The sequence below is a fragment of the Strix uralensis genome, chromosome 22 (assembly GCF_047716275.1).
Source record: "Strix uralensis isolate ZFMK-TIS-50842 chromosome 22, bStrUra1, whole genome shotgun sequence".
In the NCBI taxonomy this organism is placed as follows: Eukaryota; Metazoa; Chordata; class Aves; order Strigiformes; family Strigidae; genus Strix; species Strix uralensis.
This window is the reverse complement of record NC_133993.1, coordinates 5,684,670-5,751,015: the sequence shown is the minus strand read 5'-3', so window position 1 is coordinate 5,751,015 and position 66,346 is coordinate 5,684,670. Positions and strand designations below refer to the sequence as shown.

Below are 66,346 nucleotides of genomic sequence, written 5' to 3'. Positions count from 1 at the left end.
CTCTTGGCAGGGTTCTTTTAACCTGATGGGAAGGAGAAACCCATGGGCCGCTCTAAAATGACCCTGTCTCTTGTCTCCAGCTTGTGGTTTGAATCCCTCACGGTGGGGTGACAGGCTGCTCCTCAACCACCCCTCAGGCTCTGCTTCTTCCTGATCTCTCTCCTAGGTGCTACCCCACCGTCGAGTCATGTCCTGCTACAACCCGTGCGTGCCATGCCTGCCATGCCTGCCATGCCAGCCCTGCGGCCCGACCCCGCTGGCCAACAGCTGCAATGAGCCCTGTGTCAGGCAGTGCCAGGACTCCACCGTCGTCATCCAGCCCTCCCCCGTGGTGGTGACCCTGCCCGGCCCCATCCTCAGCTCCTTCCCGCAGAGCACCGCCGTGGGCTCCTCCACCTCCGCTGCCGTTGGCAGCATCCTCAGCTCTGAGGGAGTGCCCATCAACTCTGGGGGCTTTGGCCTCTCTGGCTTTGGCAGCCGCCTCTGCGGCAGGAGGTGCCTCCCCTGCTAAAGCTGCTGGCGACAGCCCTGGGGAACGCCCCCAGGGACACACACAGGGTGGTACCAGACTGGGGACAGAGCACTGGGTTCTTGCTTTCAGAGGCAGGGGAGCAACCCCACCACTCCTGGCAAAAGGACGCGGCCAGCCTGGGCTCTCACCAAGCACGCCCCATGCCTGCCTTTCCTTTCTCCCACTCTCTCCTTTCCCTCCCGTGTGCTGCTTGTCCTGTGCTCCCCTGGGCTCGGAGCCCCACAGAGCCAGCCTAGGGAGGACCTGCTGGCCCAGCTCCCTCTGTGGGGCAGGCAGGTGGACACCTGGCTGCCTCTCCACCACAGCCATGGGGTGCAGACTGCTCTCTGCCCCTGGTGCTCCCTGCACCAGGTCCTCCACTCAGAGTGATCTCATTTCCTCTTTTGACTCATTAAAGTTCTGCTGCATCACAGCGCACGCCTCTGTGTCATCCTTTCCCCTCCGTATAGTCCCCCAAGGTGCCCAGGGAGAGAGGTGTGGCTCAGGGCTGTTTCTGGAAAGCGGTTGTTGGGGATGAATGCGCGGTGGATGGTAACAGCACTGTATAGGGTCTACCTGGGGTGAAGTTAAGTTCCACCATAGTAGCCCTCCAGCTTGCTCTTTGTAGTTGTAGCTAGAAGGGTGTTGATAACACATAAATGTTTTGGGTTTTGCTGGGCAGTGCTTGTGCAGCAGCAAGACTGTCTCTCCAGCTCCCTCTCCAAAAGGCCAGTAGGCTGGGTGTGGGCAGGAGGTTGGAGGTGACATAGCCAGGACAGCCGACCCAGGCTGACCAAAGGGATATTCCGTACCAGATGACATCATGGTCAGCAACAAATGCTAAGAGAAAGGAGGAGGTGGGGGGATGGGGTGTGGGGTGGCATTCCTTATTACGGCCTTTCTCCTCGGAAGCAACCACTAAGTGTACTGTGACCCTGCTTCCCAGAAGTGGCTGCACATCGCCTGCTGATGGGCAGTAGAGAATAAACCTTCTTGCTTCGCTTTGCATCTGCACGCTTTGCTTTGACTGTCTTCGTTAAACTGCCCTTATCCTCACCCATGAGATTTCCATCTTCTTTTGTCCCCCCTTTCTCTTTGAGGATGGGGAGTGATAGAGCATCTTGGTGGACACCTGACGAGCAGACAAGGACAACTCACCCAAGTCTTTTTGGTGCTTATCGTGGGGTTCGAGACAATGGCAGTTTTGAATGGAGCGTGCTATAGTTGTGGTAGTTACTAACTGACAGGCCTCTGGGCAGGTCAGGGTCTTTGTTTGCTGCAATGCTCATCCCTTCAGTTGGCTGAGCTTGGAACATGTTAACAGAACCAAAAGCCATGTGCTTTGCCCTGGCCTTGAGGCCCTTCCTGTGCTGAGGGAGCTGTCTTGCGGAGAGCCCCACCTGGGACTGCCGTGGGACATTCTGTTGCGCAGGCTCCCAAGGTCCTTCTTCACCCTTACGGGAGGTGTTTAAAACTACCGATTCACACTGTTGGCTGATCGCAGGGTTTGCGGAATCTGCTGTCATGCTGGCGTAAGAAGAGACAACTTTTGGCTGAGGCGACAGTGAAACGTGTCCTGAGCTAGCCGGACCCTGGGTGGCAGCTGCTTGAATACCAGCTGCTTTTTGCCCTGTATTGGGGTTTGACCTGCATCTTTAGAGCCCCAGTTGAGCGCTATCAGAGGACCGTGGCTAAGGCAGGGACCCAAGAGCTTGTCACGATTCAGCCAGGGATCCAAACTACATCTAAGAACATGGTAGTTGAGGCAGAGACCCAAACCACAGGTGTGAACACCATGGCTGAGATAGGGACCCAAACACCACCTCCAGGAATGGCCCTAGAGGTGAAAAAGACCTAGTGGACAAGGAGGTGAACGGGTCCATGTCATCGACTAGGAAGGGAGTGAGGAGGAGGAAGAATCTGGTTGGTAAGCTGGTCCGTCAGCAAAGAAATGTCAGGAAGAAGTGAGAGAAATCACTCCAGAGAAGGAAAGTACGGGCTTCCTGACTTTGAGAGAGCTTTGAGACATGTGGAAAGATGACAGGCACTAGCCAGGTGAGAGGAGAACTGCCTGGCAACTCCGCTGCTGGGAGAGTGGGGCCAACAGTCAGAAACTGGATGGTAAGGAAGCTCAACAGCTGCGATCCTTTGACACTGGGATTGGAAAAAGGGCAATGAATTGCAGTCTCTGGAAGCATCTCGTGTCAAGTGTGAGGACAAGATATTTGTTTGACGGAGATCTTAGGCTTTAGCAAGGAAGGTCGACTGCTGCTTAAGAAGGTTTGCAGAACCTGAGAGAATTAATGGTGCTGGAAGTCATCTACCGTGACCTCGATGACAGGGAGGTCTCCAAGCTCTAGATAATGCCCTGCATATACAGACCATGTGAAAAAGGTTGTCCAGATCTAACAGCTTGGCAGCAACGTATTGCCCAGATTTGGATACAGCAGCGGTGGAGAGAGCATCTTCCTGCCTGTGAAATTTGGAAGAAAATCTCTCTCCCTCCTTGTGCCCACAGGCCAGCACTTCAGCTGTGAGGGGCAACCCATGGAGCTAGTCTGAAAGGTGGATTGGCTGTAAAAAGAAGCAAGGTCAAAGGACATGCACAGGAGATGTGTTTCTGGGGAGTAAAAAGGCATGATGGAGGTCCTCATATCCCTGTGGATGTGATCAGTAACAATTGTATCCTCACCAACCGGGCAGCAAGGCAATCTTAATCCACCACAACAAAGATTTTTACTGCCCTCTGCATGGTCCTTCCTTCTGCGGACACTGCAGCAGCAGTGGTGAGGAGAGTGTTGCCCTGGGGAAGTTCTGGGTGCATGGGGCACACGGGGAGCCTTCAGCATTCCCAAAGGCATGCGAGTGGGAACCACTGCATGACTGCACAAAGTGAGCCTGTGTCACTGCACAGCCATCCTCGGGATCCCCTTCCCAGAATCAGCCCTGAGCAACCCCAACTCTATCCCTGATTATCTTGGGAGAGCTTCTGCAAGGCAAAGGATGACATAGAGGCATGGGCTGGGATGCAGCGAAACTTTAATGGATCAAATGGCAGAAACGAGGTAACTCTGAGTGGAGGCTCTGGCGCAGGGAGCACCAGGGGCAGAGAGCAGTCTGCGCCCCATGGCTGTGGCAGAGACGCAGCCAGGTGTCCACCTGCCTGCCCCACAGAAGGAGCAGGGCCAGCAAGTCCTCCCTAGGCTGGCTCTGTGGGGCTCAGAGCCCAGGGGAGCACAGGACAAGCAGCACACGGGAGGGAAAGGAGAGAGTGGGAGAAAGGAAAGGCAGGCATGGGGCGTGCTTGGTGAGAGCCCAGGCTGGCCGCGTCCTTTTGCCAGGTGTGGTGGGGTTGCTCCCCTGCCTCTGAAAGCAAGAACCCAGTGCTCTGTCCCCAGTCTGGTCCCACCCTGTGTGTGTCCCTGGGGGCGTTCCCCAGGGCTGTCGCCAGCAGCTTTAGCAGGGGAGGCACCTCCTGCCGCAGAGGCGGCTGCCAAAGCCAGAGAGGCCAAAGCCCCCAGAGTTGATGGGCACTCCCTCAGAGCTGAGGATGCTGCCAACGGCAGCGGAGGTGGAGGAGCCCACGGCGGTGCTCTGCGGGAAGGAGCTGAGGATGGGGCCGGGCAGGGTCACCACCACGGGGGAGGGCTGGATGACGACGGTGGAGTCCTGGCACTGCCTGACACAGGGCTCATTGCAGCTGTTGGCCAGCGGGGTCGGGCCGCAGGGCTGGCATGGCAGGCATGGCAGGCATGGCACGCACGGGTTGTAGCAGGACATGACTTGACGGTGGGGTAGCACCTAGGAGAGAGATCAGGAAGAAGCAGAGCCTGAGGGGTGGTTGAGGAGCAGACTGTCACCCCACCATGAGGGATTCAAACCACAAGCTGGAGACAAGAGACAGGGTCATTTTAGAGAGGCCCATGGGTTTCTCCTTCCCATCAGGTTAAAAGAACCCTGCCAAGAGTGGAGAAGCCCAGGGAGATCCATGCCTGGTCCATAGCTCACCTCAGGAGGGTCCCAGCCTATCTCCACCCTACGATTTCATCCCCTTTCCCTCTCTCGTGCTAGGGAGCCCCATGCTCCAGTGTAGGCAAGGGGGCAGGTATGTGCTGAGAAAACCTGAGGGGGAAGAGGAGGAGGAGTAGCAGGAGGAGGAAGGGCTCCAAACTCACCCTGTTCCCAAGGAGATGGAGGCAAGAGGAGTGGATGAGAGAGTGAGGGGAAGGGCCTGCTTATATACTGCTCCAGCATCGCCCCAGGCCCACAGTCACTGCACACAGGCAGTAATTTTCCAACAGACTCACCTCCAAAACAAAACATCCTACCTAATGGCTGTGCCTTGGTTTCTGTCAACGCTGCCGTTTCTTTTCCTCATTTCTGACGTGACCATTAGTCCTCAGAGGCTCCTTTCAAATATTGAGATGAGTGGCCCAGGGTTTTCCCGAGCAGGGACACATCAGCCCAGGCAGAAGCTGTGCTCCAAGTGCTGGAGGGGTCTGTGCAGGGTGGGGGAATGGGTCTGGGGAAATCTGGTGATTTGGAAAACGGTCTTGGCAGGAAGGTGCACATATCCTGCCACCAATGCAGTGCTCTCCTGCTTGTGTCACTTTGTTTGGCCAAGTCACCCCATCTCACTGCAGTCTCTGGGCGTCCCCAACCAAGGCGGTCAACTGGCTTGCAGAAGGAGAATGCTGTCATTCTGAACCCTGTGATTCCTCAACAAGCCCTGTGGAGTCAGGTCCCTCCTCACTGCCTGCGTGGTATTGGGGCTCAGGAAAGTGCCTTGTTCCTCCCACTCTCCTCACTCCACCATGCGCTTGGTCACACGCTTTGGACCCTGACCAGAAGGAGATACTTCTCCAAGACATACTGACTGTCCTGAGCTGTGGGAGTGCCAACAAGAAGGTCATGCTGAGGGCAAAGGCCGTTGGGGATGCCTGGAGCTGGGTACTCGGGTACAGCCCGGTGCTCGGAAATGGTTTTCCCAGGGCAGGGATGGTGCTGTCCAGGCCGCAGGGGAGTTCAGCCCTGTATGGGACACAGGTCTGCAGACAGCACGCATTCCTGGCGTGGCCTCATGCCAGAAGGCTGACACATGGCATGGCCCATCCAAAATTAGAGTGTGACTCGCCATGGGTAGGGAGAGTCTATCCCAGGAAGCTTGCCCACCAAAGACGTTCCCTCGCCCTCCTGGGGTGCGTCCCAGCTGCCCCCATGTCTGCAGGGCAGGGAAGTGCATCGCTCCTTGATGTAGTCTGCAAGCTGGCTCTGTACCCAGTACATCCCCTCCTTGAGCATCCTCAGGCACGTGGCACTGCAGGGTCCTGACAACCCTCATTTGTTTGGAAATGCAGTAGGTTTCCTTGCCTCTCCAACGGTGCTGGGTGGTTCTCCAGGCTGAGGGGGCTTTTAGGTCATGGGAGGGGAGGTGTGATGAAGCCCTCAGGCCTGGGAGAAGCCGTACCACACGGGACCCAAGGATGAGTCCCAACCAGTGGGGAGGTGTTTTCCGAAACCCTTTCTTTCCCTCCAGAGAGCATTCAGGAGAGCTCCTCAATGGCAGCCTTGGTCTCCTTGACCAGGAAGATGAGGCCTGTGTGTCTGTTCCTCTCACCCTCAAAGTCTCTGCTTGTTTTCCCGAGTATTGGGCTGGAGCCTTCTTACTCTTGCAGCATGAGGTGCCTAAGGCGCTGCCAGCTTTTCTGAGCTCCTTTACACTTCTCCGCTGCCTCCATGGCATCCCACATACCAGGTGCCTGAATAGGCCAAATGTGGTGTGCCTGAAATCCAGGGGCTGTACCCTGATACTCACTTTCCTTCCTCTCTTGAGGGCTTGAACTCTGCTGTTTCTCAGGTGTGGCAGCCAAGGCTGCCCTTGGTTCCAATCTTCCCAACCACTTCTTCCCTCTCGGGGGCAGCTGTGCCTCAAGTGTTTTTTGCCCATAACAGAATCACAGGATCCTTGAGGATGGAAGGGACCTCTGGAGATCACCTAGTCCAACCGCCCCTGCTGAAAGCATGGTCAGCCCTTGGAGGATGCTCAGGGCCACGTCCTGTCAAGCTCTGAATGCCTACAAGGACAGGGAATCCATAAACTGTTCAGGCAACCCCAGCCGACGTTTTGCCACTCTCACCCTAACAAAGTCTTTTCTTCTGTTTTTGTGGAATCTCGCGCATTTCAGTAGGTGCCTGTTACCTCTTGTCCCTTCACTGGATAGGACTGCGGACAGCCTGACTCTATGTTCTTGACACCCTCCCATCAGCTCTTTTACCCAGTGCTAGGAAGCGTGTCCTGGAGCCTTCTCTGCGCCAGGGTGAACCACCCCACCTCTGGCAGCCCCTCCTGCCTCAGGGGCTCCGGTCGCTTCATGGGCTCTGTGGCCCTTTGCTGGACTCACGCCAGTATGGCCGTGCCTCTCTCATACTGGGGAGCCACGAACTGGACAGCAGTTGTGGTCTCAGCAGTGCTGAGCCAAGAAGAGGGATCCCCTTCCGCAATGTGATAGCAACAATCATCCTAATGCAGCCCAGGATGCTGTTGGATGCCATTTGCCCAGAGGTGCGTGTTGCCTCATGGTGTCCTCCAGGACTGACGTCCTCTGCTGCAAAGCTGTTTGGCAGCCCATCAGGCCCAGCCTGTAGTGGCGCAGGAAATTGTTCCTCCGCCACCGCGGGACTATGCATACAGGGCTTAAATGCTATTGACTTCAGTCCGGACCCCTGTGAGAGGCCACCAGCTGGACTTTGTGCCACTCGTCGTAATCCTTGGAGATAAGCAGCAGTGCCAGATTTCAATCCCCTACACTGGCCTCTTCCCCAGCCTCTATTTTGTCACTCGCTCCATAAGGATTGTCACAGGAGACAGCATCAAAAGCCTTGTTTAGATGAGATTAACCACATTTGCTGCCCTTCCCTCATACACCGGAGCCAAGCAGGTCATCAGAGAAGGCCGGGAGGTTGGTCAGGCCTGCCTTGCCCTCTGTAAATCCATGCTGACCACTCACAATCATTTTCCTGTCCTTTTGTCTTGGGAAGCGCTTCCAGGATGATTTGCTCCATCACCTTTGCAGGGGTGGAGGTGAGGCTGACTGGCCTGTTGTTCCCCGGCTCCTCCTTTGTGCCCTTCTTGAAGACAGGAGGCCCACTGGCTTCCTTCCAGTCCTCAGATGCATTCCCTGACTGCTGTGACTTTCAAAGGGAGTTGAGAGTGGCCTTGTTGTGACGCCACCAACTCTCTTGGGTGTGTGGCATCAGGTTGCTTGTGCTTGTGTCAGTCCAATCTCTTTGACTGCTCCCACACTTGATCCTCCTTTTCTGCTCCAGATGTTCTGAGGAGTGTCAGGAGCCTGATCTCTTGACAGCAAATCCTGCCAGTAAAGACCAAGGCGAGGAACCCGTGGAATACCTCCACCTTTACTATAAGCCCTATAAATCCCCAGTGAGTCTGCCCCATTCAGCGCTGAGGCTGCCTTTGAGCGAGCCTCCTTTTGGTGCCGACCTGCCTGGAAGAAGACCTCCTTGTTGCCCTCCATATGCTTTGACTGTTTCAGTGCCAGCTGGACCCCTCCAGCAATTCGGAGGCGTCTTGTGCCCACATTGACACAACCCTGCCCAGGAAATCCTTGGCCTTCTCATCGCGGCACATCAAAGAGCCTGCATGGGAGAGGAAGCATGTCAGAAATGAGGAAATGAAATGGCACTGTTGACGGAAAGCAAAGCACAGCCTGTGCCACTAGGTAGGATATTTTGCTTTGGAGGTGAGTCTGTTGGAAAATTACTGCCCGCGTGCAGTGACTGTGGGCCTGGGGCAGTGCCGGAGCAGTATAAAAGCGGGCCCTTCTCTTCACTCTCTCATCCACTCCTCTCAGCTCCATCTCCTTGGGAACAAGGTGAGTTGGGACTCCTTTCTTGTCTTCCTCCCCCTCCTCCTCCTCCTCCTGCTCCTCCTCGTGTCTTCCCTGGGACATGGGGCCACTTATCATGGGAGTGGGAAGGGGGCAGAAGGTTTTTCATGGAGAGAGGCTGGGGCTTGGCTCAGGTGAGCTATGGACATGGTGGGGACATCCTTGGGCTTGGTCAGTCTTGGCAGGATTCTTTTGGGCTGATGGGAAGGAGAAACCCGTGGTCCTCCCTAAAAGGCCTCCACCTTTTCTCTCCTTCTTGTCTCTTTTCTCCCTCATGGTGGGGTGACAGGCTGCTCCTCAACCACCCCTTGTGCATTGTTTTCCACTTCTAGAGCCCAGGCTCATCTCCACTGTCGAGACATGTCATGCTACAACCCGTGCGTGCCATGCCTGCCATGCCAGCCCTGCGGCCCGACCCCGCTGGCCAACAGCTGCAATGAGCCCTGTGTCAGGCAGTGCCAGGACTCCACCGTGGCCATCCAGCCCTCCCCCGTGGTGGTGACCCTGCCCGGCCCCATCCTCAGCTCCTTCCCGCAGAGCACCGCCGTGGGCTCCTCCACCTCCGCTGCCGTTGGCAGCATCCTCAGCTCTGAGGGAGTGCCCATCAACTCTGGGGGCTTTGGCCTCTCCGGATTTGGCAGCCGCCTCTGCGGCAGGAGGTGCCTCCCCTGCTAAAGCTGCTGGCGACAGCCCTGGGGAACGCCCCCAGGGACACACACAGGGTGGTACCAGACTGGGGACAGAGCACTGGGTTCTTGCTTTCAGAGGCAGGGGAGCAACCCCACCACTCCTGGCAAAAGGACGTGGCCAGCCTGGGCTCTCACCAAGCACGCCCCATGCCTGCCTTTCCTTTCTCCCACTCTCTCCTTTCCCTCCCGTGTGCTGCTTGTCCTGTGCTCCCCTGGGCTCTGAGCCCCACAGAGCCAGCCTAGGGAGGACCTGCTGACCCTGATCACTCTTTGGGGCAGGCAGGTGGACACCTGGCTGCATCTCCACCACAGCCATGGGGCGCAGACTGCTCTCTGCCCCTGGTGCTGCCTGCGCTAGAGCCTCCACTCAGAGTTACCTCGTTTCTGCCATTTGATCCATTAAAGTTTTGCTTCATCCCAGCCCATGCCTCTATGTCATCCTTTGCCTTGCAGAAGCTCTCCCAAGATAATCAGGGATAGAGTTGAGGTTGCTCAGGGCTGATTCTGGGAAGGGGATCCCGAGGATGGCTGTGCAGTGACACAGGCTCACTTTGTGCAGTCATGCAGTGGTTCCCACTCGCATGCCTTTGGGAATGCTGAAGGCTCCCCGTGTGCCCCATGCACCCAGAACTTCCCCAGGGCAACACTCTCCTCACCACTGCTGCTGCAGTGTCCGCAGAAGGAAGGACCATGCAGAGGGCAGTAAAAATCTTTGTTGTGGTGGATTAAGATTGCCTTGCTGCCCGGTTGGTGAGGATACAATTGTTACTGATCACATCCACAGGGATATGAGGACCTCCATCATGCCTTTTTACTCCCCAGAAACACATCTCCTGTGCACGTCCTTTGACCTTGCTTCTTTTTACGGCCAATCCACCTTTCAGACTAGCTCCATGGGTTGCCCCTCACAGCTGAAGTGCTGGCCTGTGGGCAAAAGGAGGGAGAGAGATTTTCTTCCAAATTTCACAGGCAGAAAGATGCTCTCTCCACCGCTGCTGTATCCAAATCTGGGCAATACGTTGCTGCCAAGCTGTTAGATTTGGACAACCTTTTTCACATGGTCTGTATATGCAGGGCATTATCTAGAGCTTGGAGACCTCCCTGTCATCGAGGTCACAGTAGATGACTTCCAGCACCATTAATTCTCTCAGGTTCTGCAAGCCTTCTTAAGCAGCAGTCGACCTTCCTTGCTAAAGCCTAAGATCTCCCTCGAACTGATATCTTGTCCTCACACTTGACACGAGATGCTTCGAGAGACTGCAATTCATTGCCTTTTTTCCAATCCCAGTGTCAAAGGATCGCAGCTGTTGAGCTTCCTTACCATCCAGTTTCTGACTGTTGGCCCCACTCTCCCAGCAGCGGAGTTGCCAGGCAGTTCTCCTCTCACCTGGCTAGTGCCTGTCATCTTTCCACATGTCTCAAAGCTCTCTCAAAGTCAGGAAGCCCGTACTTTCCTTCTCTGGAGTGATTTCTCTCACTTCTTCCTGACATTTCTTTGCTGACGGACCAGCTTACCAACCAGATTCTTCCTCCTCCTCACTCCCTTCCTAGTCGATGACATGGACCCGTTCACCTCCTTGTCCGCTAGGTCTTTTTCACCTCTAGGGCCATTCCTGGAGGTGGTGTTTGGGTCCCTATCTCAGCCATGGTGTTCACACCTGTGGTTTGGGTCTCTGCCTCAACTACCATGTTCTTAGATGTAGTTTAGATCCCTGGCTGAATCGTGACAAGCTCTTGGGTCCCTGCCTTAGCCACGGTCCTCTGATAGCGCTCAACTGGGGCTCTAAAGATGCAGGTCAAACCCCAATACAGGGCAAAAAGCAGCTGGTTTTCAAGCAGCTGCCACCCAGGGTCCGGCCAGCTCAGGACATGTTTCACTGTCGCCTCAGCCAAAAGTTGTCTCTTCTTACGCCCGCACGACAGCAGATTCCGCAAACCGTGCAATAAGCAAACAGTGTGAATCGGTAGTTTTAAACACCTCCCGTAAGGGTGAAGAAGGACCTTGGGAGCCTGCGCAACAGAATGTCCCACGGCAGTCCCAGGTGGGGCTCTCCGCAAGACAGCTCCCTCAGCACAGGAAGGGCCTCAAGGCCAGGGCAAAGCACATGGCTTTTGGTTCTGTTAACATGTTCCAAGCTCAGCCAACTGAAGGGATAAGCATTGCAGCAAGCAAAGTCCCTGACCTGCCCAGAGGCCTGTCAGTTAGTAACTACCACAACTATAGCACGCTCCATTCAAAACTGCCATTGTCTCGAGCCCCATGATAAGCACCAAAAAGACTTGGGTGAGTTGTCCTTGTCTGCTCATCAGGTGTCCACCAAGATGCTCTATCGCTCCCCATCCTCAAAGAGAAAGGGGGGACAAAAGAAGATGGAAATCTCATGGGTCAGGATAAGGGCAGTTTAACAAAGACAGTCAAAGCAAAGCGTGCAGATGCAAAGCGAAGCAAGAAGGTTTATTCTCTACTGCCCATCAGCAGGCGATGTGCAGCCACTTCTGGCAAGCAGGGTCACAGTACACTTAGTGGTTGCTTCCGAGGAGAAAGGCCGTAATAAGGAATGCCACCTCACATCCCATCCCCCCACCTCCTCCTTTCTCTTAGCATTTGTTGCTGACCATGATGTCATCTGGTACGGAATATCCCTTTGGTCAGCCTGGGTCGGCTGTCCTGGCTATGTCACCTCCAACCTCATGCCCACACCTAGCCTAATGGCCTTTTGGAGAGGGAGCTGGAGAGACAGTCTTGCTGCTGCACAAGCACTGCCCAGCAAAACCCAAAACATTTATGTGTTATCAACACCCTTCTAGCTACAACTACAAAGAGCAAGCTGGAGGGCTAATATGGTGGAACTTAACTTCACCCCAGGTAGACCCTATACAGTGCTGTTACCATCCACCGCGCATTCATCCCCAACAACCGCTTTCCAGAAACAGCCCTGAGCCACACCTCTCTCCCTGGGCACCTTGGGGGACTATACGGAGGGGAAAGGATGACACAGAGGCGTGCGCTGTGATGCAGCAGAACTTTAATGAGTCAAAAGAGGAAATGAGATCACTCTGAGTGGAGGACCTGGTGCAGGGAGCACCAGGGGCAGAGAGCAGTCTGCGCCCCATGGCTGTGGCAGAGACGCAGCCAGGTGTCCACCTGCCTGCCCCACAGAAGGAGCAGGGCCAGCAAGTCCTCCCTAGGCTGGCTCTGTGGGGCTCAGAGCCCAGGGGAGCACAGGACAAGCAGCACACGGGAGGGAAAGGAGAGAGTGGGAGAAAGGAAAGGCAGGCATGGGGCGTGCTTGGTGAGAGCCCAGGCTGGCCTCGTCCTTTTGCCAGGTGTGGTGGGGTTGCTCCCCTGCCTCTGAAAGCAAGAACCCAGTGCTCCATCCCCAGTCTGGTCCCACCCTGTGTGTGTCCCTGGGGGCCTTCCCCAGGGCTGTCACCAGCAGCTTTAGCAGGGGAGGCACCTCCTGCCGCAGAGGCGGCTGCCAAAGCCAGAGAGGCCAAAGCCCCCAGAGTTGATGGGCACTCCCTCAGAGCTGAGGATGCTGCCAACGGCAGCGGAGGTGGAGGAGCCCACGGCGGTGCTCTGCGGGAAGGAGCTGAGGATGGGGCCGGGCAGGGTCACCACCACGGGGGAGGGCTGGATGACGACGGTGGAGTCCTGGCACTGCCTGACACAGGGCTCATTGCAGCTGTTGGCCAGCGGGGTTGGGCCGCAGGGCTGGCATGGCAGGCATGGCACGCACGGGTTGTAGCAGGACATGACTTGACGGTGGGGTAGCACCTAGGAGAGAGATCAGGAAGAAGCAGAGCCTGAGGGGTGGTTGAGGAGCAGACTGTCACCCCACCATGAGGGATTCAAACCACAAGCTGGAGACAAGAGACAGGGTCATTTTAGAGAGGCCCATGGGTTTCTCCTTCCCATCAGGTTAAAAGAACCCTGCCAAGAGTGGAGAAGCCCAGGGAGATCCATGCCTGGTCCATAGCTCACCTCAGGAGGGTCCCAGCCTATCTCCACCCTACGATTTCATCCCCTTTCCCTCTCTCGTGCTAGGGAGCCCCATGCTCCAGTGTAGGCAAGGGGGCAGGTATGTGCTGAGAAAACCTGAGGGGGAAGAGGAGGAGGAGTAGCAGGAGGAGGAAGGGCTCCAAACTCACCCTGTTCCCAAGGAGATGGAGGCAAGAGGAGTGGATGAGAGAGTGAGGGGAAGGGCCTGCTTATATACTGCTCCAGCATCGCCCCAGGCCCACAGTCACTGCACACAGGCAGTAATTTTCCAACAGACTCACCTCCAAAACAAAACATCCTACCTAATGGCTGTGCCTTGGTTTCTGTCAACGCTGCCGTTTCTTTTCCTCATTTCTGACGTGACCATTAGTCCTCAGAGGCTCCTTTCAAATATTGAGATGAGTGGCCCAGGGTTTTCCCGAGCAGGGACACATCAGCCCAGGCAGAAGCTGTGCTCCAAGTGCTGGAGGGGTCTGTGCAGGGTGGGGGAATGGGTCTGGGGAAATCTGGTGATTTGGAAAACGGTCTTGGCAGGAAGGTGCACATATCCTGCCACCAATGCAGTGCTCTCCTGCTTGTGTCACTTTGGCCAAGTCACCCCATCTCACTGCAGTCTCTGGGCGTCCCCAACCAAGGCGGTCAACTGGCTTGCAGAAGGAGAATGCTGTCATTCTGAACCCTGTGATTCCTCAACAAGCCCTGTGGAGTCAGGTCCCTCCTCACTGCCTGCGTGGTATTGGGGCTCAGGAAAGTGCCTTGTTCCTCCCACTCTCCTCACTCCACCATGCGCTTGGTCACACGCTTTGGACCCTGACCAGAAGGAGATACTTCTCCAAGACATACTGACTGTCCTGAGCTGTGGGAGTGCCAACAAGAAGGTCATGCTGAGGGCAAAGGCCGTTGGGGATGCCTGGAGCTGGGTACTCGGGTACAGCCCGGTGCTCGGAAATGGTTTTCCCAGGGCAGGGATGGTGCTGTCCAGGCCGCAGGGGAGTTCAGCCCTGTATGGGACACAGGTCTGCAGACAGCACGCATTCCTGGCGTGGCCTCATGCCAGAAGGCTGACACATGGCATGGCCCATCCAAAATTAGAGTGTGACTCGCCATGGGTAGGGAGAGTCTATCCCAGGAAGCTTGCCCACCAAAGACGTTCCCTCGCCCTCCTGGGGTGCGTCCCAGCTGCCCCCATGTCTGCAGGGCAGGGAAGTGCATCGCTCCTTGATGTAGTCTGCAAGCTGGCTCTGTACCCAGTACATCCCCTCCTTGAGCATCCTCAGGCACGTGGCACTGCAGGGTCCTGACAACCCTCATTTGTTTGGAAATGCAGTAGGTTTCCTTGCCTCTCCAACGGTGCTGGGTGGTTCTCCAGGCTGAGGGGGCTTTTAGGTCATGGGAGGGGAGGTGTGATGAAGCCCTCAGGCCTGGGAGAAGCCGTACCACACGGGACCCAAGGATGAGTCCCAACCAGTGGGGAGGTGTTTTCCGAAACCCTTTCTTTCCCTCCAGAGAGCATTCAGGAGAGCTCCTCAATGGCAGCCTTGGTCTCCTTGACCAGGAAGATGAGGCCTGTGTGTCTGTTCCTCTCACCCTCAAAGTCTCTGCTTGTTTTCCCGAGTATTGGGCTGGAGCCTTCTTACTCTTGCAGCATGAGGTGTCTAAGGCGCTGCCAGCTTTTCTGAGCTCCTTTACACTTCTCCGCTGCCTCCATGGCATCCCACATACCAGGTGCCTGAATAGGCCAAATGTGGTGTGCCTGAAATCCAGGGGCTGTACCCTGATACTCACTTTCCTTCCTCTCTTGAGGGCTTGAACTCTGCTGTTTCTCAGGTGTGGCAGCCAAGGCTGCCCTTGGTTCCAATCTTCCCAACCACTTCTTCCCTCTCGGGGGCAGCTGTGCCTCAAGTGTTTTTTGCCCATAACAGAATCACAGGATCCTTGAGGATGGAAGGGACCTCTGGAGATCACCTAGTCCAACCGCCCCTGCTGAAAGCATGGTCAGCCCTTGGAGGATGCTCAGGGCCACGTCCTGTCAAGCTCTGAATGCCTACAAGGACAGGGAATCCATAAACTGTTCAGGCAACCCCAGCCGACGTTTTGCCACTCTCACCCTAACAAAGTCTTTTCTTCTGTTTTTGTGGAATCTCGCGCATTTCAGTAGGTGCCTGTTACCTCTTGTCCCTTCACTGGATAGGACTGCGGACAGCCTGACTCTATGTTCTTGACACCCTCCCATCAGCTCTTTTACCCAGTGCTAGGAAGCGTGTCCTGGAGCCTTCTCTGCGCCAGGGTGAACCACCCCACCTCTGGCAGCCCCTCCTGCCTCAGGGGCTCCGGTCGCTTCATGGGCTCTGTGGCCCTTTGCTGGACTCACGCCAGTATGGCCGTGCCTCTCTCATACTGGGGAGCCACGAACTGGACAGCAGTTGTGGTCTCAGCAGTGCTGAGCCAAGAAGAGGGATCCCCTTCCGCAATGTGATAGCAACAATCATCCTAATGCAGCCCAGGATGCTGTTGGATGCCATTTGCCCAGAGGTGCGTGTTGCCTCATGGTGTCCTCCAGGACTGACGTCCTCTGCTGCAAAGCTGTTTGGCAGCCCATCAGGCCCAGCCTGTAGTGGCGCAGGAAATTGTTCCTCCGCCACCGCGGGACTATGCATACAGGGCTTAAATGCTATTGACTTCAGTCCGGACCCCTGTGAGAGGCCACCAGCTGGACTTTGTGCCACTCGTCGTAATCCTTGGAGATAAGCAGCAGTGCCAGATTTCAATCCCCTACACTGGCCTCTTCCCCAGCCTCTATTTTGTCACTCGCTCCATAAGGATTGTCACAGGAGACAGCATCAAAAGCCTTGTTTAGATGAGATTAACCACATTTGCTGCCCTTCCCTCATACACCGGAGCCAAGCAGGTCATCAGAGAAGGCCGGGAGGTTGGTCAGGCCTGCCTTGCCCTCTGTAAATCCATGCTGACCACTCACAATCATTTTCTTGTCCTTTTGTCTTGGGAAGCACTTCCAGGATGATTTGCTCCATCACCTTTGCAGGGGTGGAGGTGAGGCTGACTGGCCTGTTGTTCCCCGGCTCCTCCTTTGTGCCCTTCTTGAAGACAGGAGGCCCACTGGCTTCCTTCCAGTCCTCAGATGCATTCCCTGACTGCTGTGACTTTCAAAGGGAGTTGAGAGTGGCCTTGTTGTGACGCCACCAACTCTCTTGGGTGTGTGGCATCAGGTTGCTTGTGCTTGTGTCAGTCCAATCTCTTTGACTGCTCCCACACTTGATCCTCCTTTTCTGCTCCAGATGTTCTGAGGAGTGTCAGGAGCCTGATCTCTTGACAGCAAATCCTGCCAGTAAAGACCAAGGCGAGGAACCCGTGGAATACCTCCACCTTTACTATAAGCCCTATAAATCCCCAGTGAGTCTGCCCCGTTCAGCGCTGAGGCTGCCTTTGAGCGAGCCTCCTTTTGGTGCCGACCTGCCTGGAAGAAGACCTCCTTGTTGCCCTCCATATGCTTTGACTGTTTCAGTGCCAGCTGGACCCCTCCAGCAATTCGGAGGCGTCTTGTGCCCACATTGACACAACCCTGCCCAGGAAATCCTTGGCCTTCTCATTGCGGCACATCAAAGAGCCTGCATGGGAGAGGAAGCATGTCAGAAATGAGGAAATGAAATGGCACTGTTGACGGAAAGCAAAGCACAGCCTGTGCCACTAGGTAGGATATTTTGCTTTGGAGGTGAGTCTGTTGGAAAATTACTGCCCGCGTGCAGTGACTGTGGGCCTGGGGCAGTGCCGGAGCAGTATAAAAGCGGGCCCTTCTCTTCACTCTCTCATCCACTCCTCTCAGCTCCATCTCCTTGGGAACAAGGTGAGTTGGGACTCCTTTCTTGTCTTCCTCCCCCTCCTCCTCCTCCCCCTCCTCCTCCTCCTCCTGCTCCTCCTCGTGTCTTCCCTGGGACATGGGGCCACTTATCATGGGAGTGGGAAGGGGGCAGAAGGTTTTTCAGGGAGAGAGGCTGGGGCTTGGCTCAGGTGAGCTATGGACATGGTGGGGACGTCCTTGGGCTTGGTCAGTCTTGGCAGGATTCTTTTGGGCTGATGGGAAGGAGAAACCCGTGGTCCTCCCTAAAAGGCCTCCACCTTTTCTCTCCTTCTTGTCTCTTTTCTCCCTCATGGTGGGGTGACAGGCTGCTCCTCAACCACCTCTTGTGCATTGTTTTCCACTTCTAGAGCCCAGGCTCATCTCCACTGTCGAGACATGTCCTGCTACAACCCGTGCGTGCCATGCCTGCCATGCCAGCCCTGCGGCCCAACCCCGCTGGCCAACAGCTGCAATGAGCCCTGTGTCAGGCAGTGCCAGGACTCCACCGTGGCCATCCAGCCCTCCCCCGTGGTGGTGACCCTGCCCGGCCCCATCCTCAGCTCCTTCCCGCAGAGCACCGCCGTGGGCTCCTCCACCTCCGCTGCCGTTGGCAGCATCCTCAGCTCTGAGGGAGTGCCCATCTCCTCCGGGGGCTTTGGCCTCTCCGGCCTTGGCAGCCGCCTCTGCGGCAGGAGGTGCCTCCCCTGCTAAAGCTGCTGGTGACAGCCCTGGGGAAGGCCCCCAGGGACCCACAGGGTGGGACCAGACTGGGGACGGAGCACTGGGTTCTTGCTTGCAGAGGGGCTGGGCCACCCCAGCACCTCTGGCAAAAGGACGAGTCTAGCCTGGACTCTCACCAAGCACGCCCCATGCCTGCCTTTCCTTTCTCCCACTCTCTCCTTTCCCTCCCGTGTGCTGCTTGTCCTGTGCTCCCCTGGGCTCTGAGCCCCACAGAGCCAGCCTAGGGAGGACCTGCTGGCCCTGCTCCTTCTGTGGGGCAGGCAGGTGGACACCTGGCTGCCTCTCCACCACAGCCATTGAGCACAGATTCGTCTTTGCCCCTGGTGCTCTGGGGTTGAGTCCTTCATGCATTCTAACTCTGTTAACATCTCTTGAGTCATTAAAATTCTGCTGCATTCCAGCGCACTCCTCTGTGTCATCCTTTTCCTTGCAAATGCTCTCCCAAGATATCCAGGGAGAGAGATGTTCCTCAGGGTCGTTTTTGGGAGGGGTTTTTTGGTGATGATTTTGCAGTGATTGTCAACACAGCCTTGCTCAGAGTCTGCTTAGTCATACACCAGGTGATTCTCTAATTTCTAAATCTGTCCGCCAATGTGGATCCTAATACAATTACCCAATGTATCTCAGTGGCTACCAGCCACTTTGTTGTGCACACCTTTTCTTTTTCGTCAGTAACATCAACACTGAGAGGCAAGTAGTCATGAGTGAATGTGGTATTGAGAAGACTGGAAGGACTAGCTTCCCAGGAGATGCCAGCAGAACCCATCCTAACCACAGCCCTCTCAAAGGGAGGGACACAGTGCAGTGGGCTGCCTTATCATAGAACTGTATTATCATACAATCATAGAATAGTTTTGGCTGGAGGACACTGTTAAAGATCATCTAGTCCATCTCCTCTGCCACGGGCAGGGATATCTGTCACTATATCATGTTCATCAAAGTTCTGTCAAACCTGACTTTGAGCACTTCCAGTGATGGGTCATCTCACCATTCTCTGGGTAACCTTTTCCAGTGTCTCAGCACCCTCATTGTAATAAATTTCTTCACAGAATCACAGAATCATCTATGTTGGAAAAGACCTTGAATATCATCTAGTACAACCGTTAACTTCACACTGACAGTTCCCGACTACACCATATCTCTAAGCACTATGTCTACCCTACTCTTAAACACCTCCAGGGATGGGGACTCCACCACCTCCCTGGGCAGCCCATTCCAATATCTAACAACCAGTTCTGTAAAGAAATGCTTCATAATATCTAGTCTAAACCTTCCCTTGCACAACTTGTAGCCATTACCTCTTGACCTATTGCTTGTTGCTTGGTTCAGGAGAGTCATCACCCCCTCTCTGCACCCTCCTTTCAGGGAGTTATAGAGGGCGATGAGGTCTCCCCTCAGCCTCCTCTTCTCCAGACTAAACACCTCCATTTGCCTCAGCCGCTCCCCATCAGACCTGTGCTCCAGACCCTGCACCAGCTCATTGCCCTTCTCTGGACACGCTCAAGTGATTCAATGTCCTTTTTGTAGTGAGGGGCCCAAAACTGAACCCAGTCATTGAGGTGTGGCCTCACCAGTGCCGACTACAGGGGTAAGATCCTTTCCCTGTCCCTGCTGGCCATGCTATTGCTGATACAAGCCAGGATAACATTGGCCTTCTTGGCCACCTGGGCACACTGCTGGCTCATGTTCAGCTGGCTGTCAATCAACACCCCCAGGTCCCTCTCTGACTGGCAGCTCTCCAGCCACTCCTCCCCAAGCCTGTAGCGCTGCTGGGGGTTGTTGTGGCCAAAGTGCAGCACCCGGCATTTGGCCTTATTAAACCTCATACAGTTGGCCTCAGCCCATCGCTCCAGCCTGGTCAGATCCCTCTGCAGAGCCTCCCTACCCTCGAGCAGATCAACACTCCCACCCAACTTGGTGTCGTCTGCAAACTTACTGAGGGTGCACTCGATCCCCTCGTCTAGATCATCAATAAAGATGTTAAACAGGAGTGGCCCCAAAACGGAGCCCTGGGGGACACCACTCGTGACCGGCCGCCAACCGGATTTAACTCCCTTCGCCACAACTCTTTGGGTCCAGACATCCAGACAGTTTTTTACCCAGCAAAGCGGGTGCCCATCCAAGCTGCGAGCAGCCAGTTTTGCCAGGAGAATGCTGTGGGAAATGGTGTCAAAGGCCTTGCTAAAGTCAAGGTAAACAACATCCACAGCCTTTCCCTCATCCAATAAGCAGGTCACCCTGTCGTAGAAGGAGATCAGGTTTGTCAAGCAGGACCTGCCTTTCCTAAACCCACTGACTGGGCCTGATCATCTGGTTGTCCCGCATGTGTTGTATGATGGTGCTCAGGATGAGCTGCTCCATCAGCTTCCCGGGCACTGAAGTCAAGCTGACAGGCCTGTAATTTCCCAGATCATCCTTCCTACCCTTCTTATATATGGTCATCACATTGGCCAATTTCCAATCTGTCGGGACCTCCCCGGTCAGCCAGGACTGCTGGGAAATGATGGAAAGCAGCTTGGCGAGCACCCAGCCAGCTCCTTCAGCACCCTCAGGTGTATCCCATCCGGTCCCATAGACTTGTGTGTGTCTATGTGATGCAGTAGGTCACTGCCTATCTCCTCTTGGAGGGGCGTTCTCCCAGTCTCTGTCTTCTGGCTGAGGAGGCTGGATTCCATCGGTACAACTAGTCTTGTTATTAAAGACTGAGGCAAAGAAGCCATTAAGCACCTCAGCCTTCTCCTCATCACTTGTTACCATGTTTCCTCCTGCATCTAGCAAGGGATGGAGGCTCTCCCTGGTCTTTCTTTTGCTGCTGACATACTTATAGAAACATTTCTTGTTATCCTTGATTGCTGAAGCCAGATTAATTTCTAGCTGGGCTTTAGACCTCCTGATTTCTGCCCTGCATAGCCTCACAGCGTCTTTGTAATATTCGTGAGTCACTAGCCCCTTCTTCCAAAAGCTGTAAACTCTCCTTTTCACCCTGAGTTGCAGCCAAAGCTCCCTGTTTAGCCAGGGTGGCCTTCTCTGGCGCCGGCTTATCTTACAGCACTTGGGGACAGCCTGCTCCTGTGCCATTTAGACTTCCTTCTTAAAGAGCATCCAGGCTTCCTGGACCCTTATACCCTTCAGGGCCATCTCCAAAGGGATCCTGTCAAGCAGCTGCCTAAAAAAGACAAAGTCAGCGCTTTGAAGTCCAGGATGTCAGTTCTGCTGCCCGCTCTCCTGGCCTCTCTAAGAATAGAGAAATATATTATTTCATGATCACTGTGCCCTAGTCGGCCTAGTCTTCCTCATCTCCAATCTATGTCTACCCTATTTAAGTTTATAAATGTTGCCCCTTGCCCTACCACAACAGGCCTTGATAAAAAGTCTCTCTCGACCTTCATTATATGTCCCCTGTATATACTGAATGGCTGCAAGATGGTCTCCCCAGAGTCTTCTCTTCTCCCAGCTGAAACCCCCCCAAGCCCCTCAGTCTTTCTTCACAGGACAGGTGATGCATCCCTCTGATCATCTTTGTAGACTTTTCTGTGAGTTCAGCAGAGGGCGGCCAGGATGGTGAGGATGCTTGAACTCTTCCTTGGGGAGGAGAGTCTGAGGGCAGAAGCCTTGCTGACAATGGAGAAGAGAATGCTTTGGTGGGAGACCTCAAAGTCTCTTTGGAGTAGCTACGGCCATGAAACTGCACGGGGTCATCCATCTAGCCCCTGATAGTCAGAGAAGTTTGGAAAGCAAAGGATCACCCACCTGATGCATGACTAAGTATACTCACAGCAAGCCTGTGCTAACAGTCACTGCACAGCCATCCTCAGGATCCCCCTCCCAGAATCAGCCCTGAGCAACCTCAACTCTATCCCTGATTATCTTGGGAGAGCTTCTGCAAGGCAAAGGATGACATAGAGGCAAGGGTTGGGATGCAGCAAAACTTTAATGGATCAAAAGGTGGAAACGAGGTAACTCTGAGTGGAGGCTCTAGCGCAGGGAGCACCAGGGGCAGAGAGCAGTCTGCGCCCCATGGCTGTGGTGGAGAGGCAGCCAGGTGTCCACCTGCCTGCCCCACAGAGGGAGCTGGGCCAGCAGGTCCTCCCTAGGCTGGCTCTGTGGGGCTCAGAGCCCAGGGGAGCACAGGAAAAGCAGCACACGGGAGGGAAAGGAGAGAGTGGGAGAAAGGAAAGGCAGGCATGGGGCGTGCTTGGTGAGAGCCCAGGATGGCCATGTCCTTTTGACACGGGTGCTGGTGTTGAGCAGCCCCTCTGAAAGCAAGAACCCAGTGCTCCGTCCCCAGTCTGGTCCCACCCTGTGGGTCCCTGGGGGCCTTCCCCAGGGCTGTCACCAGCAGCTTTAGCAGGGGAGGCACCTCCTGCCGCAGAGGCGGCTGCCAAGGCCGGAGAGGCCAAAGCCCCCGGAGGAGATGGGCACTCCCTCAGAGCTGAGGATGCTGCCAACGGCAGCGGAGGTGGAGGAGCCCACGGCGGTGCTCTGCGGGAAGGAGCTGAGGATGGGGCCGGGCAGGGTCACCACCACGGGGGAGGGCTGGATGACGACGGTGGAGTCCTGGCACTGCCTGACACAGGGCTCATTGCAGCTGTTGGCCAGCGGGGTCGGGCCGCAGGGCCGGCAGGGCTGGCAGGGCAGGCATGGCAGGCACGGGTTGTTGCAGGACATGTCTCGACAGTAGAGATGAGCCTGGGGCATGCAGAAAGGCATAACAAAGCACGAGGGGTGGTTGACGAGCAGCCTGGCACCCCACCACGAGGGATACCCTTCTCCTCAGCTCAAAAGAGCCCAGCCAAGTGTGACCATGCCCAGGGAGCTCCCCACCTAGCCCATACCTCACAAGACACCTCCACCAAGCCCCAACCTCTCTGCTTGCCACACCTTCTCCTCCCTTCTCTCTCCCTTCACAAACAGCCTCAAGACACAGCATCGGACAGAGAGACAGGTATGTGTTGAAAAACCCCAGAGGAGCACAAGGAGGAAGATGAGCAGGAAGGCAAGAAAGGGCGCCAAACTCACCTTGTTCCCAAGGAGACGGAGCTGAGAGGAGTGGATGAGAGAGTGAGGAGAAGGGCCCGCTTTTATACTGCTCCGGCACCGCCCCAGGCCCACAGTCACTGCACGCGGGCAGTAATTTTCCAACAGACTCACCTCCAAAGCAAAATATCCTACCTAGTGGCACAGGTTGTGTTTTAGTTTCCGTCAACAGTGCCATTTCGTTTCCTCATTTCTGACGTGACCTCTAGGCCGCAGAGGCTCTTTTGAAGTATCAGGATGAGAGGCCCAAGCATTTCCTGAGCAAGACCATGTCAGTACAGGCAGAAGTTGTGCCCCCAAGTGCTGGAGCAGTCTGTGCAGATGGAGGACATGGCTGGTGAGGTTGTTTTCAAAACCCTGTGCAGGAAGGTCGGCCTGTCTTTGCACCAATGCGGTCCTCTCCTGGGTTCCCAAAGGCTCCTGTGACTGAGGACCCGCCACATCCTTCTACCTTCCTGTCTGCCTCTCTGCTCACTCCAGCTCGTGCTGATCACTGCCTCTATGGGCAGATGGGCTGCGCTAGTGATTTCAAATGCCTTTGCCCAAGCACAGCTTCTCCTTCTGGGGAGACATGTGCTGATTTCTCTGGTAAATTTATCCCCTCTTGTGGTTGTCTCTGGGGGTCCCCAACCTACGCCATCAGCAGGCTTGCAGAGGGACAATGTTGGTCCTCAACAAGCCCTGTGCAGTTGGGTCCCTCCCTCCTCACTACCAGAGCAGTGTGTTGAGGCTCGGGACAGCACCTTGTTCCTCTCTCTGTGTCTCCTCACACCACCATGCACTTTGGTCACATGCTTTGGACCCCGACCTGGCGACCCAAAGGCCTGGCACCAGGAGAGAGTGACCGCCAGCTGGACATCGTGACACTTGTCATAATCCTTGGAGGCCAGCAGGCATGCCAGATTTCAATCCCCTGCACTGCCCTCTTCCCCAGCCTCTTTTTTGTCACTCGCTCCGTAAGGATTGTCACAGGAGACAGCGTCAAAAGCCTTGTTTAGATGAGATTAACCACATTCGCTGCCCTTCCCTCATACACCGGAGCCAAGCAGGTCATCAAAGAAGGCCAGGAGGTTGGTCAGGCCTGCCTTGCCCTCTGTAAATCCATGCTGACCACTCACAATCATTTTCTTGTCCTTTTGTCTTGGGAAGCGCTTCCAGGATGATTTGCTCCATCACCTTTGCAGGGGTGGAGGTGAGACTGACTGGCCTGTTGTTCCCCGGCTCCTCCTTTGTGCCCTTCTTGAAGACAGGAGGCCCACTGGCTTCCTTCCAGTCCTCAGATGCGTTCCCTGACTGCTGTGACTTTCAAAGGGAGTTGAGAGTGGCCTTGTAGTGACACCAACCAACTCCCTTGGGTGCGTGGCATCAGGATGCATGCACTCATGCCTGTCCAATCTCTTTGATTGCTCCCACACCTGATTCTCCTCTACTGCATGTAAGCCTTCCCTGGTCCAGATGTTCCGAGGAGTGTCAGGAGCCTCATGTCTTGACGGCAAATCCTGCCTCCCCTCCCGGCACATGAAAAGAGCCTACATGGCAGACCAAGCATGTCAGAAATGAGGAAATGAAATGGCACTGTTGACGGAAACAAAGCACAGCCTGTGCCACTAGGTAGGATATTTTACTTTGGAGGTGAGTCTGTTGGAAAATTACTGCCTGCGTGCAGTGACTGTGCGCCTGGGGTGGTGCCGGAGCAGTATAAAAGCGGGCCCTTCTCCTCACTCTCTCATCTACTCCTCTCAGCTCCATCTCCTTGGGAACAAGGTGAGTTGGGACTCCTTTCTTGCCTTCCTCCTCATCTTCCTCCTCATCTTCCTCCTCGTCCTCCTCATCGTGTCTTCCCTGGTGTATGAATCTGCTTATCATGGGAGTGGGAAGGGGGCAGAAGTTTTATTCATGGAGAGAGGCTGGGGCTTGTCTGGCGTGAGCTATGGACATGGTGGGGACCTCCCTGGACTTGGTCACTCTTGGCAGGGTTCTTTTGGGCTGATGGGAAGGAGAAACCCGTGGGCCTCCCTAAAAGGCCTCCACCTCTTCTCCTCGTCTCTCTTCTCCCTCATGGTGGGGTGCCAGGTGGCTCATCAAGCACCCCTCCATGCTTTGTTTTCCACTTCTAGAGCCCAGGTTCATCTTCACAGTTGAGTCATGTCCTGCTACAACCCGTGCCTGCCCTGCCAGCCCTGCCAGCCCTGCGGCCCGACCCCGCTGGCCAACAGCTGCAATGAGCCCTGTGTCAGGCAGTGCCAGGACTCCACCGTCGTCATCCAGCCCTCCCCCGTGGTGGTGACCCTGCCCGGCCCCATCCTCAGCTCCTTCCCGCAGAGCACCGCCGTGGGCTCCTCCACCTCCGCTGCCGTTGGCAGCATCCTCAGCTCTGAGGGAGTGCCCATCTCCTCCGGGGGCTTTGGCCTCTCCGGCCTTGGCAGCCGCCTCTGCGGCAGGAGGTGCCTCCCCTGCTAAAGCTGCTGGTGACAGCCCTGGGGAAGGCCCCCAGGGACCCACAGGGTGGGACCAGACTGGGGACGGAGCACTGGGTTCTTGCTTTCAGAGGGGCTGGGCCACCCCAGCACCTCTGGCAAAAGGACGAGGCTAGCCTGGGCTCTCACCAAGCACGCCCCATGCCTGCCTTTCCTTTCTCCCACTCTCTCCTTTCCCTCCCGTGTGCTGCTTGTCCTGTGCTCCCCTGGGCTCTGAGCCCCACAGAGCCAGCCTAGGGAGGACTTGCTGGCCCTGCTCCTTCTGTGGGGCAGGCAGGTGGACACCTGGCTGCGTCTCTGCCACAGCCATGGGGCGCAGACTGCTCTCTGCCCCTGGTGCTCCCTGCACCAGGACCTCCACTCAGAGTGATCTCATTTCCTCTTTTGACTCATTAAAGTTCTGCTGCATCCCAGCGCACGCCTCTGTGTCATCCTTTCCCCTCCGTATAGTCCCCCAAGGTGCCCAGGGAGAGAGGTGTGGCTCAGGGCTGTTTCTGGAAAGCGGTTGTTGGGGATGAATGCGCGGTGGATGGTAACAGCACTGTATAGGGTCTACCTGGGGTGAAGTTAAGTTCCACCATATTAGCCCTCCAGCTTGCTCTTTGTAGTTGTAGCTAGAATGGTGTTGATGACACATAAATGTTTTGGGTTTTACTGGGCAGTGCTTGTGCAGCAGCAAGACTGTCTCTCCAGCTCCCTCTCCAAAAGGCCAGTAGGCTGGGTGTGGGCAGGAGGTTGGAGGTGACATAGCCAGGACAGCCGACCCAGGCTGACCAAAGGGATATTCCGTACCAGATGACATCATGGTCAGCAACAAATGCTAAGAGAAAGGAGGAGGTGGGGGGATGGGGTGTGGGGTGGCATTCCTTATTACGGCCTTTCTCCTCGGAAGCAACCACTAAGTGTACTGTGACCCTGCTTCCCAGAAGTGGCTGCACATCGCCTGCTGATGGGCAGTAGAGAATAAACCTTCTTGCTTCGCTTTGCATCTGCACGCTTTGCTTTGACTGTCTTTGTTAAACTGCCCTTATCCTGACCCATGAGATTTCCATCTTCTTTTGTCCCCCCTTTCTCTTTGAGGATGGGGAGTGATAGAGCATCTTGGTGGACACCTGATGAGCAGACAAGGACAACTCACCCAAGTCTTTTTGGTGCTTATCGTGGGGTTCGAGACAATGGCAGTTTTGAATGGAGCGTGCTATAGTTGTGGTAGTTACTAACTGACAGGCCTCTGGGCAGGTCAGGGACTTTGCTTGCTGCAATGCTTATCCCTTCAGTTGGCTGAGCTTGGAACATGTTAACAGAACCAAAAGCCATGTGCTTTGCCCTGGCCTTGAGGCCCTTCCTGTGCTGAGGGAGCTGTCTTGCGGAGAGCCCCACCTGGGACTGATGTGGGACGTTTTGTTGCGCAGGTTCCCAAGGTCCTTCTTCACCCTTACGGGAGGTGTTTTAAAACTACCGATTCACACTGTTGGCTGATCGCAGGGTTTGCGGAATCTGCTGTCGTGCGGGCGTAAGAAGAGACAACTTTTGGCTGAGGCGACAGTGAAACGTGTCCTGAGCTGGCCGGACCCTGGGTGGCAGCTGCTTGAAAACCAGCTGCTTTTTGCCCTGTATTGGGGTTTGACCTGCATCTTTAGAGCCCCAGTTGAGCGCTATCAGAGGACCGTGGCTAAGGCAGGGACCCAAGAGATTGTCACGATTCAGCCAGGGATCCAGACTACATCTAAGAACATGGTAGTTGAGGCAGAGACCCAAACCACAGGTGTGAACACCATGGCTGAGATAGGGACCCAAACACCACCTCCAGGAATGGCCCTAGAGGTGAAAAAGACCTAGCGGACAAGGAGGTGAACGGGTCCATGTCATCGACTAGGAAGGAAGTGAGGAGGAGGAAGAGTCTGGTTGGTAAGCTGGTCCGTCAGCATAAAATGGGAGGAAGAAGTGAGAGAAATCACTCCAGAGAAGGAAAGTACGGGCTTCCTGACTTTGAGAGAGCTTTGAGACATGTGGAAAGATGACAGGCACTAGCCAGGTGAGAGGAGAACTGCCTGGCAACTCCGCGGCTGGGAGAGTGGGGCCAACAATCAGGAATTAGAAGGTAAGGAAGCCCAACAGCTGCGATCCTTTGACACTGGGATTGGAAAAAAGGCAACAAATTGCAGTCTCTGGAAGCATCTCGTGTCAAGCGTGAGGGCAAGATATTTGTTTGACGGAGATCTTAGGCTTTAGCAAGGAAGGTCGACTGCTGCTTAAGAAGGTTTGCAGAACCTGAGAGAATTAATGGTGCTGGAAGTCATCTACCGTGACCTCGATGACAGGGAGGTCTCCAAGCTCTAGATAATGCCCTGCGTATACAGGCCATGTGAAAAAGGTTGTCCAGATCTAACAGCTTGGCAGCAACGTATTGCCCAGATTTGGATACAGCAGCGGTGGAGAGAGCATCTTCCTGCCTGTGAAATTTGGAAGAAAATCTCTCTCCCTCCTTGTGCCCACAGGCCAGCACTTCAGCTGTGAGGGGCAACCCATGGAGCTAGTCTGAAAGGTGGATTGGCCGTAAAAAGAAGCAAGGTCAAAGGACGTGCACAGGAGATGCGTTTCTGGGGAGTAAAAAGGCATGATGGAGGTCCTCATATCCCTGTGGATGTGATCAGTAACAATTGTATCCTCACCAATCTGGCAGCAAGACAATCTTAACCCACCACAGGAAAGATTTTTAACTGCCTCTGCGTGGTCCTTCCTTCTGCGGACACTGCAGCAGCAGTGGTGAGGAGAGTGTTGCCCTGGGGAAGCTCTGGGTGCATGGGGCACACGGGGAGCCTTCAGCATTCCCAAAGGCATGCGAGTGGGAACCACTGCATGACTGCACAAAGTGAGCCTGTGTCACCGCACAGCCGTCTTCGGGATCCCCTTCCCAGAATCAGCCCTGAGCAACCCCAACTCTATCCCTGATTATCTTGGGAGAGCTTCTGCAAGGCAAAGGATGACATAGAGGCATGGGCTGGGATGCAGCGAAACTTTAATGGATCAAATGGCAGAAACGAGGTAACTCTGAGTGGAGGCTCTAGTGCAGGGAGCACCAGGGCCAGAAAGGAGTCTGTGCCCCATGGCTGTGGCGCAGATGCAGCCAGGTGTCCACCTGCCTGCGCCACAGAGGGATCAGGGCCAGCAGGTCCTCCCTAGGCTGGCTCTGTGGGGCTCAGAGCCCAGGGGAGCACAGGACAAGCAGCACACGGGAGGGAAAAGAGAGAGTGGGAGAAGGAAAGGAAGGCATGGGGCGTGCTTGGTGAGAGCCCAGGCTGGCCTCGTCCTTTTGCCAGAGGTGCTGGGATGGCCCAGCCCCTCCGAAAGCAAGAACCCAGTGCTCCATCCCCAGTCTGGTCCCACCCTGTGGGTCCCTGGGGGCCTTCCCCAGGGCTGTCACCAGCAGCTTTAGCAGGGGAGGCACCTCCTGCCGCAGAGGCGGCTGCCAAGGCCGGAGAGGCCAAAGCCCCCGGAGGAGATGGGCACTCCCTCAGAGCTGAGGATGCTGCCAACGGCAGCGGAGGTGGAGGAGCCCACGGCGGTGCTCTGCGGGAAGGAGCTGAGGATGGGGCCGGGCAGGGTCACCACCACGGGGGAGGGCTGGATGACGACGGTGGAGTCCTGGCACTGCCTGACACAGGACTCATTGCAGCTGTTGGCCAGCGGGGTCGGGCCGCAGGGCCGGCAGGGCTGGCAGGGCAGGCATGGCAGGCACGGGTTGTTGCAGGACATGTCTCGACAGTAGAGATGAGCCTGGGGCATGCAGAAAGGCATAACAAAGCACGAGGGGTGGTTGACGAGCAGCCTGGCACCCCACCACGAGGGATACCCTTCTCCTCAGCTCAAAAGAGCCCAGCCAAGTGTGACCATGCCCAGGGAGCTCCCCACCTAGCCCATACCTCACAAGACACCTCCACCAAGCCCCAACCTCTCTGCTTGCCACACCTTCTCCTCCCTTCTCTCTCCCTTCACAAACAGCCTCAAGACACAGCATCGGACAGAGAGACAGGTATGTGTTGAAAAACCCCAGAGGAGCACAAGGAGGAAGATGAGCAGGAAGGCAAGAAAGGGCGCCAAACTCACCTTGTTCCCAAGGAGATGGAGCTGAGAGGAGTGGATGAGAGAGTGAGGAGAAGGGCCCGCTTTTATACTGCTCCGGCACCGCCCCAGGCCCACAGTCACTGCACGCGGGCAGTAATTTTCCAACAGACTCACCTCCAAAGCAAAATATCCTACCTAGTGGCACAGGTTGTGTTTTAGTTTCCGTCAACAGTGCCATTTCGTTTCCTCATTTCTGACGTGACCTCTAGGCCGCAGAGGCTCTTTTGAAGTATCAGGATGAGAGGCCCAAGCATTTCCTGAGCAAGACCATGTCAGTACAGGCAGAAGATGTGCCCCCAAGTGCTGGAGCAGTCTGTGCAGATGGAGGACATGGCTGGTGAGGTTGTTTTCAAAACCCTGTGCAGGAAGGTCGGCCTGTCTTTGCACCAATGCGGTCCTCTCCTGGGTTCCCAAAGGCTCCTGTGACTGAGGACCCGCCACATCCTTCTACCTTCCTGTCTGCCTCTCTGCTCACTCCAGCTCGTGCTGATCACTGCCTCTATGGGCAGATGGGCTGCGCTAGTGATTTCAAATGCCTTTGCCCAAGCACAGCTTCTCCTTCTGGGGAGACATGTGCTGATTTCTCTGGTAAATTTATCCCCTCTTGTGGTTGTCTCTGGGGGTCCCCAACCTACGCCATCAGCAGGCTTGCAGAGGGACAATGTTGGTCCTCAACAAGCCCTGTGCAGTTGGGTCCCTCCCTCCTCACTACCAGAGCAGTGTGTTGAGGCTCGGGACAGCACCTTGTTCCTCTCTCTGTGTCTCCTCACACCACCATGCACTTTGGTCACATGCTTTGGACCCCGACCTGGCGACCCAAAGGCCTGGCACCAGGAGAGAGTGACCGCCAGCTGGACATCGTGACACTTGTCATAATCCTTGGAGGCCAGCAGGCATGCCAGATTTCAATCCCCTGCACTGCCCTCTTCCCCAGCCTCTTTTTTGTCACTCGCTCCGTAAGGATTGTCACAGGAGACAGCGTCAAAAGCCTTGTTTAGATGAGATTAACCACATTTGCTGCCCTTCCCTCATACACCGGAGCCAAGCAGGTCATCAAAGAAGGCCAGGAGGTTGGTCAGGCCTGCCTTGCCCTCTGTAAATCCATGCTGACCACTCACAATCATTTTCTTGTCCTTTTGTCTTGGGAAGCGCTTCCAGGATGATTTGCTCCATCACCTTTGCAGGGGTGGAGGTGAGGCTGACTGGCCTGTTGTTCCCCGGCTCCTCCTTTGTGCCCTTCTTGAAGACAGGAGGCCCACTGGCTTCCTTCCAGTCCTCAGATGCGTTCCTTGACTGCTGTGACTTTCAAAGGGAGTTGAGAGTGGCCTTGTAGTGACACCAACCAACTCCCTTGGGTGCGTGGCATCAGGATGCATGCACTCATGCCTGTCCAATCTCTTTGATTGCTCCCACACCTGATTCTCCTCTACTGCATGTAAGCCTTCCCTGGTCCAGATGTTCCGAGGAGTGTCAGGAGCCTCATGTCTTGACGGCAAATCCTGCCTCCCCTCCCGGCACATGAAAAGAGCCTACATGGCAGACCAAGCATGTCAGAAATGAGGAAATGAAATGGCACTGTTGACGGAAACAAAGCACAGCCTGTGCCACTAGGTAGGATATTTTACTTTGGAGGTGAGTCTGTTGGAAAATTACTGCCTGCGTGCAGTGACTGTGCGCCTGGGGTGGTGCCGGAGCAGTATAAAAGCAGGCCCTAATCCTCACTCTCTCATCTACTCCTCTCAGCTCCATCTCCTTGGGAACAAGGTGAGTTGGGACTCCTTTCTTGCCTTCCTCCTCATCTTCCTCCTCGTCCTCCTCGTCCTCCTCGTCGTGTCTTCCCTGGTGTATGAATCTGCTTATCATGGGAGTGGGAAGGGGGCAGAAGTTTTTTTCATGGAGACAGGCTGGGGCTTGTCTGGCGTGAGCTATGGACATGGTGGGGACCTCCCTGGACTTGGTCACTCTTGGCAGGGTTCTTTTGGGCTGATGGGAAGGAGAAACCCGTGGGCCTCCCTAAAAGGCCTCCACCTCTTCTCCTCGTCTCTCTTCTCCCTCATGGTGGGGTGCCAGGTGGCTCATCAAGCACCCCCCCATGCTTTGTTTTCCACTTCTAGAGCCCAGGTTCATCTTCACAGTTGAGTCATGTCCTGCTACAACCCGTGCCTGCCCTGCCAGCCCTGCCAGCCCTGCGGCCCGACCCCGCTGGCCAACAGCTGCAATGAGTCCTGTGTCAGGCAGTGCCAGGACTCCACCGTCGTCATCCAGCCCTCCCCCGTGGTGGTGACCCTGCCCGGCCCCATCCTCAGCTCCTTCCCGCAGAGCACCGCCGTGGGCTCCTCCACCTCCGCTGCCGTTGGCAGCATCCTCAGCTCTGAGGGAGTGCCCATCTCCTCCGGGGGCTTTGGCCTCTCCGGCCTTGGCAGCCGCCTCTGCGGCAGGAGGTGCCTCCCCTGCTAAAGCTGCTGGTGACAGCCCTGGGGAAGGCCCCCAGGGACCCACAGGGTGGGACCAGACTGGGGACGGAGCACTGGGTTCTTGCTTTCAGAGGGGCTGGGCCACCCCAGCACCTCTGGCAAAAGGACGAGGCTAGCCTGGGCTCTCACCAAGCACGCCCCATGCCTGCCTTTCCTTTCTCCCACTCTCTCCTTTCCCTCCCGTGTGCTGCTTGTCCTGTGCTCCCCTGGGCTCTGAGCACCACAGAGCCAGCCTAGGGAGGACTTGCTGGCCCTGCTCCTTCTGTGGGGCAGGCAGGTGGACACCTGGCTGCGTCTCTGCCACAGCCATGGGGCGCAGACTGCTCTCTGCCCCTGGTGCTCCCTGCACCAGGACCTCCACTCAGAGTGATCTCATTTCCTCTTTTGACTCATTAAAGTTCTGCTGCATCCCAGCGCACGCCTCTGTGTCATCCTTTCCCCTCCGTATAGTCCCCCAAGGTGCCCAGGGGAGAGGTGTGGCTCAGGGCTGTTTCTGGAAAGCGGTTGTTGGGGATGAATGCGCGGTGGATGGTAACAGCACTGTATAGGGTCTACCTGGGGTGAAGTTAAGTTCCACCATATTAGCCCTCCAGCTTGCTCTTTGTAGTTGTAGCTAGAATGGTGTTGATGACACATAAATGTTTTGGGTTTTGCTGGGCAGTGCTTGTGCAGCAGCAAGACTGTCTCTCCAGCTCCCTCTCCAAAAGGCCAGTAGGCTGGGTGTGGGCAGGAGGTTGGAGGTGACATAGCCAGGACAGCCGACCCAGGCTGACCAAAGGGATATTCCGTACCAGATGACATCATGGTCAGCAACAAATGCTAAGAGAAAGGAGGAGGTGGGGGGATGGGGTGTGGGGTGGCATTCCTTATTACGGCCTTTCTCCTCGGAAGCAACCACTAAGTGTACTGTGACCCTGCTTCCCAGAAGTGGCTGCACATCGCCTGCTGATGGGCAGTAGAGAATAAACCTTCTTGCTTCGCTTTGCATCTGCACGCTTTGCTTTGACTGTCTTTGTTAAACTGCCCTTATCCTGACCCATGAGATTTCCATCTTCTTTTGTCCCCCCTTTCTCTTTGAGGATGGGGAGTGATAGAGCATCTTGGTGGACACCTGATGAGCAGACAAGGACAACTCACCCAAGTCTTTTTGGTGCTTATCGTGGGGTTCGAGACAATGGCAGTTTTGAATGGAGCGTGCTATAGTTGTGGTAGTTACTAACTGACAGGCCTCTGGGCAGGTCAGGGACTTTGCTTGCTGCAATGCTTATCCCTTCAGTTGGCTGAGCTTGGAACATGTTAACAGAACCAAAAGCCATGTGCTTTGCCCTGGCCTTGAGGCCCTTCCTGTGCTGAGGGAGCTGTCTTGCGGAGAGCCCCACCTGGGACTGATGTGGGACGTTTTGTTGCGCAGGTTCCCAAGGTCCTTCTTCACCCTTACGGGAGGTGTTTTAAAACTACCGATTCACACTGTTGGCTGATCGCAGGGTTTGCGGAATCTGCTGTCGTGCGGGCGTAAGAAGAGACAACTTTTGGCTGAGGCGACAGTGAAACGTGTCCTGAGCTGGCCGGACCCTGGGTGGCAGCTGCTTGAAAACCAGCTGCTTTTTGCCCTGTATTGGGGTTTGACCTGCATCTTTAGAGCCCCAGTTGAGCGCTATCAGAGGACCGTGGCTAAGGCAGGGACCCAAGAGATTGTCACGATTCAGCCAGGGATCCAGACTACATCTAAGAACATGGTAGTTGAGGCAGAGACCCAAACCACAGGTGTGAACACCATGGCTGAGATAGGGACCCAAACACCACCTCCAGGAATGGCCCTAGAGGTGAAAAAGACCTAGCGGACAAGGAGGTGAACGGGTCCATGTCATCGACTAGGAAGGAAGTGAGGAGGAGGAAGAGTCTGGTTGGTAAGCTGGTCCGTCAGCATAAAATGGGAGGAAGAAGTGAGAGAAATCACTCCAGAGAAGGAAAGTACGGGCTTCCTGACTTTGAGAGAGCTTTGAGACATGTGGAAAGATGACAGGCACTAGCCAGGTGAGAGGAGAACTGCCTGGCAACTCCGCGGCTGGGAGAGTGGGGCCAACAATCAGGAATTAGAAGGTAAGGAAGCCCAACAGCTGCGATCCTTTGACACTGGGATTGGAAAAAAGGCAACAAATTGCAGTCTCTGGAAGCATCTCGTGTCAAGCGTGAGGGCAAGATATTTGTTTGACGGAGATCTTAGGCTTTAGCAAGGAAGGTCGACTGCTGCTTAAGAAGGTTTGCAGAACCTGAGAGAATTAATGGTGCTGGAAGTCATCTACCGTGACCTCGATGACAGGGAGGTCTCCAAGCTCTAGATAATGCCCTGCGTATACAGGCCATGTGAAAAAGGTTGTCCAGATCTAACAGCTTGGCAGCAACGTATTGCCCAGATTTGGATACAGCAGCGGTGGAGAGAGCATCTTCCTGCCTGTGAAATTTGGAAGAAAATCTCTCTCCCTCCTTGTGCCCACAGGCCAGCACTTCAGCTGTGAGGGGCAACCCATGGAGCTAGTCTGAAAGGTGGATTGGCCGTAAAAAGAAGCAAGGTCAAAGGACGTGCACAGGAGATGCGTTTCTGGGGAGTAAAAAGGCATGATGGAGGTCCTCATATCCCTGTGGATGTGATCAGTAACAATTGTATCCTCACCAATCTGGCAGCAAGACAATCTTAACCCACCACAGGAAAGATTTTTAACTGCCTCTGCGTGGTCCTTCCTTCTGCGGACACTGCAGCAGCAGTGGTGAGGAGAGTGTTGCCCTGGGGAAGCTCTGGGTGCATGGGGCACACGGGGAGCCTTCAGCATTCCCAAAGGCATGCGAGTGGGAACCACTGCATGACTGCACAAAGTGAGCCTGTGTCACCGCACAGCCGTCCTCGGGATCCCCTTCCCAGAATCAGCCCTGAGCAACCCCAACTCTATCCCTGATTATCTTGGGAGAGCTTCTGCAAGGCAAAGGATGACATAGAGGCATGGGCTGGGATGCAGCGAAACTTTAATGGATCAAATGGCAGAAACGAGGTAACTCTGAGTGGAGGCTCTAGTGCAGGGAGCACCAGGGCCAGAAAGGAGTCTGTGCCCCATGGCTGTGGCTCAGATGCAGCCAGGTGTCCACCTGCCTGCGCCACAGAGGGATCAGGGCCAGCAGGTCCTCCCTAGGCTGGCTCTGTGGGGCTCAGAGCCCAGGGGAGCACAGGACAAGCAGCACACGGGAGGGAAAAGAGAGAGTGGGAGAAGGAAAGGCAGGCATGGGGCGTGCTTGGTGAGAGCCCAGGCTGGCCTCGTCCTTTTGCCAGAGGTGCTGGGATGGCCCAGCCCCTCCGAAAGCAAGAACCCAGTGCTCCATGCCCAGTCTGGTCCCACCCTGTGGGTCCCTGGGGGCCTTCCCCAGGGCTGTCACCAGCAGCTTTAGCAGGGGAGGCACCTCCTGCCGCAGAGGCGGCTGCCAAGGCCGGAGAGGCCAAAGCCCCCGGAGGAGATGGGCACTCCCTCAGAGCTGAGGATGCTGCCAACGGCAGCGGAGGTGGAGGAGCCCACGGCGGTGCTCTGCGGGAAGGAGCTGAGGATGGGGCCGGGCAGGGTCACCACCACGGGGGAGGGCTGGATGACGACGGTGGAGTCCTGGCACTGCCTGACACAGGGCTCATTGCAGCTGTTGGCCAGCGGGGTCGGGCCGCAGGGCCGGCAGGGCTGGCAGGGCAGGCATGGCAGGCACGGGTTGTTGCAGGACATGTCTCGACAGTAGAGATGAGCCTGGGGCATGCAGAAAGGCATAACAAAGCACGAGGGGTGGTTGACGAGCAGCCTGGCACCCCACCACGAGGGATACCCTTCTCCTCAGCTCAAAAGAGCCCAGCCAAGTGTGACCATGCCCAGGGAGCTCCCCACCTAGCCCATACCTCACAAGACACCTCCACCAAGCCCCAACCTCTCTGCTTGCCACACCTTCTCCTCCCTTCTCTCTCCCTTCACAAACAGCCTCAAGACACAGCATCGGACAGAGAGACAGGTATGTGTTGAAAAACCCCAGAGGAGCACAAGGAGGAAGATGAGCAGGAAGGCAAGAAAGGGCGCCAAACTCACCTTGTTCCCAAGGAGACGGAGCTGAGAGGAGTGGATGAGAGAGTGAGGAGAAGGGCCCGCTTTTATACTGCTCCGGCACCGCCCCAGGCCCACAGTCACTGCACGCGGGCAGTAATTTTCCAACAGACTCACCTCCAAAGCAAAATATCCTACCTAGTGGCACAGGTTGTGTTTTAGTTTCCGTCAACAGTGCCATTTCGTTTCCTCATTTCTGACGTGACCTCTAGGCCGCAGAGGCTCTTTTGAAGTATCAGGATGAGAGGCCCAAGCATTTCCTGAGCAAGACCATGTCAGTACAGGCAGAAGATGTGCCCCCAAGTGCTGGAGCAGTCTGTGCAGATGGAGGACATGGCTGGTGAGGTTGTTTTCAAAACCCTGTGCAGGAAGGTCGGCCTGTCTTTGCACCAATGCGGTCCTCTCCTGGGTTCCCAAAGGCTCCTGTGACTGAGGACCCGCCACATCCTTCTACCTTCCTGTCTGCCTCTCTGCTCACTCCAGCTCGTGCTGATCACTGCCTCTATGGGCAGATGGGCTGCGCTAGTGATTTCAAATGCCTTTGCCCAAGCACAGCTTCTCCTTCTGGGGAGACATGTGCTGATTTCTCTGGTAAATTTATCCCCTCTTGTGGTTGTCTCTGGGGGTCCCCAACCTACGCCATCAGCAGGCTTGCAGAGGGACAATGTTGGTCCTCAACAAGCCCTGTGCAGTTGGGTCCCTCCCTCCTCACTACCAGAGCAGTGTGTTGAGGCTCGGGACAGCACCTTGTTCCTCTCTCTGTGTCTCCTCACACCACCATGCACTTTGGTCACATGCTTTGGACCCCGACCTGGTGACCCAAAGGCCTGGCACCAGGAGAGAGTGACCGCCAGCTGGACATCGTGACACTTGTCATAATCCTTGGAGGCCAGCAGGCATGCCAGATTTCAATCCCCTGCACTGCCCTCTTCCCCAGCCTCTTTTTTGTCACTCGCTCCGTAAGGATTGTCACAGGAGACAGCGTCAAAAGCCTTGTTTAGATGAGATTAACCACATTCGCTGCCCTTCCCTCATACACCGGAGCCAAGCAGGTCATCAAAGAAGGCCAGGAGGTTGGTCAGGCCTGCCTTGCCCTCTGTAAATCCATGCTGACCACTCACAATCATTTTCTTGTCCTTTTGTCTTGGGAAGCGCTTCCAGGATGATTTGCTCCATCACCTTTGCAGGGGTGGAGGTGAGGCTGACTGGCCTGTTGTTCCCCGGCTCCTCCTTTGTGCCCTTCTTGAAGACAGGAGGCCCACTGGCTTCCTTCCAGTCCTCAGATGCGTTCCCTGACTGCTGTGACTTTCAAAGGGAGTTGAGAGTGGCCTTGTAGTGACACCAACCAACTCCCTTGGGTGCGTGGCATCAGGATGCATGCACTCATGCCTGTCCAATCTCTTTGATTGCTCCCACACCTGATTCTCCTCTACTGCATGTAAGCCTTCCCTGGTCCAGATGTTCCGAGGAGTGTCAGGAGCCTCATGTCTTGACGGCAAATCCTGCCTCCCCTCCCGGCACATGAAAAGAGCCTACATGGCAGACCAAGCATGTCAGAAATGAGGAAATGAAATGGCACTGTTGACGGAAACAAAGCACAGCCTGTGCCACTAGGTAGGATATTTTACTTTGGAGGTGAGTCTGTTGGAAAATTACTGCCTGCGTGCAGTGACTGTGCGCCTGGGGTGGTGCCGGAGCAGTATAAAAGCGGGCCCTTCTCCTCACTCTCTCATCTACTCCTCTCAGCTCCATCTCCTTGGGAACAAGGTGAGTTGGGACTCCTTTCTTGCCTTCCTCCTCATCTTCCTCCTCGTCCTCCTCGTCCTCCTCGTCGTGTCTTCCCTGGTGTATGAATCTGCTTATCATGGGAGTGGGAAGGGGGCAGAAGTTTTTTTCATGGAGAGAGGCTGGGGCTTGTCTGGCGTGAGCTATGGACATGGTGGGGACCTCCCTGGACTTGGTCACTCTTGGCAGGGTTCTTTTGGGCTGATGGGAAGGAGAAACCCGTGGGCCTCCCTAAAAGGCCTCCACCTCTTCTCCTCGTCTCTCTTCTCCCTCATGGTGGGGTGCCAGGTGGCTCATCAAGCACCCCCCCATGCTTTGTTTTCCACTTCTAGAGCCCAGGTTCATCTTCACAGTTGAGTCATGTCCTGCTACAACCCGTGCCTGCCCTGCCAGCCCTGCCAGCCCTGCGGCCCGACCCCGCTGGCCAACAGCTGCAATGAGCCCTGTGTCAGGCAGTGCCAGGACTCCACCGTCGTCATCCAGCCCTCCCCCGTGGTGGTGACCCTGCCCGGCCCCATCCTCAGCTCCTTCCCGCAGAGCACCGCCGTGGGCTCCTCCACCTCCGCTGCCGTTGGCAGCATCCTCAGCTCTGAGGGAGTGCCCATCTCCTCCGGGGGCTTTGGCCTCTCCGGCCTTGGCAGCCGCCTCTGCGGCAGGAGGTGCCTCCCCTGCTAAAGCTGCTGGTGACAGCCCTGGGGAAGGCCCCCAGGGACCCACAGGGTGGGACCAGACTGGGGACGGAGCACTGGGTTCTTGCTTTCAGAGGGGCTGGGCCACCCCAGCACCTCTGGCAAAAGGACGAGGCTAGCCTGGGCTCTCACCAAGCACGCCCCATGCCTGCCTTTCCTTTCTCCCACTCTCTCCTTTCCCTCCCGTGTGCTGCTTGTCCTGTGCTCCCCTGGGCTCTGAGCACCACAGAGCCAGCCTAGGGAGGACTTGCTGGCCCTGCTCCTTCTGTGGGGCAGGCAGGTGGACACCTGGCTGCGTCTCTGCCACAGCCATGGGGCGCAGACTGCTCTCTGCCCCTGGTGCTCCCTGCACCAGGACCTCCACTCAGAGTGATCTCATTTCCTCTTTTGACTCATTAAAGTTCTGCTGCATCCCAGCGCACGCCTCTGTGTCATCCTTTCCCCTCCGTATAGTCCCCCAAGGTGCCCAGGGAGAGAGGTGTGGCTCAGGGCTGTTTCTGGAAAGCGGTTGTTGGGGATGAATGCGCGGTGGATGGTAACAGCACTGTATAGGGTCTACCTGGGGTGAAGTTAAGTTCCACCATATTAGCCCTCCAGCTTGCTCTTTGTAGTTGTAGCTAGAATGGTGTTGATGACACATAAATGTTTTGGGTTTTGCTGGGCAGTGCTTGTGCAGCAGCAAGACTGTCTCTCCAGCTCCCTCTCCAAAAGGCCAGTAGGCTGGGTGTGGGCAGGAGGTTGGAGGTGACATAGCCAGGACAGCCGACCCAGGCTGACCAAAGGGATATTCCGTACCAGATGACATCATGGTCAGCAACAAATGCTAAGAGAAAGGAGGAGGTGGGGGGATGGGGTGTGGGGTGGCATTCCTTATTACAGCCTTTCTCCTCGGAAGCAACCACTAAGTGTACTGTGACCCTGCTTCCCAGAAGTGGCTGCACATCGCCTGCTGATGGGCAGTAGAGAATAAACCTTCTTGCTTCGCTTTGCATCTGCACGCTTTGCTTTGACTGTCTTTGTTAAACTGCCCTTATCCTGACCCATGAGATTTCCATCTTCTTTTGTCCCCCCTTTCTCTTTGAGGATGGGGAGTGATAGAGCATCTTGGTGGACACCTGATGAGCAGACAAGGACAACTCACCCAAGTCTTTTTGGTGCTTATCGTGGGGTTCGAGACAATGGCAGTTTTGAATGGAGCGTGCTATAGTTGTGGTAGTTACTAACTGACAGGCCTCTGGGCAGGTCAGGGACTTTGCTTGCTGCAATGCTTATCCCTTCAGTTGGCTGAGCTTGGAACATGTTAACAGAACCAAAAGCCATGTGCTTTGCCCTGGCCTTGAGGCCCTTCCTGTGCTGAGGGAGCTGTCTTGCGGAGAGCCCCACCTGGGACTGATGTGGGACGTTTTGTTGCGCAGGTTCCCAAGGTCCTTCTTCACCCTTACGGGAGGTGTTTTAAAACTACCGATTCACACTGTTGGCTGATCGCAGGGTTTGCGGAATCTGCTGTCGTGCGGGCGTAAGAAGAGACAACTTTTGGCTGAGGCGACAGTGAAACGTGTCCTGAGCTGGCCGGACCCTGGGTGGCAGCTGCTTGAAAACCAGCTGCTTTTTGCCCTGTATTGGGGTTTGACCTGCATCTTTAGAGCCCCAGTTGAGCGCTATCAGAGGACCGTGGCTAAGGCAGGGACCCAAGAGATTGTCACGATTCAGCCAGGGATCCAGACTACATCTAAGAACATGGTAGTTGAGGCAGAGACCCAAACCACAGGTGTGAACACCATGGCTGAGATAGGGACCCAAACACCACCTCCAGGAATGGCCCTAGAGGTGAAAAAGACCTAGCGGACAAGGAGGTGAACGGGTCCATGTCATCGACTAGGAAGGAAGTGAGGAGGAGGAAGAGTCTGGTTGGTAAGCTGGTCCGTCAGCATAAAATGGGAGGAAGAAGTGAGAGAAATCACTCCAGAGAAGGAAAGTACGGGCTTCCTGACTTTGAGAGAGCTTTGAGACATGTGGAAAGATGACAGGCACTAGCCAGGTGAGAGGAGAACTGCCTGGCAACTCCGCGGCTGGGAGAGTGGGGCCAACAATCAGGAATTAGAAGGTAAGGAAGCCCAACAGCTGCGATCCTTTGACACTGGGATTGGAAAAAAGGCAACAAATTGCAGTCTCTGGAAGCATCTCGTGTCAAGCGTGAGGGCAAGATATTTGTTTGACGGAGATCTTAGGCTTTAGCAAGGAAGGTCGACTGCTGCTTAAGAAGGTTTGCAGAACCTGAGAGAATTAATGGTGCTGGAAGTCATCTACCGTGACCTCGATGACAGGGAGGTCTCCAAGCTCTAGATAATGCCCTGCGTATACAGGCCATGTGAAAAAGGTTGTCCAGATCTAACAGCTTGGCAGCAACGTATTGCCCAGATTTGGATACAGCAGCGGTGGAGAGAGCATCTTCCTGCCTGTGAAATTTGGAAGAAAATCTCTCTCCCTCCTTGTGCCCACAGGCCAGCACTTCAGCTGTGAGGGGCAACCCATGGAGCTAGTCTGAAAGGTGGATTGGCCGTAAAAAGAAGCAAGGTCAAAGGACGTGCACAGGAGATGCGTTTCTGGGGAGTAAAAAGGCATGATGGAGGTCCTCATATCCCTGTGGATGTGATCAGTAACAATTGTATCCTCACCAATCTGGCAGCAAGACAATCTTAACCCACCACAGGAAAGATTTTTAACTGCCTCTGCGTGGTCCTTCCTTCTGCGGACACTGCAGCAGCAGTGGTGAGGAGAGTGTTGCCCTGGGGAAGCTCTGGGTGCATGGGGCACACGGGGAGCCTTCAGCATTCCCAAAGGCATGCGAGTGGGAACCACTGCATGACTGCACAAAGTGAGCCAGTGTCACCGCACAGCCGTCCTCGGGATCCCCTTCCCAGAATCAGCCCTGAGCAACCCCAACTCTATCCCTGATTATCTTGGGAGAGCTTCTGCAAGGCAAAGGATGACATAGAGGCATGGGCTGGGATGCAGCGAAACTTTAATGGATCAAATGGCAGAAACGAGGTAACTCTGAGTGGAGGCTCTAGTGCAGGGAGCACCAGGGCCAGAAAGGAGTCTGTGCCCCATGGCTGTGGCTCAGATGCAGCCAGGTGTCCACCTGCCTGCCCCACAGAAGGAGCAGGGCCAGCAGGTCCTCCCTAGGCTGGCTCTGTGGGGCTCAGAGCCCAGGGGAGCACAGGACAAGCAGCACACGGGAGGGAAAAGAGAGAGTGGGAGAAAGGAAAGGCAGGCATGGGGCGTGCTTGGTGAGAGCCCAGGCTGGCCGCGTCCTTTTGCCAGAGGTGCTGGGATGGCCCAGCCCCTCCGAAAGCAAGAACCCAGTGCTCCATGCCCAGTCTGGTCCCACCCTGTGGGTCCCTGGGGGCCTTCCCCAGGGCTGTCACCAGCAGCTTTAGCAGGGGAGGCACCTCCTGCCGCAGAGGCGGCTGCCAAGGCCGGAGAGGCCAAAGCCCCCGGAGGAGATGGGCACTCCCTCAGAGCTGAGGATGCTGCCAACGGCAGCGGAGGTGGAGGAGCCCACGGCGGTGCTCTGCGGGAAGGAGCTGAGGATGGGGCCGGGCAGGGTCACCACCACGGGGGAGGGCTGGATGACGACGGTGGAGTCCTGGCACTGCCTGACACAGGGCTCATTGCAGCTGTTGGCCAGCGGGGTCGGGCCGCAGGGCCGGCAGGGCTGGCAGGGCAGGCATGGCAGGCACGGGTTGTTGCAGGACATGTCTCGACAGTAGAGATGAGCCTGGGGCATGCAGAAAGGCATAACAAAGCACGAGGGGTGGTTGACGAGCAGCCTGGCACCCCACCACGAGGGATACCCTTCTCCTCAGCTCAAAAGAGCCCAGCCAAGTGTGACCATGCCCAGGGAGCTCCCCACCTAGCCCATACCTCACAAGACACCTCCACCAAGCCCCAACCTCTCTGCTTGCCACACCTTCTCCTCCCTTCTCTCTCCCTTCACAAACAGCCTCAAGACACAGCATCGGACAGAGAGACAGGTATGTGTTGAAAAACCCCAGAGGAGCACAAGGAGGAAGATGAGCAGGAAGGCAAGAAAGGGCGCCAAACTCACCTTGTTCCCAAGGAGACGGAGCTGAGAGGAGTGGATGAGAGAGTGAGGAGAAGGGCCCGCTTTTATACTGCTCCGGCACCGCCCCAGGCCCACAGTCACTGCACGCGGGCAGTAATTTTCCAACAGACTCACCTCCAAAGCAAAATATCCTACCTAGTGGCACAGGTTGTGTTTTAGTTTCCGTCAACAGTGCCATTTCGTTTCCTCATTTCTGACGTGACCTCTAGGCCGCAGAGGCTCTTTTGAAGTATCAGGATGAGAGGCCCAAGCATTTCCTGAGCAAGACCATGTCAGTACAGGCAGAAGATGTGCCCCCAAGTGCTGGAGCAGTCTGTGCAGATGGAGGACATGGCTGGTGAGGTTGTTTTCAAAACCCTGTGCAGGAAGGTCGGCCTGTCTTTGCACCAATGCGGTCCTCTCCTGGGTTCCCAAAGGCTCCTGTGACTGAGGACCCGCCACATCCTTCTACCTTCCTGTCTGCCTCTCTGCTCACTCCAGCTCGTGCTGATCACTGCCTCTATGGGCAGATGGGCTGCGCTAGTGATTTCAAATGCCTTTGCCCAAGCACAGCTTCTCCTTCTGGGGAGACATGTGCTGATTTCTCTGGTAAATTTATCCCCTCTTGTGGTTGTCTCTGGGGGTCCCCAACCTACGCCATCAGCAGGCTTGCAGAGGGACAATGTTGGTCCTCAACAAGCCCTGTGCAGTTGGGTCCCTCCCTCCTCACTACCAGAGCAGTGTGTTGAGGCTCGGGACAGCACCTTGTTCCTCTCTCTGTGTCTCCTCACACCACCATGCACTTTGGTCACATGCTTTGGACCCCGACCTGGCGACCCAAAGGCCTGGCACCAGGAGAGAGTGACCGCCAGCTGGACATCGTGACACTTGTCATAATCCTTGGAGGCCAGCAGGCATGCCAGATTTCAATCCCCTGCACTGCCCTCTTCCCCAGCCTCTTTTTTGTCACTCGCTCCGTAAGGATTGTCACAGGAGACAGCGTCAAAAGCCTTGTTTAGATGAGATTAACCACATTTGCTGCCCTTCCCTCATACACCGGAGCCAAGCAGGTCATCAAAGAAGGCCAGGAGGTTGGTCAGGCCTGCCTTGCCCTCTGTAAATCCATGCTGACCACTCACAATCATTTTCTTGTCCTTTTGTCTTGGGAAGCGCTTCCAGGATGATTTGCTCCATCACCTTTGCAGGGGTGGAGGTGAGGCTGACTGGCCTGTTGTTCCCCGGCTCCTCCTTTGTGCCCTTCTTGAAGACAGGAGGCCCACTGGCTTCCTTCCAGTCCTCAGATGCGTTCCTTGACTGCTGTGACTTTCAAAGGGAGTTGAGAGTGGCCTTGTAGTGACACCAACCAACTCCCTTGGGTGCGTGGCATCAGGATGCATGCACTCATGCCTGTCCAATCTCTTTGATTGCTCCCACACCTGATTCTCCTCTACTGCATGTAAGCCTTCCCTGGTCCAGATGTTCCGAGGAGTGTCAGGAGCCTCATGTCTTGACGGCAAATCCTGCCTCCCCTCCCGGCACATGAAAAGAGCCTACATGGCAGACCAAGCATGTCAGAAATGAGGAAATGAAATGGCACTGTTGACGGAAACAAAGCACAGCCTGTGCCACTAGGTAGGATATTTTACTTTGGAGGTGAGTCTGTTGGAAAATTACTGCCTGCGTGCAGTGACTGTGTGCCTGGGGTGGTGCCGGAGCAGTATAAAAGCGGGCCCTTCTCCTCACTCTCTCATCTACTCCTCTCAGCTCCATCTCCTTGGGAACAAGGTGAGTTGGGACCCCTTTCTTGCCTTCCTCCTCATCTTCCTCCTCATCTTCCTCCTCGTCCTCCTCGTCGTGTCTTCCCTGGTGTATGAATCTGCTTATCATGGGAGTGGGAAGGGGGCAGAAGTTTTTTTCATGGAGAGAGGCTGGGGCTTGTCTGGCGTGAGCTATGGACATGGTGGGGACCTCCCTGGACTTGGTCACTCTTGGCAGGGTTCTTTTGGGCTGATGGGAAGGAGAAACCCGTGGGCCTCCCTAAAAGGCCTCCACCTCTTCTCCTCGTCTCTCTTCTCCCTCATGGTGGGGTGCCAGGTGGCTCATCAAGCACCCCCCCATGCTTTGTTTTCCACTTCTAGAGCCCAGGTTCATCTTCACAGTTGAGTCATGTCCTGCTACAACCCGTGCCTGCCCTGCCAGCCCTGCCAGCCCTGCGGCCCGACCCCGCTGGCCAACAGCTGCAATGAGCCCTGTGTCAGGCAGTGCCAGGACTCCACCGTCGTCATCCAGCCCTCCCCCGTGGTGGTGACCCTGCCCGGCCCCATCCTCAGCTCCTTCCCGCAGAGCACCGCCGTGGGCTCCTCCACCTCCGCTGCCGTTGGCAGCATCCTCAGCTCTGAGGGAGTGCCCATCTCCTCCGGGGGCTTTGGCCTCTCCGGCCTTGGCAGCCGCCTCTGCGGCAGGAGGTGCCTCCCCTGCTAAAGCTGCTGGTGACAGCCCTGGGGAAGGCCCCCAGGGACCCACAGGGTGGGACCAGACTGGGGACGGAGCACTGGGTTCTTGCTTGCAGAGGGGCTGGGCCATCCCAGCACCTCTGGCAAAAGGATGAGGCTAGCCTGGGCTCTCACCAAGCACGCCCCATGCCTGCCTTTCCTTTCTCCCACTCTCTCCTTTCCCTCCCGTGTGCTGCTTGTCCTGTGCTCCCCTGGGCTCTGAGCCCCACAGAGCCAGCCTAGGGAGGACTTGCTGGCCCTGCTCCTTCTGTGGGGCAGGCAGGTGGACACCTGGCTGCGTCTCTGCCACAGCCATGGGGCGCAGACTGCTCTCTGCCCCTGGTGCTCCCTGCACCAGGACCTCCACTCAGAGTGACCTCATTTCCTCTTTTGACTCATTAAAGTTCTGCTGCATCCCAGCGCACGCCTCTGTGTCATCCTTTCCCCTCCGTATAGTCCCCCAAGGTGCCCAGGGAGAGAGGTGTGGCTCAGGGCTGTTTCTGGAAAGCGGTTGTTGGGGATGAATGCGCGGTGGATGGTAACAGCACTGTATAGGGTCTACCTGGGGTGAAGTTAAGTTCCACCATATTAGCCCTCCAGCTTGCTCTTTGTAGTTGTAGCTAGAATGGTGTTGATGACACATAAATGTTTTGGGTTTTGCTGGGCAGTGCTTGTGCAGCAGCAAGACTGTCTCTCCAGCTCCCTCTCCAAAAGGCCAGTAGGCTGGGTGTGGGCAGGAGGTTGGAGGTGACATAGCCAGGACAGCCGACCCAGGCTGACCAAAGGGATATTCCGTACCAGATGACATCATGGTCAGCAACAAATGCTAAGAGAAAGGAGGAGGTGGGGGGATGGGGTGTGGGGTGGCATTCCTTATTACAGCCTTTCTCCTCGGAAGCAACCACTAAGTGTACTGTGACCCTGCTTCCCAGAAGTGGCTGCACATCGCCTGCTGATGGGCAGTAGAGAATAAACCTTCTTGCTTCGCTTTGCATCTGCACGCTTTGCTTTGACTGTCTTTGTTAAACTGCCCTTATCCTGACCCATGAGATTTCCATCTTCTTTTGTCCCCCCTTTCTCTTTGAGGATGGGGAGTGATAGAGCATCTTGGTGGACACCTGATGAGCAGACAAGGACAACTCACCCAAGTCTTTTTGGTGCTTATCGTGGGGTTCGAGACAATGGCAGTTTTGAATGGAGCGTGCTATAGTTGTGGTAGTTACTAACTGACAGGCCTCTGGGCAGGTCAGGGACTTTGCTTGCTGCAATGCTTATCCCTTCAGTTGGCTGAGCTTGGAACATGTTAACAGAACCAAAAGCCATGTGCTTTGCCCTGGCCTTGAGGCCCTTCCTGTGCTGAGGGAGCTGTCTTGCGGAGAGCCCCACCTGGGACTGATGTGGGACGTTTTGTTGCGCAGGTTCCCAAGGTCCTTCTTCACCCTTACGGGAGGTGTTTTAAAACTACCGATTCACACTGTTGGCTGATCGCAGGGTTTGCGGAATCTGCTGTCGTGCGGGCGTAAGAAGAGACAACTTTTGGCTGAGGCGACAGTGAAACGTGTCCTGAGCTGGCCGGACCCTGGGTGGCAGCTGCTTGAAAACCAGCTGCTTTTTGCCCTGTATTGGGGTTTGACCTGCATCTTTAGAGCCCCAGTTGAGCGCTATCAGAGGACCGTGGCTAAGGCAGGGACCCAAGAGATTGTCACGATTCAGCCAGGGATCCAGACTACATCTAAGAACATGGTAGTTGAGGCAGAGACCCAAACCACAGGTGTGAACACCATGGCTGAGATAGGGACCCAAACACCACCTCCAGGAATGGCCCTAGAGGTGAAAAAGACCTAGCGGACAAGGAGGTGAACGGGTCCATGTCATCGACTAGGAAGGAAGTGAGGAGGAGGAAGAGTCTGGTTGGTAAGCTGGTCCGTCAGCATAAAATGGGAGGAAGAAGTGAGAGAAATCACTCCAGAGAAGGAAAGTACGGGCTTCCTGACTTTGAGAGAGCTTTGAGACATGTGGAAAGATGACAGGCACTAGCCAGGTGAGAGGAGAACTGCCTGGCAACTCCGCGGCTGGGAGAGTGGGGCCAACAATCAGGAATTAGAAGGTAAGGAAGCCCAACAGCTGCGATCCTTTGACACTGGGATTGGAAAAAAGGCAACAAATTGCAGTCTCTGGAAGCATCTCGTGTCAAGCGTGAGGGCAAGATATTTGTTTGACGGAGATCTTAGGCTTTAGCAAGGAAGGTCGACTGCTGCTTAAGAAGGTTTGCAGAACCTGAGAGAATTAATGGTGCTGGAAGTCATCTACCGTGACCTCGATGACAGGGAGGTCTCCAAGCTCTAGATAATGCCCTGCGTATACAGGCCATGTGAAAAAGGTTGTCCAGATCTAACAGCTTGGCAGCAACGTATTGCCCAGATTTGGATACAGCAGCGGTGGAGAGAGCATCTTCCTGCCTGTGAAATTTGGAAGAAAATCTCTCTCCCTCCTTGTGCCCACAGGCCAGCACTTCAGCTGTGAGGGGCAACCCATGGAGCTAGTCTGAAAGGTGGATTGGCCGTAAAAAGAAGCAAGGTCAAAGGACGTGCACAGGAGATGCGTTTCTGGGGAGTAAAAAGGCATGATGGAGGTCCTCATATCCCTGTGGATGTGATCAGTAACAATTGTATCCTCACCAATCTGGCAGCAAGACAATCTTAACCCACCACAGGAAAGATTTTTAACTGCCTCTGCGTGGTCCTTCCTTCTGCGGACACTGCAGCAGCAGTGGTGAGGAGAGTGTTGCCCTGGGGAAGCTCTGGGTGCATGGGGCACACGGGGAGCCTTCAGCATTCCCAAAGGCATGCGAGTGGGAACCACTGCATGACTGCACAAAGTGAGCCTGTGTCACCGCACAGCCGTCCTCGGGATCCCCTTCCCAGAATCAGCCCTGAGCAACCCCAACTCTATCCCTGATTATCTTGGGAGAGCTTCTGCAAGGCAAAGGATGACATAGAGGCATGGGCTGGGATGCAGCGAAACTTTAATGGATCAAATGGCAGAAACGAGGTAACTCTGAGTGGAGGCTCTAGTGCAGGGAGCACCAGGGCCAGAAAGGAGTCTGTGCCCCATGGCTGTGGCTCAGATGCAGCCAGGTGTCCACCTGCCTGCGCCACAGAGGGATCAGGGCCAGCAGGTCCTCCCTAGGCTGGCTCTGTGGGGCTCAGAGCCCAGGGGAGCACAGGACAAGCAGCACACGGGAGGGAAAAGAGAGAGTGGGAGAAGGAAAGGCAGGCATGGGGCGTGCTTGGTGAGAGCCCAGGCTGGCCTCGTCCTTTTGCCAGAGGTGCTGGGATGGCCCAGCCCCTCCGAAAGCAAGAACCCAGTGCTCCATGCCCAGTCTGGTCCCACCCTGTGGGTCCCTGGGGGCCTTCCCCAGGGCTGTCACCAGCAGCTTTAGCAGGGGAGGCACCTCCTGCCGCAGAGGCGGCTGCCAAGGCCGGAGAGGCCAAAGCCCCCGGAGGAGATGGGCACTCCCTCAGAGCTGAGGATGCTGCCAACGGCAGCGGAGGTGGAGGAGCCCACGGCGGTGCTCTGCGGGAAGGAGCTGAGGATGGGGCCGGGCAGGGTCACCACCACGGGGGAGGGCTGGATGACGACGGTGGAGTCCTGGCACTGCCTGACACAGGGCTCATTGCAGCTGTTGGCCAGCGGGGTCGGGCCGCAGGGCCGGCAGGGCTGGCAGGGCAGGCATGGCAGGCACGGGTTGTTGCAGGACATGTCTCGACAGTAGAGATGAGCCTGGGGCATGCAGAAAGGCATAACAAAGCACGAGGGGTGGTTGACGAGCAGCCTGGCACCCCACCACGAGGGATACCCTTCTCCTCAGCTCAAAAGAGCCCAGCCAAGTGTGACCATGCCCAGGGAGCTCCCCACCTAGCCCATACCTCACAAGACACCTCCACCAAGCCCCAACCTCTCTGCTTGCCACACCTTCTCCTCCCTTCTCTCTCCCTTCACAAACAGCCTCAAGACACAGCATCGGACAGAGAGACAGGTATGTGTTGAAAAACCCCAGAGGAGCACAAGGAGGAAGATGAGCAGGAAGGCAAGAAAGGGCGCCAAACTCACCTTGTTCCCAAGGAGACGGAGCTGAGAGGAGTGGATGAGAGAGTGAGGAGAAGGGCCCGCTTTTATACTGCTCCGGCACCGCCCCAGGCCCACAGTCACTGCACGCGGGCAGTAATTTTCCAACAGACTCACCTCCAAAGCAAAATATCCTACCTAGTGGCACAGGTTGTGTTTTAGTTTCCGTCAACAGTGCCATTTCGTTTCCTCATTTCTGACGTGACCTCTAGGCCGCAGAGGCTCTTTTGAAGTATCAGGATGAGAGGCCCAAGCATTTCCTGAGCAAGACCATGTCAGTACAGGCAGAAGATGTGCCCCCAAGTGCTGGAGCAGTCTGTGCAGATGGAGGACATGGCTGGTGAGGTTGTTTTCAAAACCCTGTGCAGGAAGGTCGGCCTGTCTTTGCACCAATGCGGTCCTCTCCTGGGTTCCCAAAGGCTCCTGTGACTGAGGACCCGCCACATCCTTCTACCTTCCTGTCTGCCTCTCTGCTCACTCCAGCTCGTGCTGATCACTGCCTCTATGGGCAGATGGGCTGCGCTAGTGATTTCAAATGCCTTTGCCCAAGCACAGCTTCTCCTTCTGGGGAGACATGTGCTGATTTCTCTGGTAAATTTATCCCCTCTTGTGGTTGTCTCTGGGGGTCCCCAACCTACGCCATCAGCAGGCTTGCAGAGGGACAATGTTGCTCCTCAACAAGCCCTGTGCAGTTGGGTCCCTCCCTCCTCACTACCAGAGCAGTGTGTTGAGGCTCGGGACAGCACCTTGTTCCTCTCTCTGTGTCTCCTCACACCACCATGCACTTTGGTCACATGCTTTGGACCCCGACCTGGCGACCCAAAGGCCTGGCACCAGGAGAGAGTGACCGCCAGCTGGACATCGTGACACTTGTCATAATCCTTGGAGGCCAGCAGGCATGCCAGATTTCAATCCCCTGCACTGCCCTCTTCCCCAGCCTCTTTTTTGTCACTCGCTCCGTAAGGATTGTCACAGGAGACAGCGTCAAAAGCCTTGTTTAGATGAGATTAACCACATTTGCTGCCCTTCCCTCATACACCGGAGCCAAGCAGGTCATCAAAGAAGGCCAGGAGGTTGGTCAGGCCTGCCTTGCCCTCTGTAAATCCATGCTGACCACTCACAATCATTTTCTTGTCCTTTTGTCTTGGGAAGCGCTTCCAGGATGATTTGCTCCATCACCTTTGCAGGGGTGGAGGTGAGGCTGACTGGCCTGTTGTTCCCCGGCTCCTCCTTTGTGCCCTTCTTGAAGACAGGAGGCCCACTGGCTTCCTTCCAGTCCTCAGATGCGTTCCTTGACTGCTGTGACTTTCAAAGGGAGTTGAGAGTGGCCTTGTAGTGACACCAACCAACTCCCTTGGGTGCGTGGCATCAGGATGCATGCACTCATGCCTGTCCAATCTCTTTGATTGCTCCCACACCTGATTCTCCTCTACTGCATGTAAGCCTTCCCTGGTCCAGATGTTCCGAGGAGTGTCAGGAGCCTCATGTCTTGACGGCAAATCCTGCCTCCCCTCCCGGCACATGAAAAGAGCCTACATGGCAGACCAAGCATGTCAGAAATGAGGAAATGAAATGGCACTGTTGACGGAAACAAAGCACAGCCTGTGCCACTAGGTAGGATATTTTACTTTGGAGGTGAGTCTGTTGGAAAATTACTGCCTGCGTGCAGTGACTGTGTGCCTGGGGTGGTGCCGGAGCAGTATAAAAGTGGGCCCTTCTCCTCACTCTCTCATCTACTCCTCTCAGCTCCATCTCCTTGGGAACAAGGTGAGTTGGGACCCCTTTCTTGCCTTCCTCCTCATCTTCTTCCTCATCTTCCTCCTCGTCCTCCTCGTCGTGTCTTCCCTGGTGTATGAATCTGCTTATCATGGGAGTGGGAAGGGGGCAGAAGTTTTTTTCATGGAGAGAGGCTGGGGCTTGTCTGGCGTGAGCTATGGACATGGTGGGGACCTCCCTGGACTTGGTCACTCTTGGCAGGGTTCTTTTGGGCTGATGGGAAGGAGAAACCCGTGGGCCTCCCTAAAAGGCCTCCACCTCTTCTCCTCGTCTCTCTTCTCCCTCATGGTGGGGTGCCAGGTGGCTCATCAAGCACCCCCCCATGCTTTGTTTTCCACTTCTAGAGCCCAGGTTCATCTTCACAGTTGAGTCATGTCCTGCTACAACCCGTGCCTGCCCTGCCAGCCCTGCCAGCCCTGCGGCCCGACCCCGCTGGCCAACAGCTGCAATGAGTCCTGTGTCAGGCAGTGCCAGGACTCCACCGTCGTCATCCAGCCCTCCCCCGTGGTGGTGACCCTGCCCGGCCCCATCCTCAGCTCCTTCCCGCAGAGCACCGCCGTGGGCTCCTCCACCTCCGCTGCCGTTGGCAGCATCCTCAGCTCTGAGGGAGTGCCCATCTCCTCCGGGGGCTTTGGCCTCTCCGGCCTTGGCAGCCGCCTCTGCGGCAGGAGGTGCCTCCCCTGCTAAAGCTGCTGGTGACAGCCCTGGGGAAGGCCCCCAGGGACCCACAGGGTGGGACCAGACTGGGGACGGAGCACTGGGTTCTTGCTTGCAGAGGGGCTGGGCCATCCCAGCACCTCTGGCAAAAGGACGAGGCTAGCCTGGGCTCTCACCAAGCACGCCCCATGCCTGCCTTTCCTTTCTCCCACTCTCTCCTTTCCCTCCCGTGTGCTGCTTGTCCTGTGCTCCCCTGGGCTCTGAGCCCCACAGAGCCAGCCTAGGGAGGACTTGCTGGCCCTGCTCCTTCTGTGGGGCAGGCAGGTGGACACCTGGCTGCGTCTCTGCCACAGCCATGGGGCGCAGACTGCTCTCTGCCCCTGGTGCTCCCTGCACCAGGACCTCCACTCAGAGTGACCTCATTTCCTCTTTTGACTCATTAAAGTTCTGCTGCATCCCAGCGCACGCCTCTGTGTCATCCTTTCCCCTCCATATAGTCCCCCAAGGTGCCCAGGGAGAGAGGTGTGGCTCAGGGCTGTTTCTGGAAAGCGGTTGTTGGGGATGAATGCGCGGTGGATGGTAACAGCACTGTATAGGGTCTACCTGGGGTGAAGTTAAGTTCCACCATATTAGCCCTCCAGCTTGCTCTTTGTAGTTGTAGCTAGAAGGGTGTTGATAACACATAAATGTTTTGGGTTTTGCTGGGCAGTGCTTGTGCAGCAGCAAGACTGTCTCTCCAGCTCCCTCTCCAAAAGGCCAGTAGGCTGGGTGTGGGCAGGAGGTTGGAGGTGACATAGCCAGGACAGCCGACCCAGGCTGACCAAAGGGATATTCCGTACCAGATGACATCATGGTCAGCAACAAATGCTAAGAGAAAGGAGGAGGTGGGGGGATGGGGTGTGGGGTGGCATTCCTTATTACAGCCTTTCTCCTCGGAAGCAACCACTAAGTGTACTGTGACCCTGCTTCCCAGAAGTGGCTGCACATCGCCTGCTGATGGGCAGTAGAGAATAAACCTTCTTGCTTCGCTTTGCATCTGCACGCTTTGCTTTGACTGTCTTTGTTAAACTGCCCTTATCCTGACCCATGAGATTTCCATCTTCTTTTGTCCCCCCTTTCTCTTTGAGGATGGGGAGTGATAGAGCATCTTGGTGGACACCTGATGAGCAGACAAGGACAACTCACCCAAGTCTTTTTGGTGCTTATCGTGGGGTTCGAGACAATGGCAGTTTTGAATGGAGCGTGCTATAGTTGTGGTAGTTACTAACTGACAGGCCTCTGGGCAGGTCAGGGACTTTGCTTGCTGCAATGCTTATCCCTTCAGTTGGCTGAGCTTGGAACATGTTAACAGAACCAAAAGCCATGTGCTTTGCCCTGGCCTTGAGGCCCTTCCTGTGCTGAGGGAGCTGTCTTGCGGAGAGCCCCACCTGGGACTGATGTGGGACGTTTTGTTGCGCAGGTTCCCAAGGTCCTTCTTCACCCTTACGGGAGGTGTTTTAAAACTACCGATTCACACTGTTGGCTGATCGCAGGGTTTGCGGAATCTGCTGTCGTGCGGGCGTAAGAAGAGACAACTTTTGGCTGAGGCGACAGTGAAACGTGTCCTGAGCTGGCCGGACCCTGGGTGGCAGCTGCTTGAAAACCAGCTGCTTTTTGCCCTGTATTGGGGTTTGACCTGCATCTTTAGAGCCCCAGTTGAGCGCTATCAGAGGACCGTGGCTAAGGCAGGGACCCAAGAGATTGTCACGATTCAGCCAGGGATCCAGACTACATCTAAGAACATGGTAGTTGAGGCAGAGACCCAAACCACAGGTGTGAACACCATGGCTGAGATAGGGACCCAAACACCACCTCCAGGAATGGCCCTAGAGGTGAAAAAGACCTAGCGGACAAGGAGGTGAACGGGTCCATGTCATCGACTAGGAAGGAAGTGAGGAGGAGGAAGAGTCTGGTTGGTAAGCTGGTCCGTCAGCATAAAATGGGAGGAAGAAGTGAGAGAAATCACTCCAGAGAAGGAAAGTACGGGCTTCCTGACTTTGAGAGAGCTTTGAGACATGTGGAAAGATGACAGGCACTAGCCAGGTGAGAGGAGAACTGCCTGGCAACTCCGCGGCTGGGAGAGTGGGGCCAACAATCAGGAATTAGAAGGTAAGGAAGCCCAACAGCTGTGATCCTTTGACACTGGGATTGGAAAAAAGGCAACAAATTGCAGTCTCTGGAAGCATCTCGTGTCAAGCGTGAGGGCAAGATATTTGTTTGACGGAGATCTTAGGCTTTAGCAAGGAAGGTTGACTGCTGCTTAAGAAGGTTTGCAGAACCTGAGAGAATTAATGGTGCTGGAAGTCATCTACCGTGACCTCGATGACAGGGAGGTCTCCAAGCTCTAGATAATGCCCTGCGTATACAGGCCATGTGAAAAAGGTTGTCCAGATCTAACAGCTTGGCAGCAACGTATTGCCCAGATTTGGATACAGCAGCGGTGGAGAGAGCATCTTCCTGCCTGTGAAATTTGGAAGAAAATCTCTCTCCCTCCTTGTGCCCACAGGCCAGCACTTCAGCTGTGAGGGGCAACCCATGGAGCTAGTCTGAAAGGTGGATTGGCCGTAAAAAGAAGCAAGGTCAAAGGACGTGCACAGGAGATGCGTTTCTGGGGAGTAAAAAGGCATGATGGAGGTCCTCATATCCCTGTGGATGTGATCAGTAACAATTGTATCCTCACCAATCTGGCAGCAAGACAATCTTAACCCACCACAGGAAAGATTTTTAACTGCCTCTGCGTGGTCCTTCCTTCTGCGGACACTGCAGCAGCAGTGGTGAGGAGAGTGTTGCCCTGGGGAAGCTCTGGGTGCATGGGGCACACGGGGAGCCTTCAGCATTCCCAAAGGCATGCGAGTGGGAACCACTGCATGACTGCACAAAGTGAGCCTGTGTCACCGCACAGCCGTCCTCGGGATCCCCTTCCCAGAATCAGCCCTGAGCAACCCCAACTCTATCCCTGATTATCTTGGGAGAGCTTCTGCAAGGCAAAGGATGACATAGAGGCATGGGCTGGGATGCAGCGAAACTTTAATGGATCAAATGGCAGAAACGAGGTAACTCTGAGTGGAGGCTCTAGTGCAGGGAGCACCAGGGCCAGAAAGGAGTCTGTGCCCCATGGCTGTGGCGCAGATGCAGCCAGGTGTCCACCTGCCTGCGCCACAGAGGGATCAGGGCCAGCAGGTCCTCCCTAGGCTGGCTCTGTGGGGCTCAGAGCCCAGGGGAGCACAGGACAAGCAGCACACGGGAGGGAAAAGAGAGAGTGGGAGAAAGGAAAGGCAGGCATGGGGCGTGCTTGGTGAGAGCCCAGGCTGGCCTCGTCCTTTTGCCAGAGGTGCTGGGATGGCCCAGCCCCTCCGAAAGCAAGAACCCAGTGCTCCATGCCCAGTCTGGTCCCACCCTGTGGGTCCCTGGGGGCCTTCCCCAGGGCTGTCACCAGCAGCTTTAGCAGGGGAGGCACCTCCTGCCGCAGAGGCGGCTGCCAAGGCCGGAGAGGCCAAAGCCCCCGGAGGAGATGGGCACTCCCTCAGAGCTGAGGATGCTGCCAACGGCAGCGGAGGTGGAGGAGCCCACGGCGGTGCTCTGCGGGAAGGAGCTGAGGATGGGGCCGGGCAGGGTCACCACCACGGGGGAGGGCTGGATGACGACGGTGGAGTCCTGGCACTGCCTGACACAGGGCTCATTGCAGCTGTTGGCCAGCGGGGTCGGGCCGCAGGGCCGGCAGGGCTGGCAGGGCAGGCATGGCAGGCACGGGTTGTTGCAGGACATGTCTCGACAGTAGAGATGAGCCTGGGGCATGCAGAAAGGCATAACAAAGCACGAGGGGTGGTTGACGAGCAGCCTGGCACCCCACCACGAGGGATACCCTTCTCCTCAGCTCAAAAGAGCCCAGCCAAGTGTGACCATGCCCAGGGAGCTCCCCACCTAGCCCATACCTCACAAGACACCTCCACCAAGCCCCAACCTCTCTGCTTGCCACACCTTCTCCTCCCTTCTCTCTCCCTTCACAAACAGCCTCAAGACACAGCATCAGACAGAGAGACAGGTATGTGTTGAAAAACCCCAGAGGAGCACAAGGAGGAAGATGAGCAGGAAGGCAAGAAAGGGCGCCAAACTCACCTTGTTCCCAAGGAGATGGAGCTGAGAGGAGTGGATGAGAGAGTGAGGAGAAGGGCCCGCTTTTATACTGCTCCGGCACCGCCCCAGGCCCACAGTCACTGCACGCGGGCAGTAATTTTCCAACAGACTCACCTCCAAAGCAAAATATCCTACCTAGTGGCACAGGTTGTGTTTTAGTTTCCGTCAACAGTGCCATTTCGTTTCCTCATTTCTGACGTGACCTCTAGGCCGCAGAGGCTCTTTTGAAGTATCAGGATGAGAGGCCCAAGCATTTCCTGAGCAAGACCATGTCAGTACAGGCAGAAGATGTGCCCCCAAGTGCTGGAGCAGTCTGTGCAGATGGAGGACATGGCTGGTGAGGTTGTTTTCAAAACCCTGTGCAGGAAGGTCGGCCTGTCTTTGCACCAATGCGGTCCTCTCCTGGGTTCCCAAAGGCTCCTGTGACTGAGGACCCGCCACATCCTTCTACCTTCCTGTCTGCCTCTCTGCTCACTCCAGCTCTTGCTGATCACTGCCTCTATGGGCAGATGGGCTGCGCTAGTGATTTCAAATGCCTTTGCCCAAGCACAGCTTCTCCTTCTGGGGAGACATGTGCTGATTTCTCTGGTAAATTTATCCCCTCTTGTGGTTGTCTCTGGGGGTCCCCAACCTACGCCATCAGCAGGCTTGCAGAGGGACAATGTTGCTCCTCAACAAGCCCTGTGCAGTTGGGTCCCTCCCTCCTCACTACCAGAGCAGTGTGTTGAGGCTCGGGACAGCACCTTGTTCCTCTCTCTGTGTCTCCTCACACCACCATGCACTTTGGTCACATGCTTTGGACCCCGACCTGGCGACCCAAAGGCCTGGCACCAGGAGAGAGTGACCGCCAGCTGGACATCGTGACACTTGTCATAATCCTTGGAGGCCAGCAGGCATGCCAGATTTCAATCCCCTGCACTGCCCTCTTCCCCAGCCTCTTTTTTGTCACTCGCTCCGTAAGGATTGTCACAGGAGACAGCGTCAAAAGCCTTGTTTAGATGAGATTAACCACATTTGCTGCCCTTCCCTCATACACCGGAGCCAAGCAGGTCATCAAAGAAGGCCAGGAGGTTGGTCAGGCCTGCCTTGCCCTCTGTAAATCCATGCTGACCACTCACAATCATTTTCTTGTCCTTTTGTCTTGGGAAGCGCTTCCAGGATGATTTGCTCCATCACCTTTGCAGGGGTGGAGGTGAGGCTGACTGGCCTGTTGTTCCCCGGCTCCTCCTTTGTGCCCTTCTTGAAGACAGGAGGCCCACTGGCTTCCTTCCAGTCCTCAGATGCGTTCCTTGACTGCTGTGACTTTCAAAGGGAGTTGAGAGTGGCCTTGTAGTGACACCAACCAACTCCCTTGGGTGCGTGGCATCAGGATGCATGCACTCATGCCTGTCCAATCTCTTTGATTGCTCCCACACCTGATTCTCCTCTACTGCATGTAAGCCTTCCCTGGTCCAGATGTTCCGAGGAGTGTCAGGAGCCTCATGTCTTGACGGCAAATCCTGCCTCCCCTCCCGGCACATGAAAAGAGCCTACATGGCAGATCAAGCATGTCAGAAATGAGGAAATGAAATGGCACTGTTGACGGAAACAAAGCACAGCCTGTGCCACTAGGTAGGATATTTTACTTTGGAGGTGAGTCTGTTGGAAAATTACTGCCTGCGTGCAGTGACTGTGTGCCTGGGGTGGTGCCGGAGCAGTATAAAAGCGGGCCCTTCTCCTCACTCTCTCATCTACTCCTCTCAGCTCCATCTCCTTGGGAACAAGGTGAGTTGGGACCCCTTTCTTGCCTTCCTCCTCATCTTCCTCCTCATCTTCCTCCTCGTCCTCCTCGTCGTGTCTTCCCTGGTGTATGAATCTGCTTATCATGGGAGTGGGAAGGGGGCAGAAGTTTTTTTCATGGAGAGAGGCTGGGGCTTGTCTGGCGTGAGCTATGGACATGGTGGGGACCTCCCTGGACTTGGTCACTCTTGGCAGGGTTCTTTTGGGCTGATGGGAAGGAGAAACCCGTGGGCCTCCCTAAAAGGCCTCCACCTCTTCTCCTCGTCTCTCTTCTCCCTCATGGTGGGGTGCCAGGTGGCTCATCAAGCACCCCCCCATGCTTTGTTTTCCACTTCTAGAGCCCAGGTTCATCTTCACAGTTGAGTCATGTCCTGCTACAACCCGTGCCTGCCCTGCCAGCCCTGCCAGCCCTGCGGCCCGACCCCGCTGGCCAACAGCTGCAATGAGCCCTGTGTCAGGCAGTGCCAGGACTCCACCGTCGTCATCCAGCCCTCCCCCGTGGTGGTGACCCTGCCCGGCCCCATCCTCAGCTCCTTCCCGCAGAGCACCGCCGTGGGCTCCTCCACCTCCGCTGCCGTTGGCAGCATCCTCAGCTCTGAGGGAGTGCCCATCTCCTCCGGGGGCTTTGGCCTCTCCGGCCTTGGCAGCCGCCTCTGCGGCAGGAGGTGCCTCCCCTGCTAAAGCTGCTGGTGACAGCCCTGGGGAAGGCCCCCAGGGACCCACAGGGTGGGACCAGACTGGGGACGGAGCACTGGGTTCTTGCTTGCAGAGGGGCTGGGCCATCCCAGCACCTCTGGCAAAAGGACGAGGCTAGCCTGGGCTCTCACCAAGCACGCCCCATGCCTGCCTTTCCTTTCTCCCACTCTCTCCTTTCCCTCCCGTGTGCTGCTTGTCCTGTGCTCCCCTGGGCTCTGAGCCCCACAGAGCCAGCCTAGGGAGGACTTGCTGGCCCTGCTCCTTCTGTGGGGCAGGCAGGTGGACACCTGGCTGCGTCTCTGCCACAGCCATGGGGCGCAGACTGCTCTCTGCCCCTGGTGCTCCCTGCACCAGGACCTCCACTCAGAGTGACCTCATTTCCTCTTTTGACTCATTAAAGTTCTGCTGCATCCCAGCGCACGCCTCTGTGTCATCCTTTCCCCTCCATATAGTCCCCCAAGGTGCCCAGGGAGAGAGGTGTGGCTCAGGGCTGTTTCTGGAAAGCGGTTGTTGGGGATGAATGCGCGGTGGATGGTAACAGCACTGTATAGGGTCTACCTGGGGTGAAGTTAAGTTCCACCATATTAGCCCTCCAGCTTGCTCTTTGTAGTTGTAGCTAGAAGGGTGTTGATAACACATAAATGTTTTGGGTTTTGCTGGGCAGTGCTTGTGCAGCAGCAAGACTGTCTCTCCAGCTCCCTCTCCAAAAGGCCAGTAGGCTGGGTGTGGGCAGGAGGTTGGAGGTGACATAGCCAGGACAGCCGACCCAGGCTGACCAAAGGGATATTCCGTACCAGATGACATCATGGTCAGCAACAAATGCTAAGAGAAAGGAGGAGGTGGGGGGATGGGGTGTGGGGTGGCATTCCTTATTACAGCCTTTCTCCTCGGAAGCAACCACTAAGTGTACTGTGACCCTGCTTCCCAGAAGTGGCTGCACATCGCCTGCTGATGGGCAGTAGAGAATAAACCTTCTTGCTTCGCTTTGCATCTGCACGCTTTGCTTTGACTGTCTTTGTTAAACTGCCCTTATCCTGACCCATGAGATTTCCATCTTCTTTTGTCCCCCCTTTCTCTTTGAGGATGGGGAGTGATAGAGCATCTTGGTGGACACCTGATGAGCAGACAAGGACAACTCACCCAAGTCTTTTTGGTGCTTATCGTGGGGTTCGAGACAATGGCAGTTTTGAATGGAGCGTGCTATAGTTGTGGTAGTTACTAACTGACAGGCCTCTGGGCAGGTCAGGGACTTTGCTTGCTGCAATGCTTATCCCTTCAGTTGGCTGAGCTTGGAACATGTTAACAGAACCAAAAGCCATGTGCTTTGCCCTGGCCTTGAGGCCCTTCCTGTGCTGAGGGAGCTGTCTTGCGGAGAGCCCCACCTGGGACTGATGTGGGACGTTTTGTTGCGCAGGTTCCCAAGGTCCTTCTTCACCCTTACGGGAGGTGTTTTAAAACTACCGATTCACACTGTTGGCTGATCGCAGGGTTTGCGGAATCTGCTGTCGTGCGGGCGTAAGAAGAGACAACTTTTGGCTGAGGCGACAGTGAAACGTGTCCTGAGCTGGCCGGACCCTGGGTGGCAGCTGCTTGAAAACCAGCTGCTTTTTGCCCTGTATTGGGGTTTGACCTGCATCTTTAGAGCCCCAGTTGAGCGCTATCAGAGGACCGTGGCTAAGGCAGGGACCCAAGAGATTGTCACGATTCAGCCAGGGATCCAGACTACATCTAAGAACATGGTAGTTGAGGCAGAGACCCAAACCACAGGTGTGAACACCATGGCTGAGATAGGGACCCAAACACCACCTCCAGGAATGGCCCTAGAGGTGAAAAAGACCTAGCGGACAAGGAGGTGAACGGGTCCATGTCATCGACTAGGAAGGAAGTGAGGAGGAGGAAGAGTCTGGTTGGTAAGCTGGTCCGTCAGCATAAAATGGGAGGAAGAAGTGAGAGAAATCACTCCAGAGAAGGAAAGTACGGGCTTCCTGACTTTGAGAGAGCTTTGAGACATGTGGAAAGATGACAGGCACTAGCCAGGTGAGAGGAGAACTGCCTGGCAACTCCGCGGCTGGGAGAGTGGGGCCAACAATCAGGAATTAGAAGGTAAGGAAGCCCAACAGCTGCGATCCTTTGACACTGGGATTGGAAAAAAGGCAACAAATTGCAGTCTCTGGAAGCATCTCGTGTCAAGCGTGAGGGCAAGATATTTGTTTGACGGAGATCTTAGGCTTTAGCAAGGAAGGTCGACTGCTGCTTAAGAAGGTTTGCAGAACCTGAGAGAATTAATGGTGCTGGAAGTCATCTACCGTGACCTCGATGACAGGGAGGTCTCCAAGCTCTAGATAATGCCCTGCGTATACAGGCCATGTGAAAAAGGTTGTCCAGATCTAACAGCTTGGCAGCAACGTATTGCCCAGATTTGGATACAGCAGCGGTGGAGAGAGCATCTTCCTGCCTGTGAAATTTGGAAGAAAATCTCTCTCCCTCCTTGTGCCCACAGGCCAGCACTTCAGCTGTGAGGGGCAACCCATGGAGCTAGTCTGAAAGGTGGATTGGCCGTAAAAAGAAGCAAGGTCAAAGGACGTGCACAGGAGATGCGTTTCTGGGGAGTAAAAAGGCATGATGGAGGTCCTCATATCCCTGTGGATGTGATCAGTAACAATTGTATCCTCACCAATCTGGCAGCAAGACAATCTTAACCCACCACAGGAAAGATTTTTAACTGCCTCTGCGTGGTCCTTCCTTCTGCGGACACTGCAGCAGCAGTGGTGAGGAGAGTGTTGCCCTGGGGAAGCTCTGGGTGCATGGGGCACACGGGGAGCCTTCAGCATTCCCAAAGGCATGCGAGTGGGAACCACTGCATGACTGCACAAAGTGAGCCTGTGTCACCGCACAGCCGTCCTCGGGATCCCCTTCCCAGAATCAGCCCTGAGCAACCCCAACTCTATCCCTGATTATCTTGGGAGAGCTTCTGCAAGGCAAAGGATGACATAGAGGCATGGGCTGGGATGCAGCGAAACTTTAATGGATCAAATGGCAGAAACGAGGTAACTCTGAGTGGAGGCTCTAGTGCAGGGAGCACCAGGGCCAGAAAGGAGTCTGTGCCCCATGGCTGTGGCGCAGATGCAGCCAGGTGTCCACCTGCCTGCGCCACAGAGGGATCAGGGCCAGCAGGTCCTCCCTAGGCTGGCTCTGTGGGGCTCAGAGCCCAGGGGAGCACAGGACAAGCAGCACACGGGAGGGAAAAGAGAGAGTGGGAGAAGGAAAGGCAGGCATGGGGCGTGCTTGGTGAGAGCCCAGGCTGGCCTCGTCCTTTTGCCAGAGGTGCTGGGATGGCCCAGCCCCTCCGAAAGCAAGAACCCAGTGCTCCGTCCCCAGTCTGGTCCCACCCTGTGGGTCCCTGGGGGCCTTCCCCAGGGCTGTCACCAGCAGCTTTAGCAGGGGAGGCACCTCCTGCCGCAGAGGCGGCTGCCAAGGCCGGAGAGGCCAAAGCCCCCGGAGGAGATGGGCACTCCCTCAGAGCTGAGGATGCTGCCAACGGCAGCGGAGGTGGAGGAGCCCACGGCGGTGCTCTGCGGGAAGGAGCTGAGGATGGGGCCGGGCAGGGTCACCACCACGGGGGAGGGCTGGATGACGACGGTGGAGTCCTGGCACTGCCTGACACAGGGCTCATTGCAGCTGTTGGCCAGCGGGGTCGGGCCGCAGGGCCGGCAGGGCTGGCAGGGCAGGCATGGCAGGCACGGGTTGTTGCAGGACATGTCTCGACAGTAGAGATGAGCCTGGGGCATGCAGAAAGGCATAACAAAGCACGAGGGGTGGTTGACGAGCAGCCTGGCACCCCACCACGAGGGATACCCTTCTCCTCAGCTCAAAAGAGCCCAGCCAAGTGTGACCATGCCCAGGGAGCTCCCCACCTAGCCCATACCTCACAAGACACCTCCACCAAGCCCCAACCTCTCTGCTTGCCACACCTTCTCCTCCCTTCTCTCTCCCTTCACAAACAGCCTCAAGACACAGCATCAGACAGAGAGACAGGTATGTGTTGAAAAACCCCAGAGGAGCACAAGGAGGAAGATGAGCAGGAAGGCAAGAAAGGGCGCCAAACTCACCTTGTTCCCAAGGAGATGGAGCTGAGAGGAGTGGATGAGAGAGTGAGGAGAAGGGCCCGCTTTTATACTGCTCCGGCACCGCCCCAGGCCCACAGTCACTGCACGCGGGCAGTAATTTTCCAACAGACTCACCTCCAAAGCAAAATATCCTACCTAGTGGCACAGGTTGTGTTTTAGTTTCCGTCAACAGTGCCATTTCGTTTCCTCATTTCTGACGTGACCTCTAGGCCGCAGAGGCTCTTTTGAAGTATCAGGATGAGAGGCCCAAGCATTTCCTGAGCAAGACCATGTCAGTACAGGCAGAAGATGTGCCCCCAAGTGCTGGAGCAGTCTGTGCAGATGGAGGACATGGCTGGTGAGGTTGTTTTCAAAACCCTGTGCAGGAAGGTCGGCCTGTCTTTGCACCAATGCGGTCCTCTCCTGGGTTCCCAAAGGCTCCTGTGACTGAGGACCCGCCACATCCTTCTACCTTCCTGTCTGCCTCTCTGCTCACTCCAGCTCTTGCTGATCACTGCCTCTATGGGCAGATGGGCTGCGCTAGTGATTTCAAATGCCTTTGCCCAAGCACAGCTTCTCCTTCTGGGGAGACATGTGCTGATTTCTCTGGTAAATTTATCCCCTCTTGTGGTTGTCTCTGGGGGTCCCCAACCTACGCCATCAGCAGGCTTGCAGAGGGACAATGTTGGTCCTCAACAAGCCCTGTGCAGTTGGGTCCCTCCCTCCTCACTACCAGAGCAGTGTGTTGAGGCTCGGGACAGCACCTTGTTCCTCTCTCTGTGTCTCCTCACACCACCATGCACTTTGGTCACATGCTTTGGACCCCGACCTGGCGACCCAAAGGCCTGGCACCAGGAGAGAGTGACCGCCAGCTGGACATCGTGACACTTGTCATAATCCTTGGAGGCCAGCAGGCATGCCAGATTTCAATCCCCTGCACTGCCCTCTTCCCCAGCCTCTTTTTTGTCACTCGCTCCGTAAGGATTGTCACAGGAGACAGCGTCAAAAGCCTTGTTTAGATGAGATTAACCACATTTGCTGCCCTTCCCTCATACACCGGAGCCAAGCAGGTCATCAAAGAAGGCCAGGAGGTTGGTCAGGCCTGCCTTGCCCTCTGTAAATCCATGCTGACCACTCACAATCATTTTCTTGTCCTTTTGTCTTGGGAAGCGCTTCCAGGATGATTTGCTCCATCACCTTTGCAGGGGTGGAGGTGAGGCTGACTGGCCTGTTGTTCCCCGGCTCCTCCTTTGTGCCCTTCTTGAAGACAGGAGGCCCACTGGCTTCCTTCCAGTCCTCAGATGCGTTCCTTGACTGCTGTGACTTTCAAAGGGAGTTGAGAGTGGCCTTGTAGTGACACCAACCAACTCCCTTGGGTGCGTGGCATCAGGATGCATGCACTCATGCCTGTCCAATCTCTTTGATTGCTCCCACACCTGATTCTCCTCTACTGCATGTAAGCCTTCCCTGGTCCAGATGTTCCGAGGAGTGTCAGGAGCCTCATGTCTTGACGGCAAATCCTGCCTCCCCTCCCGGCACATGAAAAGAGCCTACATGGCAGGCCAAGCATGTCAGAAATGAGGAAATGAAATGGCACTGTTGACGGAAACAAAGCACAGCCTGTGCCACTAGGTAGGATATTTTACTTTGGAGGTGAGTCTGTTGGAAAATTACTGCCTGCGTGCAGTGACTGTGTGCCTGGGGTGGTGCCGGAGCAGTATAAAAGCGGGCCCTTCTCCTCACTCTCTCATCTACTCCTCTCAGCTCCATCTCCTTGGGAACAAGGTGAGTTGGGACCCCTTTCTTGCCTTCCTCCTCATCTTCCTCCTCATCTTCCTCCTCGTCCTCCTCGTCGTGTCTTCCCTGGTGTATGAATCTGCTTATCATGGGAGTGGGAAGGGGGCAGAAGTTTTTTTCATGGAGAGAGGCTGGGGCTTGTCTGGCGTGAGCTATGGACATGGTGGGGACCTCCCTGGACTTGGTCACTCTTGGCAGGGTTCTTTTGGGCTGATGGGAAGGAGAAACCCGTGGGCCTCCCTAAAAGGCCTCCACCTCTTCTCCTCGTCTCTCTTCTCCCTCATGGTGGGGTGCCAGGTGGCTCATCAAGCACCCCCCCATGCTTTGTTTTCCACTTCTAGAGCCCAGGTTCATCTTCACAGTTGAGTCATGTCCTGCTACAACCCGTGCCTGCCCTGCCAGCCCTGCCAGCCCTGCGGCCCGACCCCGCTGGCCAACAGCTGCAATGAGTCCTGTGTCAGGCAGTGCCAGGACTCCACCGTCGTCATCCAGCCCTCCCCCGTGGTGGTGACCCTGCCCGGCCCCATCCTCAGCTCCTTCCCGCAGAGCACCGCCGTGGGCTCCTCCACCTCCGCTGCCGTTGGCAGCATCCTCAGCTCTGAGGGAGTGCCCATCTCCTCCGGGGGCTTTGGCCTCTCCGGCCTTGGCAGCCGCCTCTGCGGCAGGAGGTGCCTCCCCTGCTAAAGCTGCTGGTGACAGCCCTGGGGAAGGCCCCCAGGGACCCACAGGGTGGGACCAGACTGGGGACGGAGCACTGGGTTCTTGCTTGCAGAGGGGCTGGGCCATCCCAGCACCTCTGGCAAAAGGACGAGGCTAGCCTGGGCTCTCACCAAGCACGCCCCATGCCTGCCTTTCCTTTCTCCCACTCTCTCCTTTCCCTCCCGTGTGCTGCTTGTCCTGTGCTCCCCTGGGCTCTGAGCCCCACAGAGCCAGCCTAGGGAGGACTTGCTGGCCCTGCTCCTTCTGTGGGGCAGGCAGGTGGACACCTGGCTGCGTCTCTGCCACAGCCATGGGGCGCAGACTGCTCTCTGCCCCTGGTGCTCCCTGCACCAGGACCTCCACTCAGAGTGACCTCATTTCCTCTTTTGACTCATTAAAGTTCTGCTGCATCCCAGCGCACGCCTCTGTGTCATCCTTTCCCCTCCATATAGTCCCCCAAGGTGCCCAGGGAGAGAGGTGTGGCTCAGGGCTGTTTCTGGAAAGCGGTTGTTGGGGATGAATGCGCGGTGGATGGTAACAGCACTGTATAGGGTCTACCTGGGGTGAAGTTAAGTTCCACCATATTAGCCCTCCAGCTTGCTCTTTGTAGTTGTAGCTAGAAGGGTGTTGATAACACATAAATGTTTTGGGTTTTGCTGGGCAGTGCTTGTGCAGCAGCAAGACTGTCTCTCCAGCTCCCTCTCCAAAAGGCCAGTAGGCTGGGTGTGGGCAGGAGGTTGGAGGTGACATAGCCAGGACAGCCGACCCAGGCTGACCAAAGGGATATTCCGTACCAGATGACATCATGGTCAGCAACAAATGCTAAGAGAAAGGAGGAGGTGGGGGGATGGGGTGTGGGGTGGCATTCCTTATTACAGCCTTTCTCCTCGGAAGCAACCACTAAGTGTACTGTGACCCTGCTTCCCAGAAGTGGCTGCACATCGCCTGCTGATGGGCAGTAGAGAATAAACCTTCTTGCTTCGCTTTGCATCTGCACGCTTTGCTTTGACTGTCTTTGTTAAACTGCCCTTATCCTGACCCATGAGATTTCCATCTTCTTTTGTCCCCCCTTTCTCTTTGAGGATGGGGAGTGATAGAGCATCTTGGTGGACACCTGATGAGCAGACAAGGACAACTCACCCAAGTCTTTTTGGTGCTTATCGTGGGGTTCGAGACAATGGCAGTTTTGAATGGAGCGTGCTATAGTTGTGGTAGTTACTAACTGACAGGCCTCTGGGCAGGTCAGGGACTTTGCTTGCTGCAATGCTTATCCCTTCAGTTGGCTGAGCTTGGAACATGTTAACAGAACCAAAAGCCATGTGCTTTGCCCTGGCCTTGAGGCCCTTCCTGTGCTGAGGGAGCTGTCTTGCGGAGAGCCCCACCTGGGACTGATGTGGGACGTTTTGTTGCGCAGGTTCCCAAGGTCCTTCTTCACCCTTACGGGAGGTGTTTTAAAACTACCGATTCACACTGTTGGCTGATCGCAGGGTTTGCGGAATCTGCTGTCGTGCGGGCGTAAG

The 66,346-nt window shown here is 55.8% G+C and overlaps 9 protein-coding genes and 4 pseudogenes across 9 annotated transcripts; 10 read left to right on the top strand and 3 right to left on the bottom strand.

The window, feature by feature from the left end:
* The first annotated feature begins 187 nt into the window (after positions 1–187).
* Positions 188–511, top strand: LOC141953333 (feather keratin 1-like). Its single transcript, XM_074891829.1, has one exon. The coding sequence runs from the start codon at positions 188–190 to the stop codon at positions 509–511; it is 324 nt and encodes a 107-aa protein (XP_074747930.1).
* Positions 512–3,967: 3,456 nt separating this feature from the next.
* LOC141953426 (feather keratin 1-like) lies at positions 3,968–4,765 on the bottom strand. The gene is made up of 4 exons (XM_074891967.1): positions 4,687–4,765; positions 4,552–4,633; positions 4,377–4,398; positions 3,968–4,312 (listed from the first exon to the last, which is right to left on the bottom strand). Exons 1-4 carry the CDS (start codon positions 4,763–4,765, stop codon positions 3,968–3,970), a joined length of 528 nt encoding a protein of 175 aa, XP_074748068.1.
* Positions 4,766–8,778: 4,013 nt separating this feature from the next.
* Positions 8,779–9,093, top strand: LOC141953281 (feather keratin 1-like). The gene has a single exon (XM_074891745.1). It carries the CDS (start codon positions 8,779–8,781, stop codon positions 9,091–9,093), a length of 315 nt encoding a protein of 104 aa, XP_074747846.1.
* A 3,456-nt stretch (positions 9,094–12,549) lies between these two features.
* On the bottom strand, positions 12,550–13,338 carry LOC141953279 (feather keratin 1-like). The gene is made up of 2 exons (XM_074891744.1): positions 13,260–13,338; positions 12,550–12,866 (listed from the first exon to the last, which is right to left on the bottom strand). Exons 1-2 carry the CDS (start codon positions 13,336–13,338, stop codon positions 12,550–12,552), a joined length of 396 nt encoding a protein of 131 aa, XP_074747845.1.
* Positions 13,339–17,362: 4,024 nt separating this feature from the next.
* Positions 17,363–17,677, top strand: LOC141953282 (feather keratin 1-like). Its single transcript, XM_074891746.1, has one exon. The coding sequence runs from the start codon at positions 17,363–17,365 to the stop codon at positions 17,675–17,677; it is 315 nt and encodes a 104-aa protein (XP_074747847.1).
* Positions 17,678–22,051: 4,374 nt separating this feature from the next.
* On the bottom strand, positions 22,052–24,493 carry LOC141953425 (uncharacterized). Its single transcript, XM_074891966.1, has 6 exons — positions 24,467–24,493; positions 24,160–24,273; positions 23,863–24,046; positions 23,488–23,552; positions 22,727–22,879; positions 22,052–22,396 (listed from the first exon to the last, which is right to left on the bottom strand). Exons 1-6 carry the CDS (start codon positions 24,491–24,493, stop codon positions 22,052–22,054), a joined length of 888 nt encoding a protein of 295 aa, XP_074748067.1.
* A 240-nt stretch (positions 24,494–24,733) lies between these two features.
* On the top strand, positions 24,734–25,204 carry LOC141953423 (feather keratin 1-like; annotated as a pseudogene).
* A 6,284-nt stretch (positions 25,205–31,488) lies between these two features.
* LOC141953422 (feather keratin 3-like) lies at positions 31,489–31,803 on the top strand. Its single transcript, XM_074891965.1, has one exon. The coding sequence runs from the start codon at positions 31,489–31,491 to the stop codon at positions 31,801–31,803; it is 315 nt and encodes a 104-aa protein (XP_074748066.1).
* A 6,127-nt stretch (positions 31,804–37,930) lies between these two features.
* On the top strand, positions 37,931–38,401 carry LOC141953421 (feather keratin 1-like; annotated as a pseudogene).
* Positions 38,402–44,533: 6,132 nt separating this feature from the next.
* On the top strand, positions 44,534–45,004 carry LOC141953420 (feather keratin 1-like; annotated as a pseudogene).
* A 6,287-nt stretch (positions 45,005–51,291) lies between these two features.
* On the top strand, positions 51,292–51,606 carry LOC141953419 (feather keratin 3-like). Its single transcript, XM_074891964.1, has one exon. It carries the CDS (start codon positions 51,292–51,294, stop codon positions 51,604–51,606), a length of 315 nt encoding a protein of 104 aa, XP_074748065.1.
* A 6,132-nt stretch (positions 51,607–57,738) lies between these two features.
* On the top strand, positions 57,739–58,209 carry LOC141953418 (feather keratin 1-like; annotated as a pseudogene).
* A 6,287-nt stretch (positions 58,210–64,496) lies between these two features.
* LOC141953417 (feather keratin 3-like) lies at positions 64,497–64,811 on the top strand. Its single transcript, XM_074891963.1, has one exon. The coding sequence runs from the start codon at positions 64,497–64,499 to the stop codon at positions 64,809–64,811; it is 315 nt and encodes a 104-aa protein (XP_074748064.1).
* Positions 64,812–66,346: the final 1,535 nt, after the last annotated feature.

Coding starts and splice junctions, on each gene's coding strand:
- LOC141953333 (XM_074891829.1), top strand. CDS start 188: ATGTCCTGCTACAACCCGTGCGTGCCATGCCTGCCATGCCTGCCATGC.
- LOC141953426 (XM_074891967.1), bottom strand. CDS start 4,765: ATGCTGGAGCAGTATATAAGCAGGCCCTTCCCCTCACTCTCTCATCCA. Junction 4,399..4,551: donor GAGGGAAAGGGGATGAAATC/GTAGGGTGGAGA, acceptor TCTTGTCTCCAG/CTTGTGGTTTGAATCCCTCA. Junction 4,313..4,376: donor TGTGGTTTGAATCCCTCATG/GTGGGGTGACAG, acceptor TCTCTCTCCTAG/GTGCTACCCCACCGTCAAGT.
- LOC141953281 (XM_074891745.1), top strand. CDS start 8,779: ATGTCATGCTACAACCCGTGCGTGCCATGCCTGCCATGCCAGCCCTGC.
- LOC141953279 (XM_074891744.1), bottom strand. CDS start 13,338: ATGCTGGAGCAGTATATAAGCAGGCCCTTCCCCTCACTCTCTCATCCA. Junction 12,867..13,259: donor TCCATCTCCTTGGGAACAGG/GTGAGTTTGGAG, acceptor CCCACCGTCAAG/TCATGTCCTGCTACAACCCG.
- LOC141953282 (XM_074891746.1), top strand. CDS start 17,363: ATGTCCTGCTACAACCCGTGCGTGCCATGCCTGCCATGCCAGCCCTGC.
- LOC141953425 (XM_074891966.1), bottom strand. CDS start 24,493: ATGGAGCTGAGAGGAGTAGATGAGAGA. Junction 24,274..24,466: donor TGAGAGGAGTAGATGAGAGA/GTGAGGAGAAGG, acceptor TCTGCCATGTAG/GCTCTTTTCATGTGCCGGGA. Junction 22,880..23,487: donor GACACAGAGAGAGGAACAAG/GTGCTGTCCCGA, acceptor CTGTGCCACTAG/GTAGGATATTTTGCTTTGGA.
- LOC141953422 (XM_074891965.1), top strand. CDS start 31,489: ATGTCCTGCTACAACCCGTGCCTGCCCTGCCAGCCCTGCCAGCCCTGC.
- LOC141953419 (XM_074891964.1), top strand. CDS start 51,292: ATGTCCTGCTACAACCCGTGCCTGCCCTGCCAGCCCTGCCAGCCCTGC.
- LOC141953417 (XM_074891963.1), top strand. CDS start 64,497: ATGTCCTGCTACAACCCGTGCCTGCCCTGCCAGCCCTGCCAGCCCTGC.